Below are 72,089 nucleotides of genomic sequence, written 5' to 3'. Positions count from 1 at the left end.
CCGCTCGATATCCTGATACTTGGCTGATCATAGGCGGACTTGTCGAACTTTTATCCTCGCTTGTCAGCGCGCCGGAAAGGCCCTTCCTCGCCATCGTCGATCACTGCGATCTGTCTTCAGCGATCTGCCGTACTCCTTTACACTTACTTGAACGTGTCAGCAGCATAAATTGTTTTCTAGAGAAATGTGTGTGATATAAGTCAGAGAGAGAGAGAGAGTGTGTGTTGGGATAACACATTTTAATATATTATATTTGATTAAAATAATAACAGCAGAATGTGAGATGAATTATCTGCGCGATAATGTATAAGAATATAATAGGGGGGGAGAAAGGAATAAATTTACAAGAGACAATACTACATTCTACGATAAAAAAGAAAAAAAGATTGTTATAAAATTTTTATAATTTAACTTGCTTTTCATGATAAAAAAAATAATGATTTATGCTAAACGAATATATTTATCTGTTTTTTTATATTGTCTCGGTCTTTTTCTTTTGTAAAAAATATAATAATATATGACGAGATGTATATAACGAGAAATTAATGTACTTATATAATACACAAACGACGATTCTTTTACTTATTCTGTTTTTCTGACTACATTCACGACCTCCACATCTTTCATATAATCATATGTATGTCGTCGTATGTGCTGGTGCATCCTTGCAATGAGACGTGCATCTGCCGACCGACAGCCTACAGCTATCGGCATCTGGTCGAGTACAGGTACTCAACTCTCGCGTTTCTCGAGAGGAAGATAATTCCGCGAGTTATTCCTATCCATCGTGACACATGTCTGTAAAAAAATGCATGAAAAAACAATATTAAAAATCAATCTTGCATTGATATTATTTGCCGCTGATCTCTCTTTTAGATAATAGTAAATAGAGTTCTCTTATAAAAGAGAATAGTGAATCGTTAATTTTAATTACAATCCAGTGTTTTTTTAAACTTGAAAAATATATTGATAAAAGTATCAATACGTAATATCGATACAATAATATACTATAAATAATACTGTTTGAATATAAAAATCATGTCCGAACGATTAAAAATATTTAGTAAGTATTTACACGAGATAGTCTCTGATTGAAAAAAAATATATATATGTATATATATAAAATTTGAAATGAGATTGGCATGTCCCATTTATTTGAAGCTTCTACAGAGAATTGGGTACTTTCTAGTCTTACAAATATTTATAAGAGAGAGAAGATTATCAGAGCGCGGGTTGAGCGGCGCTGAGATGGACAGTAGCTTGAAAGTTTAATTAATGATGGCCAAGTCCTGATTCATTCATACCTCGAAGAATCCTGGGACCCCGCGTCCCGAGCAAAAAGGAACAAAGTTGGAGGTATAGCGGTGCCGCCAAAAGAACGAACAGGACGAGAAAGACTTCACGTCGTGCGAGAGAAAGGAGAGGAAAAGGGAACGAAGGAAAAGGAGGCGGAATAAAAATTGAGGTGCATTGTGGTCGTTGATTTTTTGTTCTATCCACATCTACGAGCAGCGGAGCACTTACGGGGAAAATTTCATATTCGTTCATTTTTCTTCGTCGAAACCAATTCCAGAAGCTTGATTACTTTTTACCTTCACACAAAGCTTCGCGGCCCGAGGCTGCTCCCGTGGCCTACTCCACTTATATATATGTATATATATGTATATACATACATATATGTGCATGAATAGCTGTAATCTCGTTCTAAGATAAACGTTGTCCTGCTAGAATAACGAGCTGCAAATGTGCGAGCGAGTATAGATTACAATACAGATGTACGTGATGTTTTTTCATTGGAACAATTAATTAATCTTCTTATATTCTATTATTGACTTTTCCAATTTTTCAGATATATAATATTATGATAATATTATATAAATTGCATGTATATACATCTAAAAATGTGTAAGAAATATAAAAAAAGTTTTCATACTTATAACAGAAACCCCTAAAAAGAGGGTGAAACGTGGACAGAAATGTGTAAATGAGGAAGCAAGACATTAGGAAGAAATGACTTCTTCCACATACACATAGCGTATAAAATCAGTAATTTCATCTTTAGACCAGGTCCTAATTCATACGTGCCGCGTAATTCAGTATAAAAGTACATGGGCCTTAATACCGCACTGCACTGCTTGTTCAAAAAGTTTGCAAGTTTTTGCATTATTGCGCGATATGTACAAAAATCTTTGATAATAGAAAAACTGTAGGGAATATTGTGATTGCTCTTTCCTTGTTTTTTTTTAGTCTAACAAGTTTTATTCTTATTTTTCCTCGTATAACATTAATGTAAGAAAAATCAAAGGGATGTATTTTAGGAATATGTTTATATATATAATTTATTCATACTTTGTATATTTCTCTTAAACAAGGATTACGTTTGTATGTTTGAGAAAAATTAGAAGTGGTATTTTTTTATCTATTTTATAAAAAATATCTAGAGATGTTGCGTGATTGATTCACACTGCTTCGCTTTATATATCGAAGGAATGCAAAGCAATAGATTGACACATGCAACATTTTTACAATGCATACGGCACTGTGCAAAGGAAGTGGCTACGCCACCTTCGCCCTTCGTTCGCGGCTTATGTAAACATTAAAGCCTATTACTTTCCGATCTCAATTTCGGGCCGGACGCAAAACTTTTTAATTTACACACGCGGCAGAACCGCCGCCTCGAACCGAAGCCGAGGGGGTGGTAGTATCCCGCTCCTCTTTCACCCCTCGAGATACAGACCTCGCGATGGCAGAGGGACGAAGGAGAGGAGAGGGCGAAGTAGTCACATTCGCGCCTCTCGTGTTACAAACGAAGCCGACACCCACCTGTGTCCGGCTTTTTCTTTCTTCCTTTTTTTTTCTCTCGCTTGTTTCTGCTGCCACTCTCGTTTCTTCCTTCCTTTTCCGCTCCCTCTGATCCCTCGCTGTCATACAGAAATAATGCAGAAGTATTCGCTGTGCTATTCGCTAGAATTATCTGACTTTTGATTTGTGCAAATCTAAAATGAGATTTAATTGAAATAAATAAGTGCAAGCTCTGTAAAAACTGTTTTTGACAATTCGGTAATTTGATAGTTTTGGGGGTTCTGAAAATAAATTATTTAGTTATGCAATTTGATAAAAATTTTTAATTAGCGAAAAAATAATGACATATATTGCTCGTTTGTTTTGTTTTCAATTAATTAATTATTTATAAGGAAGACGAAGAATAACAATGAGAAATATCCGAAACTGACCTAGAAGCCATTCGAAAGCTTCTATTTTTCTAGTTTCTAGAAATGGTTTTAGGCATCTTTTAACACATTGTCTAGAATATTTTCCGATAAAAGTTTTTTTCAGTAAAATTGATCAGTAGGATTTGCTCTTTCCGAAACTCAGAAGTTTCATCTAAGAATGTCTACGAGCATCTGTTGTATTTTATGATTATAAAAATCCAAACACTTATATTTTCAGAAGTTTAATTGAATACAAAATATTGTGAATTATTAGAAATACGTTGTCCATTCTACTGCTATTAAAAAAATTATATTTATTAAAAATCTTATTAAAATTTATCGCGAAAAATTTATTGCAATTATTGCGTCCTGAAACTGCAATTCAAAACATCATAATTCCAGGATTTGCTTTATTTACGCTTCGGTGATCCCCCGATGAAATTGTTTTCGCGAGCCATACTTTTCCTTATGTCGCAGAATTTCGAGTGATTGAAACTGTCCGATGTGCTTCCTGTTGCTACAATTTATGACGGTAATCGCGCGTGGTTTTTCGCACGTCACCCGCGTGCGTGCACCTTCGCGAACGTGGCGCGTGCATGTGCGCTCTTTCGGGCTCAATGGGCCGTGTCGCTATGCGGTAGTCAAGCGGGATGACATTGCTGCATGTATTGTAGGAATGTGACGACGTCACCGGTCGCAATACTAAAAAAAAAAAAAGAAGAAAAAATACAGTGACGTGCGTACACGAATCTGCGGCGAGAAATTGATATATTAATCCTAACGCTTCTTTCTTTTAATGATACATACATGATTTAAAAAATTAAAATTTTTCTGATATGTAAAAAATCTGTATTGAAAAATAAATATAATTATAGGAGAAGATACAAGTACATAAAACTCAACTTTTATAAATAGTTTAGTGTAATTTTTTTAACGTTTCACACACAACAAACACGCATACATATATATACATATTGTAATATAGTCATTTATTAAACATATATCCAACGGCGCGTAATTATACTCGCGTTGTTTGCACGAGTGGTAGGAATCGCGCGATCGGTGTGAATCTACGCACGACATTTGCATAAGTGATGCGGCTCGCAGATAATAAGCGTAATGCGTCGGTTCTATCCCCTGTTCCGGGAAGACGAGCTCATCCTTCGTGTTTGTTCCGATATTGCACGTTAATCATAAACTCCATTACAATTTGCATAAGAGCGTGCGTAAGAGGGCGAAAAAAATTTACATCTGAAAGACCGGCGACGCGCGGGCGAAGATTTATTCAAGTTGGATAACTGTCTACGCAATTTTTCTTTTCCGAGAGGAGCATAGAATCTAAATTGTAAAGCATTTCTGTTTAAGAACAAACAAGTTACATCTCTCACGTTTTCTCATCAGCAGCGAGGAAAGAAAGTGTAGATCACGTATACTGTTTCGCTTGATTGCGACATTGTGGCAAATAATCGTCAAAGATGATTAACACATAGTCTTAGACTTTTATCATCTTAGGTAACGGATACATATCTTGTATACGTGAAATTAAAAAATATATATTATTAAATTATATTTTTTGATATATGATTAAAATCGTCTTTTAACCGGCATTGACAGTCCATGCTGACAACGAGATGTATCTTCGCCCTGACTCGGATCAACATCCCAGATCTTAAAATATTCCAATTAAGACTATTCGAATTGTACGCCCTCGCGCTGCACGGACACTCGTCATATTCATGACAAAGTAAAATTTTCAATTGCAGGATACCAGCCATTAGCGTGAACCGCGACTAATCTCGCAAATAGAGCGTGGAAGATGACACGGCCGGTAGGGATGTGCCGGCACAAAAATTAATCATCCTTGCGTTAATTGGCGGGCATGATTAAGCGACGGTCCCGCACGCCCCAGGTTGACTTTCGTCGCTCTCACCATCGCACTATTGTTTTACACGCGATTCCGGCCTTAGATAATAAACGAGATCTTTTCTTTCGTAAAAAAAAATAAAGTAGTAATTAAAAGCTGTGACATATATTTGCTCTCTTATAAATTGTGAAAATGTCATAAATTGAAAAGAATCAGTTAATAATTAATAGCTGTTTCAATCAGTGATATTTTGAAATATATCTTACAATATTATATATAAAATAAATGTATAATATATTTTGTTAAAAAATATCTGAATTTTTTATCAGGAGTTTTGTTCATTTTTTTGTTATCATATTTTATCATATTTTAAGAGTATAAAAGTTTAATATATAATTTTGAATTTGAATTTAGTAATTCAAAATAAGTAGAAAAAGTTTCAAAAATTACATCTTGTAAATATATATAATTATTACTGATTTTTTAGTGAAATCTATAATTATTGAGATGTAAGACAAAGAAGCAAAGCGTAATTCTTCATTGAAAATTAGTAAAATATTCAGTGATCTCTAAAATTTTGTATCACTGCAGTGATGTAAGACAGAGAAGCAAAGCAATCTCTTCATTGAAGATTAGTAAAATATTCAGTATGATCTCTACAATTTTATATCACTGGCAGTGATATAAAATTGTAGAGATCATACTGAATATTTTACTAATTTTCAATGAAGAGATACGCTTTGCTTCTCTCACTGGCAGTGATATAAAATTATAGAGATCATACTGAATATTTTACTAATTTTCAATGAAGAGATACGCTTTGCTTCTCTCTCTCTATATTTACAAGATGTAATTTTTAAAACTTTTTTTACTTATTTTGGATTACTAAATTCAAATTCAAAATTACATATTACACTTTTTTACTCTTAAAATATGATAAAATATGATAACAAAAAAAATTAACAAGACTCCTGATAAAAAATTAAGATATTTTTTTAACAAAATATATTATACATTTATTTTATATATAATATTACAAGATATATATTAAAATATCACTGACTGAAATAGCTATTATCAACTATTCTTCCAATAAGATTTCGCTAATTTGCAATGCTATACTTAAATGAGATCATCAGACTATTCAGTAATTAATATCAGAGTATACAATGATTATTCAGTGATAATGGCAATTTTAGTAAATTCCATTTAAGAGACTAATATATTTATATTTTATACAATCTTGAAATCGACCAATACACGAATATACTTCAACGGGGAATTTACTTAATAAAAGGCGATGTTGCTCTAAGATTAATACATAGCTTCTTTAAAAAGTTATCTTATGTACCCTTTCTCTCTTTTGCCCGCTTCCATCCGTTCATCAACCTTTGATAGACTCGAAGACGTTCTCGCCGACTTGCGACGGCGTAACGATCGTCGTTATCGGGCCGTTAAAGGGTATGTATCGTGCCGCAAGATTTCACGATGTTAATGGCTTGTAACTGACCCACCGCAGTGTCAGGCCAATTTAAGGGATCATTTCCCGGAGCCGCTACACTTCACATCAGAGCGTTGCGACGCTCGAGAGCGAGCCACCGAGAGAGGAGCGCACCGCGTGATGGATCGGGGACCACACACGTTACACATCGCGCGACGCATATGCGTTTCCTCTCCGCTCGCAATTTCGTACTAGGGCCTTCGATAGATCCACGTTCGCGAAATTACCCGTCCTACGTTAATATAGACTCAACAGTCAATTATAATTAATAATTATATGAACTGTGTGATGAAGTATTAATTTATACAGAATACATATAATAATCATATTGTTAGATCTTTAATTTGTCTTATTTATTTTTATAAGAATGACAGAAATAATTTAAACTGTTGAATATAATGACGCATTTATAATTTTAAAATAATTAATATTAGTATTGATATATATCAGACTATCGTTTGTCATTTTCACGCGATAATGACTTTTGCACCGTCCATTGGCGATGGATCTTACTGAGCGAGGGAGAAAGTATCGCGATTCGAACAGGTATGCGATCCACGAAGATGGTCGGAGGAGCGAGGAAGGACGGGTGGTCGATATCGCGGGCTCTTTCTCAGAGAAAAATTCAATTTTACAAAAATATCGGTCTGGTAATGAGAAATAGCCGCTGAGTCAGCGCGGTCGCCGGTAAAAACTTGAAGAGGGCAGAAGAGGGGCAGGCCTCGTTCTCCGCTTCGTACATTCAGGCCCCGCTGCGTCCCACGCCCTCGGTCCCTGAGAGAAAAATCAACCCCACTGAATCTGTCCGTCTTTCTCGTTTTGTTCTATTGAGATTTCACCTTAAGATCCTCTCTCCTTCTTCACGGCTCCTCTTCTCACGTCTTTCAGATTTCTGCGAACCGAACGAAATAAGAAAAAAGGCGTCTTTTCGGCGATGGAGGTCAATATATATATCGATTCTCAATTATGACTCAATCAGTTTTGACACTGTTATTCGTGATGTCTAGCACGTGTTAATCTTGAATGTAGAACGACTAGAACAACACATGCGCTACGCGCGCGCCTTTCCTCGATTTTATTATATAAAAAAGAATTATATTTTTATATAAAGTTTGTTTAAACTTGATTAATATTTTTTGACAGAAATCAGCTGATTAAAGCGTTAATTTGCTAATTAAATTTTAAAATAAAAATGTTATAAAAATTAAAATAATAATATAAATAATATGTTATAATACTTTAAACTCGAATAATATTTGACAGAAATCAGTTGATAACTATCAAAAAATATTAATCAAGTTTAAAGTACTATAACATTTTATTTAAAACATATATTATTTTATAATTTTTATTACATATACTATATGTCTTTATGTCAAAAACTTTATGTAAAAAAATATTAATAAAGCGTTAATTTGCTAATTAAATTTTAAAATAATAATATGGTAAAATTTAGTAATATTTTATTTTATTTGTTACAGGTAGCATTGCTGATAAGCTGCGCGCGAGTTTGATTGCAAGATTCTCGAGTGTCGAACGGACGTTGATTCGTGTGATTATAGTTTTCGTATCGTTATTTCTCATTGCGCAATGTACGCGAAATACGCTTGCGATTCACGCGTCGCTTCGGGAGTGCCGTGTAAAGTGTCGGGCGATCGTAATTATTCGTGTTTTCGCGAGTGTCGCGAGTGCTACCATGGACCAAGAGAGGAGGAGGAGGCCTGGTGGCATCGGGCGACAGCGGGGCAACTGTAAGGTATAAATGAATATATAATATTTCTTTTAAGAAATACACCATTTTTGTTATATTTGTTTAAGTATCTCTATGTATTATGTATTTTATTTGTTATTATAGGTAAGCGTTAGTAATAAGAGAGGAGGAGAAGGAGGCCCGGGGAGGCATCGGGCGACACTGGGGCAACTGTGAAGTAAGCAAAATAATTATATAATATAACATTGCTTTTAAGAAACATATAATTTTTGTTTAAGTATCTCTCTCTATATATTTTTTTTTTATTTGTTACAGGTAACATTGCTGAAGCTGCGTGCGAGTTTGACTGCGAGAGTCTCGAGTGTCGAACGGACGTGCGATTATAGTTTTCGCGTCGTTTTTTCTCATTGCGCAATGTACGCGAAATACGCGATTCACACGTCGTGTCGGGAGTGCCGTGTAAAGTGTCGGGCGATTGTAATTATTCGTGTTTTCGCGAGCGTCGTGAGTGCTACCATGGATCAAGAGAGGAGGAGGAGGCCCAGGGAGGCATCGGGCGACAGCGGGGCAACTGTGAGGTATGCAAAATACCTTAAAACATTTTTTTCTAAATTGTATTCAGATATTCAATCGTTTCCAGACTTTCAAAACACCCTATACACACCCACCCACCCATCCACCCACCCCTCCACACACACACACATGTATATACATAATTTGAATAATTTGTTTTCAGATCAATGTGTATGCTGTGTACTACACTCCGCTATTGCACGTATCGGTGAGTGAGAAATTGTTTATTTGGATCGAGTTGAAAGTATTATAACATCCCTTTCTAAAAAAGGCATGTTAAGTTCATTCTCGCAAGTATTATTGCATCTTTTTTGTGATTCTTATTGACTGTCTCGATTCGCATTGTGCGTTGTATTCGTAGCATCGAGAGGCTGTTATCGCGAGAATTAGTAGTTTGACAGTTTGTTCAAAATAAAATTAAATAAAATAATATGTTATAATACTTTAAACTCGATTAATATTTTTGACAGTTATCAGCTGATTTCTGTCAAAAAATATTAATCGCACATAAAGCATTATAATATATTATTTACAATATATTACTATTTCAATATTTTTAACATATTATTATTTAAAAATTTAATTAGCAAATTAATTTGTTAATTAAATTTTAAAATAATAATATGTAAAAAATATTAAAATAGTAATATGTTGTAAATAATATATTATAATACCTAATCTGCGATAAAGGTTACATATTTTTTCAAGAAATTAAATTTGTTCTCTTGCGGATATATTAATTTGTTGCTCTCGATTAAATATGTACAATGTACATATCGCATTCATACAAAGCACACGTAAAGTACAACGATAAGTAATTAACCTGAGACGGAAATCCGGAATGCATAAATATAAAGTTCCTTAATGTAGGAAGAAAGATCACGTAATTATGAATGACGATCGCGGCGCATTTACCTTTGTGCACGAACACGAGCGCGAGGTATGATTTTTATGCGAAAGAAATTTTTGCAGGCAATTCATCTTATGTTAGGAATCGTAGAAACGGGCGGAAGGGTGAAGACCTCTGGCTGTAAATTAAACGCGTTATGGCGCTCCGAGATGCGAGATAGTATTATATACGCCGTTCTCAGCGTGACGACCGCCATTCTTAATAATTATGCGCACGTGAAATCGATCTGACGCTCTCCTTTTTTAAAGACATGGAGAACAAGTCCGCGAAAACTCCGTGTATAATATTTTAAAAATAAAAAAAAATACGCGAAGAAAATTATCAATGAAATTAAGCTTGAAAGAATTATAATCTTTGGAATCTCTTCAAGAATTGAAAAGATAATATATTTATATGTTATATAACATATATTATATATTATATTATATATTTCATATATTATATAATTATATAATTATTTTATATATTATAATTATATATTATTTATTATGTTATATAATTAAAGAATTTTTATATTATTTAAAAGAAAATATATAGGGGGGGGATATATATATATATGTCTGAAATTTTTTTGCCTCGACTGATTGAAGAATTTTTCGAATTTTTCGAGAAGAAAACTTGGTCTCTCTGCTGCGTGGAAATGCGAAGGGAAAAGTTACCGAAGGTGTCGCACATCTTGCACGCGCGACTGACCGTAAGCAGAGGAGGCGTAAGACAGTGGCAGCACGCATTTCAGCGTGACGGCCGCCATTGTCCACGCGTGAAACCGGGGCCGCGCTTCTCCTGGCCGGGACCAGGCGAGTGTGTGTATGTGCGTACACAAAACGCACGGATTTTTTTTCACACAGATACAGACACACACACATAACACACGCGATGGAAGCTGATGCAGACGCGCATCACCGAGCCGAGCCGAGCCGGGCGGACGCATGATAAATGCATCCGAGGCGGTCGACGTGCATCAAATGAGGGGGTATAAAAGCCCCCGCTGTTGTACACGCGTGTGCATCGGCCGTCGGCGACGACGAGAGTCGCGCGAGCGGCAAAGGATCCGCCGACGGACGATCGAAACATCAGAGTGTTAGAAATTGATGTTCGGTCCTCCGATCGTAATTGAGATTAGATTGGTTCGGCGAGAAAAGAAGGTAACTTTCTATCGCCGATAATTAAGCCATTAAAGATTTTTCGGGAAAAAATTTTAATTTGATGACAAATAGGATGCTACGGATTCGATAGGATAGAACAGAATTTATGTATGCGTTTTGGAGAACGCGTTCTCCAATCCTTTACTTGGCACACAGCATTAGAATCAAAGAGCTGAATCTTTTTTTCTTCAAGTTGAGAATTCGATTATATAGGAGAGATGATAAATATAGTCGATATATATAAATTAACGATATGATATAAAAAATAAAAGAGTAGCAATAATGTAGCAGGTATATGCATAGTTCAGAACAATATAGTATAATAATTACGATCGATCTATTAAAATTGAAAGTAGAAAGCGCTTTCGAAGTTCTTATATCGTTTGGTCCTTTTCCTTTCTTAGACACAGTCACAAATTCAATGTTCGAACCTGAGGGGAACAAATTGGTAGCTGGGTCCGTCCATGGGTAGCCGACGGGTAAGAAGAAGGTGTGATTCGAGTCATTCTAGAAAACGGTAGCGGGATTCGTTTATAGTCGTCGAGACCGGTATATAAAAAAGCGAGAAGACTGCTGCTCCCGGAATCGTCGTCCGACAATGCAGCAACAAAATTACATCGCGTCCTCTCGCTCTCTCTCTACCCTCCTCTCTTTCTCTCTCTCTCTTTCTCTTCGAGATCGTTCTTTTTAATCTTATTAGAACACCTCGTCGTATCCGGACGGGGCCGGCGGAGGCCGCATCGTCCGAAAAGAATTCCTCGATCTTGCCTCGTGAATGAGATCGCGGCTACCGCGGCGACCCGCGGCGGTGACTAGGATGATGAAGAGCATTCCGCGATGGGAGGCGTCATTGTGATCCGGATGTCATATGTTGCCCGGCAGCGAGTGTTTTACATTCTCTCGCCCGGTAATGACTCGAATTCCCGCATCGTCGTTTCTTCCTCCGCTGGTCGCGCTTTTGCTCCCCTGCTCGAACCAGTTTATGAGACACGAGAAGTGCTCACGTTCCGTCGGTAGCTTTTTACTCCGGCAAGGTGTAAGAAACACGCTCTCGAATATGCTCTCTGCGACGCGTTTGTCGCGTTAAATTTTTCTCGCCGATGCGAGAACGTCGGAGAACGGCGAGAGAGAGAGTTCAATAGATTGAATTATCAGGTCGTCGAGGAATTTCAACGCGGAAACCACGTCGCGTCCTCGTGGCGCTTAATGAGCATCGCGCAATCGCGCCTTTCAGAAGAAAAAACGTCAACAAAAGACTATTCTTCGAGTCAAATCCCGTGCGATTTGCTTAACATTTCTTCGCCTCGACATCTCTTCAACTCTGCGTTTCCCTATCTTTCTCGCTCTCTGCTATTTTCCGCACCGCGATTGATGAAATTACGTCACGTAATGATGAAAGCGTTGAAATGAAAAAAATATGCAAATTATTTTTTTGCATCGCCGTCATTCGCATTAATAATTCAAAAATATCTCGTCGACTGTCGTCAAGTAGCTCGTTGCGGTTCTACTTCATGAAATGACATAATGAAGCTTAAGAAGATGCCAATATTCTGCAAAAAGAAAATTCCGCATAAAGAAAATGTATTTGAACAAATGTAAAATTTCGTAAAATATTCTGACCACGAAGTGAAGTAAAATTTCTAAATTTTGCAATTTAATTACTATGAATTAAGAAAGTGCGACATGAATTTTGATCTTCCTATCACACATACGGTATTTTTCAATTTTAATTTTCAGGCGATGCTCGCGCACGCTTGCACGGTCGCTTTACTTTCACACAGCGGGAGTATTCTTGCCACGTGATCTTTAGAAAAAAAGTAAAAGTCATCAACGCGCCCGGTAGCAGCAGCGATAGCACCTTCAGGTCGTCGATCGTGATGGTCGCGATCGATTTGTTCTCGCTCGCACGCGAAGTTACCAGCTACCTATAGTTCGTATCAAAGTACCGTGCAATGATACGTTCTACGGCGTAAATTTGATAGTGATAGCTTCGATTCGACGCATTGATTCTTCCTCTTACATTAATATAAATAACATAATTGAGATTTAATTAAACCAGCGTTGTTTTTCGATTTCATCATTGAAATCTACAAAATATCTGAGACAAATTTGGATTTATAATTGCAGTATTTAAAGCCAAAGGTCTCTTTAGTAGAAATTTTATGTCAAAAATTATGTGAAAAATATTTCTGTAGAAATAAATCTTGCATATAGATGGTCCTCGATAATAAAGTGATTGATAATAAAATTCAAGATTGTTGTATATAAAATTTGAACATTCGAACACGGTTCGTCGCATGCTCGAGTCAGTCGCTGGCAATCGAGTAAGAGGCACTGCTCGCCACAGAAACGATATTACTACTTGGTTATTATGTGTACAAGGCTGCTGATGGTTCGAGCCGAGCAACACCGGCTTGGCAATGCTCTCGCACACGCTCGTGCGAGGGCACACGAGAGGAAAGAGGACTTACTTTGCGGGACCTACCGCCGTGAGGCTCAAGGATCCCGCGACGATTTTTCGCACCCGGCCTCTCCGTTTGCCGATTCGGTTCCTCGCCTTGGACGGGCTCGTTTGTCACGTAATTAGCTCCGAAATTTAATCCACTTGCGAAAGTACTTAATCAGAAGCATACGATCTCTGAAATTAGTCAATATATTTTAATATTTTATCTCTCACGAAATCTTGACATTTATTGTGCATAGAACGAGAAAGCAGATAGAGACGCGTATATTTAGAATAATGATTATATTATATCGAATTACGTATATTTAGAATAATGATTATACTACATCGAATTACGCGCATATATAATTATAATATCGTGAAAATTATATTATATGCAGAAGAATATACGAAAATGCAACAATGTAAAGCAAACTTAATTACGTTATTTGTCGTAATGACGTCTAATCGATGGAAAAGGCGCGTATAAAGTCATAATCATGATACAACGCATGACTTATTACATACGAGTGACGAACGCATACTAGCAAGCCAACGCGTTGCAAATTATATCCGGTTAATCGTTGACTATGCCTCTCGCCACTAATTACCAATTTTTCATCAAGATAGATATTAATTGATATTAATGACACATACTCAATACATTTCTGTAAACAGATATACATAGTATACATTCAAAGAATTTGTTGTAACCATGTCAGAAATCTCGCTCGCTACCTGTCGTGTCTTATTGTCACAGGTAAATACCGGTATTATACAATACATCATTATATAATATTAATATAATATTATCAAAATAATAAAAATAATATTCCAGCATTAAAACAACAAGATATATTGTGTGATACAATAATATATATATTTGCGGCTCTAGATGCTTTTATATATTTATTTTTTATACTCTAAATAAATTTTATTCAGCATAAGATTAGGCTCGTATCATTAAAGAAGGATACGTCTTTTTGGTGAACCTTATTGGTTCAAACTCTTAGAAAAGAGTCGCAGGATCTTGACGATCTTGACAGATTGGTGTATCAGCAACGCCCTTCATCTATGCTCATCTCTCGCCAGCGCACTGTTCTCGATGCGATCTACTTAGTGATCGAGACGAGGCGATATTAACGAAGACAAAAAGCTCCGATTGGCGAAGAGAAGAGGCTCGTAAACGGATTCTCTGCCAACTGCAGACTTCTCGGAAATCACTTGGTTGCGGCTTCTTCCATCCATGCGGCGAGATCGCATCTACCGTCGGCACTTCTTCTACCGCTGGCATCCTCTTCTCTTTTCCAATTTTTACCTCTGTCTCCTCGCCAACCATTTTCCCCATGTTAATATTTTTCATAATCAAACTGATAAAACTGGAAGATCGCGTGTGAATATCGAAAATCGTCTCTACACATTATTAAGTCGTGGGAATTGAATTAAAATAAATTTTTTCTTTGGGTATTGTGTGTGTGTGTGTGTAGGAATTACATTTTTTTCATAAAATCTTTCTAAAATATATTATCTCTCCTTCTTTGAGAGGACATTTTACACAAACACTTGCTTTTTAATTTAATTATTTCGTACAAATACATAAATTTTGTGCTATTATTAAAAAATATGTACGTCGCGAAATTTAGAATTATCACGAGTGAGATATTAATCTGGTTCGTTTCTGTAATGAAGTGAATAAGGAAGGAAAGGGAAGAAACGGAAAGGAGGGGGTGAATAGAAGAAGAAAACGTGAGAAATCCGTGAAATTCCGATGATCCGTACCATGATGACTCCAGAATTCCCACAAATCTCGATGATCCTGGTTCCCGCAACCGATCTCGCTTGTGTATCATGATCCATCGAACATATTGTGCCGCTACAAAAATATATATTGCCTGTCGCGGCAAGAGATTGAAGTATTTCTTGTCTGGAATCTAACGAAGCATAAGCGCGCCTTTTTGGTCTTGTCTCGTATCGTTGTTCTTACCGCGAGACTTTTCGCCACCCAACGGTCCCACGCTAACATTGTTTCTTCTGCGACAGAATGCCGATAGAATTCTTCTCTCTTTTCTCTGTGCAGAAATTTATTTTCCAAAGAGCAGAGAATCGCGAGAAAGGTTCTTGAAATTAAAAAAAAAGTAATAACAAAAAAAGAGAATTTCTGAAAAAAAAAGTGAATTAATTATGATATTTATGACACAAGACGTGCCCGAAAAGAAAAATCAGCGTCGTAAATTCTGGAGAAGAATGGGTGAACGGGAAAAGGGGTACTTTTTGCAGGAACAGTAGAAACTTTTTTGTGCGTCTTGCGTGCAAAAAAAAGAGCCTACTGTAAAGGATTTCGTCGATTCTGGACAGGATCTTATTTTTTCCTGACCGATGGGAATGACATCGTATGGTGGACAATGTGGATTATGGGAGATAATTACGAATATTTATGTGTTTATGATCTGACGACTTTACGACTTGGGGTGATATCACTGGTTATATACGAAGAATGCTACCCCGCAGACTACCTTGAAAAAAGGTCCTGAAGACACATATTGCAAAATCTGTCGATGTCTGTCGCGTAGTGATGTCAGGGAGTATCCTTTGGACATCTTTGAAAAGAAACACAATATAAGAAAGAGTAAAGCTAAGGCAGGCAGGATCACTAAAAAATATAATATAAATTTTCAACATAATTTTCCATAATTGAAATTTCTTTAATAAAAAAATTATATAACATACAATATATATAAAATATATTTAAAATATAAACTGTGTAATTATCTTTGTCAATATATTATATGTGTTTATTAACATTTTATTTCCATCGTTTAAATTGAAGTTTTAAGAAAGCACTTTGCCATGCTTTTGAGAAATATTCTCGCTTCATCTCATTCATCAAGTTCATCTAACAATAAGTCGATCCTTGATGCATGCTAAGAATAACGGGTAACCTAAAAAACAACTCGAGAGGAAATTTATCGTGAAATCCGTGAATTTAACATTCCGGCACTTCACAGACTGGAAGAGCGACTATTTGCAACGACCGGTGCAACCAGACGATTAATTTCTGTGAGAACATTCGCCGATTCGGTGATGCGAATCGCCGCTGATCGAGCGAACAATTCGCTGCACATCGAAAGTATTGCCTCTACATTGCAAAAATCAGACTGACCGCAATTAGTTTCTTATTGATTAAACTACAACGGTCGCCTCTGGCGATATTTGATCCGACGATCGATCTTTAATCAGTTTATATATGTATGGACATTGTAGTAAATTTTTCTTTATTCAATTGTATTCTTTTTATTCATGAATTCTCTCGTGCGATTGCTGCATCTTTTATCTTTTTTATTCACAACGTTTGAAATAGCTCCTATTGTCCAATAACATGTTAAATGTCAAATAAATATGCGAGCTATAATACGAATAATAGTATGAGATATTTCCAAAAGTTTGTCACAACGACATTGATAGATGCTAAGAATAGTCAAACCCGTTTGACTATTTGTATTTGTGACATATTCTATACCTTATTACTTCTCAATTGAGTCCGTTTTCCAGCAGTAGTCGTAAACTCTTTCATGTCAAAAAGATTCATTTCAGCAGGATACTTTAACAATTCGGAAGCCCCGTCACTAGGATAAGTAGTACAAATTCTACAAGTTTCATTAATAGGGCAAATTTCTGTAATGTTTTTGTTAAACTCAGTTGGCAAAAGACATAGCAAGAAGATTATGATGATAATAATAATAAAAATTTTTTTTTGATATGAGGATTCATTGATCATCCTTGTCTAATTCTTGTTCTAATCAATAAACAATAAGTCGTATATCAAGATATAATGAGTTTATAGCTACTATAATTTTCTTAGCCCCATCATATCCTTCTAGTTTCCATCATATCTTTTTATTTTTTGCATTTTTTTATTATTCTTTTCAAAGTTCTCATTGCGAGACAATGGTTGACGAAACCAGTAGAGATTTACAAACGAGCCCGGTGGGGTCTTTTGCTTCTTTTTTTTTGGACCTTGAAAATTTTTTCCTTTTCTATTTATATATTACATTTTCCTTTTCCATTTATATTAGAAACATCACAAGAATGTCGTAGGAAATGCATTAAGTTGTCGTGGGTCGTGTTGTGTCTCGTTTGCTGTGTGACAATAGATGGAATATTCATAAAAAAAAAATATTTAAACAAAAATCACGAAGAAATATTTTCTACATTTCTTTCTATCAGATAAATAAAATAATCTTTTGTAAAAAAAATATATATATAATAAAACAAAAATGTTAAAATATATGAAATTTGATTACGATAATTAAATTCTTCGCGATTAGTCTGGAGATAGAAATTCAAATAATATTCGAAGATGGAGTATAAGAATTTTGAATATATTAGAAATAATTACGATGTGTAATGTTGTCAGAAATTTTATCATAAGGCAAGTGAGCCATTTATTTCAACAATTGTAACAATTGTAACAATGCTTTGAACAACTTTCCCTCGAAATTTTTTTCCTCAATAATGAACATACATTAAACATCTAGCTTTATTTTCATTTCTCAACTGATCTCAATTTATCACTCTTAACGGGATTGTTTTTCAAGGGATGTAGTGTAGAACATGCATTTTACTGGATGTAAAATATGTTTCCAATAAAGCATATACCGTTATTTCTATTGTCACATTTTTTCTGAAATGTGGATAACAATTGAACTGTTATTGTAACTTCTCTATGTTAGAAGTAGCACTTCGTTTACAGAAAATGATTTGAAAAATCGAAGAAGATTAATTATAAATTTTTAGATATAATATTTAAATATGCTATACATTTTAATCTTTACAATACAGAAGTATTTTTAAATTATTGAAAATGTTTGATTTATATAAAATTTAGTAAAATAATTATGTAAGTTAGGAATTTATATAAAATATTAATGAAACAGAGGAAAACAATGTTTTGTGAAAGAAAAAGACTTGTTTCTACTGCAAAATTTTCTCTAACATATTTTAAGAATTCTATTTTAATTTTATTTTAAGATTCTAATACAGCTCCAAATTTATCTTCAAAAATTGAAGCTGAAATAAATGGGGTGGGGTTTCTGTTTTTTATACATTTTTTTGCTATCAGCGAAATTTATCTAATGACAACATTTAGACTTCAGGGCCTGGAGAACTCCCGGAGTTTCGCTGTTGTGAATTTGTCAACATTGTCGTAAGAATATAATATATCAAGACGTATTTTTTAGTCGAAAAATCTTAAAGAGAACAGGTTAGCAAAAAAATCGACACCCTCGGCTGTCGATGGGTTATTTCAGGTCCCGTTACTTCGATCTGCTACTTCTTTTTTTCTGTCGAAGCCTTTGAATAGAAAACATGAATAAAAACTCTACGTTCGAAGCATCCTGTTCATTATATTAACATTTTATACAAAATAGTATATTGACAGCATATAGAGTAAAATAATCTTGAAATTTCAATTTTCTCAGCTGTACAAAAAAATTATTCTGATTAACGCTTTTAATTCTTGCTGCACGTATATATTAAGATACTAAATTGCTCTTTCGAAATTTGCACTATGAATAATGTGATCGTTTTACAAATTGCCAGAATGTAAAGAGATGCAACTTGGAACGATTAATATTATCGTTACAAATTGCGCGCCAATTTACAACGTGCGAAAAATTTGCAATCTTCTAGCAAGACTCTGTTGGCCGTCGCGAGTAAAATGATTAATCTTGTTCCAAGTTTGTTATTTATCAACTACGTTGAAAATACATTCCGCGGTTAATCGACGCTTACACGAAGACCGATTACTCGCAGTCGGGAGACACATCGCCTGACAGACTAATTAATTGGCTATTAATGATCCGACACATGCAAGATGATTTGCGCGATCTTCCTAGTTACGCTAGGAAACGTCGACGATTTTCTATCGGCCTTCAAATATTATTCAATTATTAATACGAGTATTTTATTATTTTGATCTGCATTTATGACTGGTTAAACATTTTTTTAGTTATTTATATTGCAAAGTAACACAGTTGTATAATTATTACTTAAAATAATAAACATGTTTTGGAATTAAATTTATTTGAAAATTCTTGAAAAATCAAAAAGCGAAATTACTCAGGTATTTGAGTAATAGTCGTCTTGACAATTTGTAAATGATATACAGTCAGCATCAAGTCACAAATCAAGGAATATGAATTCGATTCAATAAAGAGCGTTTTGATCGCAAAAACTGACCAAAGCAAACATACTTTCTAAAATCGTCTTAAGCTCTGGTCATTTTCAAACTGTATTTCCGTGTGGTCCAAAACAGTTACTGCATATTTATGATCTCTTATTTATACACATCGAGCCGCCGCCCACCTAGTGGCATCATTGTCATACGAAGAGACGGAAGAGGAGCATACGGAAGCGAGGGAAGAAGAAAAAGAAGAAGAAGAAGAAGAAGAAGTAGGGGTTGAATGTGCTCGGAAGGGGTAGATTATTTACGGCGTAACGGTCTACGTCACTACTGTCCGCGTTGTCAGGTAGGCGGATCGAGTCCCGAGGTGCAATTTGCATCTGTTTGCGGCTTCTCGCCTCCGCCCCTCTTTCGCTGGCTCATCAGAGAACGATATATATCGTTCCTCTTTCACGCCCGCGACCAGCCGATCGCCTTTTTACATACCCGGATCGTCATCACCGTCTCGATACGCTCCCTTTTGTCACGCGAAATTATTGTAACCGAACAGAATATTTTTTGGCAATTGTATCGGAATTAATTAATAATATGTTTTTTTACTTGACACATAAATTCTATTTTTCAAATTATAAAATATAATTTTATTAATATCTTAATATTTGTGTGTGTGTGTGTGTGTGTGTGTGTGTGTGTGTGTGTGTGTGTGTGTGTGTGTGTGTGTGTGTGTGTGTGTGTGTGTGTGTGTGTGTGTGTGTGTGTGAAGACTACGTGTGGCAGAAGAAATTTTGACAATATCTAGATTTTGAAACGGCTTATAGGTAAGAAGAGATATTGCTTCCTTTCTTCTAATTATCTAGCTCGGAAGCTTTGTATAGGCAGTGCGTTTGGTTTCAAAGATTTAAATATCTCATTGTATAGAGAAAAATAAAAAAAGATAATGAATAGTGATCTATCGTTTCCGAAAACTAGCAAAGCGGCGAAAAGGTGATTTTTGACAGATCTTGATTCGTTCCGCAACTTGAACGACTAGGAAATGATGCAAAAATAAAAAAAAATGTTGCCCAATTTTGACGCGAATGACACTCTCGATGCGAGGCACTTATTGATGCTTCATCAATGTTTATTATCGTTTATGCATTTTTTTTTCGTTCTTAAGAAACAGAAAATTAGTTGAAAGTGACGCATAACATTGTTCTGCGAGGATATTCGGAACACCATCTCTGTTCTGGAATACAAGCATAATACACTATATTTTTACACTATGAGGACTTATTGTTAACTTAAAGATAGAGCCAACGAAATCTCCTGTTGCGCGGACCGACAAATAAACTCCTTAATGTCATGCTTGTAGGGCTTCCGTGAGTAAAATTTACTTTTAGGCCATGGTCTTACCAATTGGTAGCATTGTCAAACTATTGACACCAGGAGTGCTTCAAGGACACGTCAATTTTTCATTCTTTAAATGAAAAGATTATTTGATTTATATCTTAGAGCACAAACATGACTGCGAAAATGTGTATCCATTGAATTCTCGTAAAATACCCCTTTTCCCAGAAGTTGTATAAGGATAAAATTGTTTTTCGAAAATTATGCACGTATATCTGAAATTTTCGCAACACAATTGCATTAACTTACTAAAGGCAATCTCCTAGATGAAGTGCTTTATATTAACTCTTTGTAATTAAATTGTCAGTATATTACTAAGTTTTGTATTTTTATATAGGTTTCTTCTTGTTTGCATATAAAGAAGACATAAAGAATATTTCCACATTGGATTAATAAATTGTTAAATATATTATTGAAATAGATTCGTGATATTGTATGTCGCATTATTTAAAGCGGTTAATTACTAAAGGAAATCAACGATCGATCACTATTTCACATCACCGTCGCGCCTATTGTGTCGCATCCTCTTTTCAATCGTGCATCGTCATTTCCCCGATAGCTCGGAATAGAGGCCCCCTGGATGAGAGGAAAAAAAAGAGCGCGAATCCTGGAGTAATTCGCAATCATGCGTGAACAGCTGACACTGGAGATTAGGTAAACTCTACGCGCCTCGCGCCAGCGATTTGCGCTAAATCGCTTTACGTAGCTTGAAAACGCGCAAGAAACGCACAATCTGCGCTCGAGCGATGACGTCGCATAGAACTGGCTGCGAGAAGATCACTACGGTTTTCTCCCATTACCTTAATTGCGCGTTCCACAAACAAAGATTTGTCCTGAAAAATTTGATTGAGGCTCATGAACATTGTCTAACTGAAAACAGTTGGAACGACGCTATGTTTGGAATTAAGTCATCAGCTGTTTGCGTTTGTTATTACGTCATCTCAGTAATATTTTTTTATATAATTCATTTATTTATTAATTCAAAAGAAAGATCACTGCAGTTGTTATAACTTTCAAAATAAATCTACATTGCTATGTAGTATTAGAAATTACTGCAAAGAAAATTCTCTTTGAAATATGGAATACATCTTGCAATTATTATTATTAATTATCTTGCTGTTTCACGGATAAAAATAAAATAAAGTATATTATTTATTTTTCTCAAATTCATCATCTTAAATATTAAATTTTTCTCTGAGAACATTCGAAAATCATTCTATTTCATATTTAAGAATAGGTAGAAAATTAAGAAAATTTTATTATTGTGTTCTTCTATTGAAAACTGCAAGTTTCTTTTTTGATATTATCTGGGTTCATTCACCAGCGACTCGACAATTTCTTTTCATAGAAAACCCTCGATATAATGTCTATACTTACCCCTAAAATTATCTGACTATTTATTTTTTGAATCGTGATTAAACGGATATAATAATAAGATCCCCAATGATCGCAGCGAGACCTGAGAAACAAAAGGTTTGACTTACGGGGTCGCACGTAGAGAATAACGAGTATGTAAGCATGGTGTGTGCTCGTAAAAGCACGGCAATAAAATCACCCAAAGTACCCATCTGGTTGGGGCGTGAATCGGAGGCGTGGTAGAAAGTCTTGCAGTGCCACGATTGGTTAACGTTGAGCACCAGTGTATTCAAGAACCAAGATTTGATCTCCCTTGTCGGCTTTCTCGTGCTGATCGTACCCCAACCAGAATATCGCCAGACAGGTCAGACTTACCTGATGTTGTAACTGGTGGGAGTTGCCTAGCCGTTAGTTACCCCAACGCTCCATCCCCGGGACGTTTAGTCACGATCAGCTCACCGATCGGTAGAGATCTGTCTCTTATTAATCTAGAGTTGAAGTAAGTGTACACGGCCGTTCTATGTCACAGATCAGGTTAAACCGAAGGGAAATCGTGGAGAGACCAAGTCAAATTGCAACTGATAACCTTGAACTCAAACAATGACCTAGGTGCTTGAAACTGAATGACTACGACGGACTAGCCTGTTGCGTTTCAAATTTTTCGATAGATAGATAATTTGTGCTTGCTTACATGTTTCTTTTACGTGATCGTCGGGTGAATCGCGGGACTAAGTGGAATAAGTAGAACGGAAGATTGTGAGATTAATACGCGAAGGAAGAAGAGTCAAAACAATGTAATCTTTATGGAGGACTCAGTGAAATGTCCTAGTGAAATTTATCATTATCCGGAAAGACCGGACTACCTCGCGGTGGCTCGACTTGGTTGAGATGGTTACGACAAACTTTCCGATGATGCGACCATGTTTCACTGGATATTCCTTTCAAGGTGTGCTCTTCTCGTTGCTGATTATCTAAAATTATTTGTAAACTTAGAATTTATGAAATTATTTTATTTATGATCCAGATTACTTTACTTTATCTTTTATCTATCCACAAACATTGTTTGATTAATATTTTTTAATCTAAACAAGTCTAAAAAATTGTGTCTAAAAGATTGCATTCGATTTCTCTTTCTTCCAGAAAATGAAATACAAAATTCTCTTAGGCCCATTTCTACCAACGTCGGTTAACTTAAACCTCCGGTTAATCTATATCTTTGTCTCTTTTTAAGAACATGTTTGGTCGATTAATTTACAACTACTCTGTTCTTAAAAAGAGACAAAGATATAGATTAACCGGAAACAGGTCTTAGAGAAGAACTATTAGTGTTCCTGAATGAATACTATAATATCCATCAGTTCTAATAATTTCTTCTATTCGATCCTAAACAAACCTGGCATTATGAAATTAAAGTTTATACAAAACAATTAATTAATATAAATTAATGAAAATTCTTTTAGAACGATAATTTTCGGAGCAATAAGTTATGTGGATTCTGCGAAAATCCGCGAGATATATTGACATTACTCTTCTCATCACGAAATCTTGATTTATTTATATAATCAATTATTGTACCTGTTGTGAATTGATTGGAATATTTAATGGAACATTATTAAAAATGACATAAATTTATGAACTATCTTTCTCAAGGTCAACAGTAGATGAAAGAAAGAAAACTATTTATCTCTTTTGATTCATTTTCCACATTTATTTATCATTTGCACAGCATCAGATTTTTTCATCATCAATATTCTTTTAAAGAATTGATAACAATAATAATAATTATAAATATGTTTTAAATAAATCATTAATGTACCAATATCAAGAGAATTTTTATATAATTTATCGAAATTTTTCATGAACAGAACCATGTGACATCATTGAAACTTTTGTCAACTAGTTATAGTACAGCTACTTTTTTAATAATACTTTTACAATTGACTGTTATATTTATATATTTATTATATATTTTCTTCTGTCTATTCGTAGACATTATATATTTTTATTATGCTATTTTTCTTATTGTTAGTATTATTCGATCAGTGTTTCTCAATTATCATTCAAATTTTCTCGGAAACATTATATTATAAAATAATTAAGAACATTGCACTTTATGTTTAAAATTGTCGATTTAAGTAATTGTTTTATAAAATTATCGAGATAAGTAATTGTTTTATATAAATTTAATCTATAATAAATAAAAGTAATTTACACACACTTTTTCAATATCATTGCTTTCTTAGAATTGGTCAAGAATGTGAAAATGTGTGTTATAAGGTTTTCTTTGACTTTTTTATTGTAGTCGTAAAAAACTTATTGTGTAATTTCAAATGGTGCTAAGTTCGCTATAGAGAGAAGAATAAGATGAAATAAATCTCAGGCCAAAGAAAGCTTTCTATATATATTGTTCTCCGAAGGATATCTGTCAGTGTTTAGTAACGTAAATCATTGTAATTCATTGTCATTCATAAATCCGATTTGTCAGTGTCTAAGGGCGTGATGTTTTGAGTGTAATTAGCATGAATAATTAGTTGCTTGATGATTTACGAAAGTCTGCATTCGCGGAAATCACGGTGGTAAATGATGGCGGGCGATTAGCAGTTCAGCGAATGCGCTTCCATAAAATCACCGCAAAAAAAGTCTTCAATGATGGTCGTTAATTATTTTATCGTGGAGAACGTAAGATTTCTTACCTCATAATTCTATCATTATAATGATTTATGAGTCGTGCTGCAGTTTTTTTGCGAAAAAACGAGGGTCTTATTCTCGTCCTTCAAAACGCGATTTAAATTAAAATCGGAATTATTTGAAAAACGTTGAAAACTTGGCGGGTTAATAGAGTCTCCGTAAACTCTCGTTTGTCAATTACGAACGATCGATTAAAGATTAAATCACAAGTTATTTCGTAGAAACGACCGCGATCGCCATCGGTGAACGCTTTTTCGGTGAACGTCGGTTGCACCCGCGGTGATGCATGGCTGCGATTATGCAACCGTGTTCTGCGCAATCGAATAGCGGTTTCCTTTTTCCGCAGATGCTTTTTGCCGACCGGATTAGTCGAAGCCTGTTTACCTATCCTTTGTCTTACGCGACAAAATGTTTTACCTGTCTTTTGTCTTACGCGGAAATGCGTTTAATTATAAACGAAAGCGTGCGACTATAACTTCGTCGCGTTTCTCTACGTCTTTCGACGATAAACTTTCGACGACAAACGTTTATTTTCATATTTTTTCCGAACCAGCACAAAATGTGAAAGTATTTGTTGCGCTCGCGAAAAATCGCGATCGAATCATTTTATCGGAAATTAATCGCGTTTTGCTTACACAGATCTTATTTAGAGGGTATAACGTTTTGCATCCGGATTAGAAAAGTGAAAGCTGTAGGATCGGTCATTCGCTTCCTTCTTGCCGCGAGCTATTTAAAAATGATTCAACAATAAGAATAAAAGTATTAAAAATCACGGAGTTAATTTAATCTGTGTTACTAACTCAAATAATATGTCGTATTGATTACTTATTACAATAATTGGAGACGTATATGTATAATATTTATACTTTTGCAAATTTCAAGGAAACTTTAAGAGAACAAAAGAAGAAGAATCTAATCTTTATGATGCGACAATTTTCATTTTCTTATCTTTTTACGTATCTCTATACGGACTATATGTTTGTGGATATTAATTTCCGATTTCGACTTATAATAATTATTAATTTGTATTTTATTATTATTACAATTCGAAATCGAAATCTATTAGCTCATTATATTATCAAGTAATTTCAATAAACAAGCCGAAATGAGCAACGGTTTAGATTGTAAATAATTTATTTAGAAATGAAATATACTTGTGTTGGGACATTTCTGCATTTATTAGTCCTTTTGTAATCATATATAATTGTTAATATTGCAAGAGAGAGAGAGAGAGAGACTGTTGAACTCTTAAACGAAGACATACATAATGAAAAATAATAATAAGGTCACAAGAGACTACGTCTGTGTATGTAAACTGAACAGTAATTTATTTCCGAAGATCAAAATTGTAAATAATTCCTTCTTCTTGTCTCTGTTATCTTATTATTATTTCTTATTATATTCGTAGAATAGTTAATTCAAATTTTAATTCCTTGCAATATTATGACTAAAAAAGCACTAATACAGAACTAAACAAATGCAGAAATATTTCAGCACAAATATATTTTATTATTAAATAAATTATTTAAAACCTAATTTATTATACATTTCGGTTTTTTTCATTGAAATTATTAAGTTGATTTGTAATTATACTTGTATATAGTCTAAATCTCATATCTCTTCTTATCTATAAAAGAGTAAACTCTTTTGCATAATTTTTGCACACGATATACAAATCGGCATCACGTTTTACAAAGAGTGCACTCTTTTAGAATATTGATTTAAATAGATTTTTATAAATAGATCTCTAGTCGATATCTAAGTCGATTACATTAACAACACACTTAGCGTGTCGTAACTCTAATAAGATATACATATAATAAGATATCGCTGCTTTATGAAGAAAACACTGATCGTTTCGCCTGGATGATCGGATTTTTCGTTGAGCTGTCATTGAGATTCCCATTTTTTCGCCGATTATATCGCGTCTCGTAAGAGCGAGCGCGTTTTTCTTTAAACATCGAACGTGCGATTGCGCGTCACTTTTTTGCCCATCTAATCGTACAGCTCATTCGTTATTACAGCAATTATTCTTGGCGATTGTGCTTTGAAACTCTGATGAGAGAGAGAGAGAGAATGCAATTAATTTCTTAAAATACTACTGGAGCTTGAGAATTTTGAATAACTTTGAAACGTTATCGCGATGAAAATTAATTACAGTGCACACTATCTCGTTTAAGCCACGACGTACATTAATGCATCGTATATATTTATTTTATATGTTTTAAAAATTTGCATTAAATATTCGCTGCATCTTGGATCGCCTCTCTCGGTGCCAGTAAAAATCGCAACGACTCTATTTCCTAGAGCGCGCACGTTCCTCTTTCTTTAGATCGGTAATCGAGATCGTCGTCGTCGTGTAACGCGAAATTAAATATAAGCCAAGCAAATTATACGCTATCATTGTTGTGCGTCGTAAAACCGCGCCGGGATTTATTGGATTTATCGATAGTTGCGGCGTTGTCGCTCCATACGTTTCGCAGTCGCCCGCACTTATAATTCTCTCTCTCTTTCTTCTCCTCTCACGCCTATCTTTCTTTCTCTCACTCTTTTCCCTCTCTTTTTCTCTCTCTTTCTTCCGTCTTCAAGAGAAAGAGAGAAAGAAGTCGAATCAAGCACGCAGTACAAGCGATAAATCCAGGTTGCCCTCTTTATACGCCGTCCAATAATCGTTGCCTGTCCCTCCGTCCCCTTACTCGGCCACTTCCGGTCGGTTCGGAAATCAAAACCGTGCGAAGGACAATTTCTCAATCTACGATCAGAATGAGAAGGAGAAATGATTTCGTAGAGAATATGGCAATTATTATTACAGTCGAATTAATATACGCAAAAAGTTTTGAGAAAATTATGAATGAAGTAAGCTGTTGCTTCTTGCAGAGTTAGGCTCAATACCGGGCCAGGGGCGAGTAAATCAGCTCGGCGGGGTCTTCATCAATGGACGTCCGTTACCTAATCACATTCGGCTCAAGATTGTCGAAATGGCCGCGTCGGGGGTCAGACCTTGCGTTATATCGAGGTAGTGGAAAATAATATATTTCTGAAATCCTGAAAAAAATCATGAAATTTTGAAATTCTCAAAAAAGGAAAATAAGTAAATTCCTGAAATTCGAAAATCATGTACTTTTAACTCTTTCCAAATCATACTATATTATATATATAGGTATTCAAAAAAGGTGGTACCAAATCTTAAAAGTGTGTGGTACTCGTAAAAACAAACCAAAAAGTCTTAATAAGCACTCCAACAATTATTTATTGTTGAGTTATATATAAAGCATTTTATATATAGCTTGAAGCTGTTAAGTAAATTCAATCTACAGCAGATCTACTGCTTTTATAGAATTGCCATTTGCTCTGTCATACATGAAATGAATGTCTGTCATTGCAGAATTTGCATAGAAATTAGCCATTTCTCAAACAACATAAAAACCAGATACTATCAATAATAATTATCGTTTCAAAATTGAACAAAACAATGGTAATCGATGGCGAGCGTTTGTAGATGAACTGACACAGAGAATTGAAAATTGTCAACAAATTCGTCGACCTTATAAGCTCGTAAGAGACGAGCGGTTGCGTGTAAATAAATATATCATACAATGCATACTTAAAATGAGATAAATAAATGGTTTTTAGAATACATATTAAGACTTTTTGGATTGTTTTGACGAGTACTATATGTTCTTAAAATTTGGTACCACCTTTTTTGTACACCCTGTATATGTATATGTTATAAATTAATTTTTCTTATGGTGAGGGAGAGGGATAGGAAAAGAATTTTCATCGGAGATCTTTCTGAGAATAATTCTCTTCTTTTCGTGATACTTTTCTAAAATAAAATAGAAAATGTGAGTGAATAATATCAGAATTGAATTAATCTATTATCTCATTGAGGACAGACAATTAAGGGTGTCCCACGGATGCGTGTCGAAGATTCTAAACCGCTATCAGGAAACTGGTAGCATCAGACCTGGTGTCATCGGTGGAAGCAAACCTCGCGTGGCTACGCCAGAAGTAGAAGCGAGGATCGAAGAATACAAGCGTGACAACCCGGGTATGTTTTCGTGGGAAATTAGAGATCGGCTTATCAAGGAAGGTATCTGTGACCGGACCAGCGCGCCGAGTGTGTCCGCGATTTCTCGACTACTCAGGGGTCGCGATCCCGAAGACGACGTCAAACTTGGCGACGGTGAGAGATTCCAAATAGCAGTCTTGCTATTTCGCTTCTTCGAAATTAAAAATTATTTGTAACGGGTTAGAATGCCATATAGTATAGAACGCGAATAATTATTAATGTAGCAATTACACGAAGAAATTTAGTGTATTAATATCTACATCTTTTTTATCTCTATTTTCGGGAAAGGGAGAGAAAAAATTATTATTTTATATAGCTTTGCATAAATTATTTTTTATAGCATTTTTATCGAAATTAATTAGACTAAATCTTTGACAATGCAAAGTTAACTTAAAAATTTGTGTGTTGTGTTACAGGTGTATTAATTTCGATATATTCTTTGATACGAATATCTCTAATCTTTTATACAAAATATTTTACTTGCATATGATGACGCTGATTTCTATTTTAAACGTAAACAGAAAATAATTTATTCTTCATATTACTATCGCGCGCTTACTACCCCGACACAGATACTTCTTTCTTCGAAATTTCCCCGATCAGCTACACTAATGGCGGCGGCGAGTTTCTCGAAGGGGAGAGTTCACCCTCTCTCCCGCTCGATTGCCCGAGTTTCTTCCCGCGGTCCGCGTTCTAACGGAGATTGATGATCGTCGAGCGAATTGGCGAATCAACCCGACGCCGAGTATCCTTGCACGGAATTGGATTATAACGACATCGGGGCTCGCATAAGCGGATCGTAGCCGCTCATTACGCGACGCCTGTTAAAATTGAATCAGCTACTTTTTACATTTTTTGTGTACGCACCAAGTTTCTGTGGAGTTACACGAGATTTCGCAAAAATTGGCATCACGCGCTAAAATCTCAAGAAAGATGTCTTTTTAAATTTATCTCTCTACCTGTGAAAGTTGACTACCCCTTTAGGGTACTTTTGGAATTGTTTGGGACCACTATTTCTGAAACGAAAGAATATTGCAAAGGCAGACGCCTTTTTATTGTGTAATATTATATTAGTTTGAAGTCTGGCGCAACTTTTAACTCAGCGTGCAATTTGTTAACAATTTGTTATCCAGAGTAATTTATTTTTACAAAATTTTCCAAGAGAAATTGTCTATAAATATCCTTGCCAAATTCATCCTAAAAGGATGAAAAGTCAAAGGATAAGCTCATAAACCGGTTGGATCATTTTTCTTGCTCTACCATCAAACGACTACATACCGATCTATTATTCTTTAACACAATATCCACAGTCTATTAATCTTAATTTATGGTTTTTGTGACATTATTTATAGTTTTGTGAGGCACTTGTGTATTGAAGTAAATAGACACCCACCATTGACCTATTTGAACCCACTGGAGTCTTATAATAGTAATATGAAGGCGATCTCGCGCAGTGAGGGGACGTTCCTCTCGGAAACGTTTCATCACCTGGCCCACACGGTGGCGGACCACCATGTGGGACCCACGCTCGCTCGAGTAACGGTATGAATGAGTAAATTAAATGCTCGCGTATTAATCGGCCGCTCCTGCGTTTCTCGGTCTCGGAAATTACCGGTTTCCCCGTCCATCAGATCGGCCTCTCCTCCGGTAGCCGGCACGGCCGGGCTCTGTAATTTTCTCGCCGCCCGGTACATGCCCACGTGTATACGAGAGGCCGCGCGCGAGATGTGGGCCTTACTCGCGTGTAAGAATCGATCGTCCTAGAGAAAATCGACGGCCGATGAAGGACGCGCGTCTACCGACCGGATGAATCAGGATTCTTCAGCATTTTCGGCACGATCGTGGCAAGGTTGAAAATGAGAAAAGCGCCGAAAATATTATTTCGCAGACATTTTATATACATGCCAATGAATTGAACATTTATAATCAATTAATATTAAAAAGATTGAGCAAATTTATAGATATATACTAATTCGATAAGTAGATAAACGCTCATAAAACTTTTGGGCCTTTTAAACATGTCAAGTATAAATCTTGTGCGCACTGAAACATATGGGGGAAGCAGATGCAACAAAAATGTATAATTTTTATGAGAATGACATGTTAAGCGAATAATAGAAATTTTGAAATCTTTGTTAGTTTGGATAACGCAGAATTTATACTAGACTAACAAAATTTATAAAATATAAATCTATATAGAATCTACTTAGATCACTATAGAAAGTGACAAGATAGATGTTGATAAATGAATGCCATCCTTGCAAAAAAATCTAAAAATCTAAATGAATAAGCACTATTTGATGGCTATTGCGGCGCCTAACATTTTAGAAAAATTCTCACGAAATCCAAATTGGCGCCTCGATGAGACAGGAGAGAGGAAAGGTTTGCTTCTCACATGACAAGACAAATGAAATGTGTATTAACGTAGATCTTTTCTATGGTCTGAGAAACCTCAAGTCGGCGAAGATAAAAGGGATCATGGTTAGAAAGAGAGGAAGGAGGATTCATGCGTCTGTAAATCGATCGTTCTGACGGTCGGGCGCTTGTTAAAAAAAATAAAGAAACCAGGGCAAAAATAACACACGACCTCTCAGAGGGGCGAGAAACGAAAAGGGACACCGTCTATTAAATACTCGCGCGCGAAGTGTACGAATCGAGTTACCAGAGCTGTCGAGATGAAGTGACGCCTTTGTTTGGCAAACGTGTCGGATTGTTTTTCTCGCATCATGTGAAACGTGTCACATGGTATAAGTTGAGGGACCAATTGGACGAGGAAGGTAAATGATTAATTTTGCGTATTATTGCATGGCCTAATAGTAGTATTCCGTTTATTAAAATAGATGAATACTTCATGAATTGCAAATGAATTGCTTTAAATAATTTAAAAATAGATAAATTAATAGAGTTTTAATCGCGTATGTAAAATGCATAGACTGAATAAAATATCGATTATCTTCTATGCAATTTTATAATTCGATTTAACTCGAGATGCGGTCTCAATTTTTTTTTATTTTTTAATTTCGCCCTGGACTTGCAATTAAGATTTAAACCAAATCTTTTATAGGTCTAGGTTTAGTCTGGAGTCTTCGAGCGAAGACGAAAATTTCCAAGTTTTCTATATCAAATTTGTTTTTTGTTTGTTGCATATACGTTTATACAATTTCATCTTTCTGACTGCAATATCTATTTTATTTGATTATGCAATCTTCTTTTTTTAGAGAACGTTCTCCAAGCAAATCATAGCGACCTAGTAACTTTGAGATCATCACAACAAGGGCGATGTTAAATTATGTAAATATGCACACAAATTAATCCTTCCTCATACTCGATAGAGATATTTCGCAGCATCTTTGCGCGACGTTGCAATTTTTGTCGATGATGCGCGTAAATCCAAGCGAATTTAAAAAAATCAGAGGAGAAATTATATACTTCGCGAAGCTAAGCGTCCGCGGCCCGACTGGTGTTTCTTGAAGTTTTCGGAACCAGGTATTAGCCGCGGAATAAATAATTGCCAGGTTCGTGCGACCGGTACTAGAACATAAATGCGTCATTGCACGCAGCGATTTCGTTCGCATTTAAAAAGAACATTTTCCCGTTATCATGAAACATTTGAGCTTTTGTCACAAAAATACTATCTTTAAAACGTCGTTTAAAAATAGTGTATACCTGTATAGAAAAAGTCCTAAAAGACAAAAAGTATAAGATACATTATTGTAAGTCACATCCTTCAAAACCGGAAATTCTTGACTGTCTACCTGCAGAGATCTAAGACGACACAATCACTCTTCAGCTCATATACTATCGCTCGAACAATACCCATTGCGCCTTCGTATTTTGGAAGAAAGTATTTACCATCTACCTACCTACGAACTCCTGCGGCGGCACATTGCCGAGGCTATTTCTGATTGCACGTGGACGTGGCACGATCAAGCCTGTTGGACCACATCGTCGTCCGCACTATTTCTATCCGCATGCGGATAGGTGTCGGTGGATTTGTGAAACTTGATGAGAGAGAGAGAGAGAGAGAGAGAGAGAAAAAATGAAATAATCCAATGATGGGGTGGTGGATGGAAAAGGAACACGACAACGGGCCGGGAATAGAGCCCGTGTCGAATTTGCATTAACGCGGCCCGTCGCGGCGTCAGGCGTCGTCGCCCGATTAGTCGCGGGCCGCGTAAACTCGAAGTTCCGAAAACACGACGACGTGCATCGCGACTGATCGCGGGGTCCGCATGCGGAAGCAAAAAGTCCCTCCTCCGTCTTGTCTTGGGCATCGTCTGCGCGTCACGTGCTCGTCGCATCCAGTTCCTCACGATGAAAGGAAATGCGGGCGAAGGAACGCCTATTTCCAGAACTTAAATCGGATGCGTTCTAGATGAGTGCAATGCGCGCGCTGCAATTTAGGAAGGTATCTTGTCTTTTTACGCTATAAAAATGTAATATGAAAAATATGAAATGATGCAATTTTTTTTCGTGTAAGGTATATTTCTTCTGAAATTAATCGAATAATTTTTAAAATTTAATTAAGCCATGCTCGAATGCATTTTTATTCTTCGTTACTTGCAATCGGACGGAGCAGTCACCTGCATTTTCGTAAATATAGCTTCTCATCGGTGGTTTCGTAGTTTTGTTTTTGGAGAACCAAACCCACGTCGCGCCAACGTTAAAAAGCACCGCGTGAATTAGGGACCAGGTGCTTATTTCACACTCGATTTAGGATCAACATGTTTACACCCGCACGACCTCTCTCGACCCACCTACCTTTTCCTCCCACTGCTGCTGGAAGTATGGTCGTTTTTATTGAAGGAGGCGAACCGCGTTTTGTCACTCGTACATCACGTCACGTATAATTGTTTTATGCGATTTCTTTGTCGCTCGAAAGCTAATCACTGACAATGAATGTTTCGTAATTATTTCATGGCCTAATCGCGCAATCTTCTCGCCGACCTTGAGCTAAAACTACAGCAACATATTGATTGAGGAAGTTTCTAATCGTAATAAACAATGTGCAAATCATAATGTGAATTAAAATAAAAAATGGAGTTATGCTTAATAAAAATTCTTTCGAAAGGAAAGTATATATAAAAAATATATAATATATGAAGGATATATAAGTATATATATGATATAGGTATACATATATGTGTATAATATATTATACGCAGGGTATTTTATTTTAATTTTTCTACGCGATTATCTCTTAAAGTATTGTCTACTTAAAGAAATATTTCAGATGAACTTTCAGGAGGACATCTTACGATGAGCAAATTTTTTTGTTTTCTTTTTTAAATGAAACTTTTTTTTAGCTAAGCGTATAGCTCATTTCGCAAAATGAGTTTATTGACTTATAACATGTGGGTCTTTCAAGATTATTTAAAGTTATTCAAAGTTTATCTTTGCTAAACGGGTACTAAATTTTGCAATACCTTAGAAATTTGTCAACATGGTTGTGAATGTGAACAAATAATGTCCGGTATCCGTTATTTACAAACACGGGATACCTGTGTTTAGAATAGAGACAATTTCTTCGAGACAATTAATATAATTTTGACTAGAATTACTTGTGCTTCAGTCCTACGATTGAATTTGCATTCATAGATTATATTATCAGTGAAATTTTCGAGATAATTTTAATTTTGGGATAATATGGGCGAAATTATTGCGAAGCTGCACGATTATATCATAAAAAAAATGTCTAACGTCACCGGGTTTTGTGATAATTTTCAATTGTAAATTCTGTGTTCGGCAAAGATATCTTATTGTAGTACCGTAAAAAAATTTATATATATATTTACTTATTTATTCAGTATGCAAATTCTTTTAGGGAAAACGAGTTCCGGATCCGATTGTGACAGTGAACCGGGGCTTCAATTGAAGAGAAAACAACGTCGGAGCAGGACGACCTTCACGGCTCACCAGTTGGACGAGTTGGAACGAGCTTTCGAGAGAACTCAATATCCTGATATTTACACTAGAGAGGAACTTGCCCAAAGGACCAAGCTGTCGGAGGCTAGAATTCAAGTATGGTTCAGCAATAGAAGAGCTAGATTGAGGAAACATATTTCTTCGACCTCAACTGGATTTGTTAGTTCCGTGGCATATCCGGCCCCCTCGTACGTTCTTCATTCGTCAGCGCCACCTCATCCGCATCCTGGAGCGACGGTGCCACCGGGTCATCCTCATGGACAGGGTCTGTCCGACGCAGCGTTCGCTTCCAGTCAAGGTAAGCTTAAATATAATAGTGATAGATAGTCTTTTTGGAAACAAGATAATACACAACATCATAAACATGTTTTTTTGCAAGCTCATATTTAACAGACACACTTCGGTTTTTTAATACACTCGAGAGCCACGACAATTCCACGCCTTCAAACGATGGAATTGGAAAATGTTCCCACTTATAACATCTTCGTTAAGAAAACCACTGACATTACGTCTTACATATTGTTACTATAACCATTTTGTCTTATTGATAATTAGTTAAGAAAATCGCATCTAATTGGTTAAAATTTTAATTACGCTATCATTAGATTTATAGTTTTAATTTTAACATTGAGGAAGACTGCAAACATGTTTTTTTGCAAGCTCATATTAAGAGAACCACTGACATTAACCATCTTGTCTTATTGATAATTAGTTAAGAAAATCGTAACTAATTGTTAAAATTTTAATTGCGCTATCATTAGATTTATAGTTTAATTGCGCTATCATTAGATTTATAGTTTTAATTTTAACATTGAGGAAGACTGCGTACAGTCGAAACGTCTGAAAATTTCAATCATCAATTTATATAAATTATAAGATGTATTTAAATATATTATATTAAACATAACCTTTTAATTTGCTCGTCAGTTGGCCTTTTTAACACATTAAGATTATTTTAATAATAGTGATCCTTTTTTCCCGAATAACGCAGAAATTTGAACTGAAATATTTAACAGACACATACATTTTGTGTAAACGAGATTAATAAATATATTTTTTACAAGGCCTTTAAATATTAATATATTTTTAATTTTACTTGGCAGTAAAAAATATGATAGGGACGTGACATAATCATTGCTCAACTGCTCTAAGCTCTATGTAAGTTCCAGAATTGTACTCATCCCATCACGCACCAATGTCTCATCAATTGACGGATTCCACGGCACGGCTTACCTCGTCCATCGGATCGACTCCGACTTACAGTTTCCCGGCCACAGTTACTTACCCCAGCGCGATGCTTCCGTCGACCACGTCCACGACGACTCACATGGCTCACCAGGCGACCTCCACATCATCCAGCTACCAGCAAACGAGCGGTCACCAGCTGCCACCCCCGAGTCCTCTCATCACTATGATGGGACCGAATTCTGGCAACTCGAACTCCGCTTCTGATCAGTTGACCTCGTCGGATCTTCCGATTAGTTCGGTTTCACCCGCTCAGCAACAGCAGCAGCAGCAACAACAACAACAGCAGCAACAAGCGCAACAACAGACCAATCACGGAGCGACATCAACGTCATGGAATCTCGCGATCACCGCCAACAGCGGTAGAGTGAATCTCCCGAGTCCGCCGTCCAATTTACAGCAACCTCACACTTATGGTACTTTCGCCAGTCATTATACGGCGCAGAATTTTCAACCGCCCAGGCCGACGCCGCAATACTGGTACTGAAGAAGTGTGAAAACGAATCCTGTATGCCGACAGAACGGGCGCGACTTTGCGAGTGCGACCAAATCGGCTTCAGACCACGAGGAAGTAAGTCCCTTCAGAAAGCTTTGATATTTCAAAATTAATTTTTCACAAATATCTAGGAGACAAAAATTATAGAATATGATGTGTGTCTTATTTAATGGTTGTGATTTTGATCTTGGTGACTATTCTCAAGATCAAGTCAAAGTCACGTCAAATTCTTGAAATGGAATTTTTTTATTTGAATTAATTTTTTTATTGCATATTCTTATAATTAATGCTCGAGATATTAAAAAAAATAGTATGATTAAATCTTCCTTCGTTAAAAATTTTCTGAATTATGAACCATCGAATTTATCGCCAGCATTTTTTAACCAAGGTGTGCCACGTAAAAGCTGGAAGGTCGGATTTACACCTTTGTGTGTGTGTGTGTGTGTGTGTGTGTGTGTGTGTATATATAATATACATATACATATATGTATATATTCATATATCCATATATATATATGTGTGTGTGTGTGTGTGTGTGTCATATAAAAATCAAGAATCTGTAGTTCATTATTGCTACTGGTATTTATTATTTAATGACACACACTAAACAAGCGTCGGAAACAATAAAATTCAGTTTTAATAGTCTGACTTATTATTAGTCAGAAAGAGAGAAAGAGAGAGAGAGAAAAAAAGAGAGTAGACGATATGTCTACTCACATGCAAAATAATATAAAGTACACTTAATAAGCGCTTATGTAATAAACCCGAACGTACAGCAGAAAATTACAAAATGATTATAAGTCCTTAATTTATTTTTAAAAAAAATCGCGCGAGAGAGTGGCAAAGTTCATATCGAGATTAATATTATTTGATAATCGAACGGTCCAGTCGCCAGTCGTACGAGTGCGATAGTTAAATAATTGCAAGTTCGAAATCGAACGAAATATGCTGACGGAAGATCTTAGTTCGGACTCTAATGCTGATACAAGCTCTTGCGAAATCAAGGAGTTCAATTATTTGAGAACACGAAGTACATATTGCGCGAGAATTATAAAAATCGTATTAGAAGGATTACAATTGATACAATATTTGTAATTGCATTTCTTGGCAGAACACAACGCGATCATCCGATTCCAGTACCACAACATAATTTCTGATGCAATAATTCTGATTATGATACGCGCGAGCTTACATAATTGACACACAAAATTGTAGATCACACATACATAAAAAATTTCCTGACATACGTGCCGGTTCATCTACGTCTCATGCTGATACTAAATCTTCAAGAGACTGAAATTCGATATCTTATTAAACTTACTATCTAATTAAACTGACATTTTTCAATTTCAATCGCTCATCTCGCATAAGACCGATCGATCGCCCTACTTAATCCAAAATTGCTAACAGCAATAATGTCGTCGAAAGCACTAAAAATCACTGAAATAAAAAGAAGAGAGGCAAAGAGAAAAAGAAGACACAAAAAAAGAGACAACAAAAAAATAAAAAAGAAAAGTATCAAGAGAGAAAGAAAAAGAAATCACAGAAAAATCAAGATATTTTCAACTGGATGTGGCTTATAGGTATATGGGTATACATCTATCTCGTGAATGCTTCGTGTTACTTGATGTGAGACATTCTTTTTCTATTGTGTCTCTCAATTACTTATGATAATTTACGTTAGACTTTAGATAGGTTTAGTTATGAAATTTTTAGGAATAATTGAATAAGGATAATAATAATAATAGAATAATAATAGTTAATGATTAATAATAATTAGCGAAGACAAATTGAAGGGGAGAGTGCACCTCCTTGAGGAAACATAAAATGATGACTAAATAATTAAATATCAAAATTTTTTTATTACTTAAGAAAAAAAAAATAATTTCCCGAATATTTTAAACTATATAAAACGGTTTCTAAATATATCTAAGTGCCTCAAAAAATGTTAACATATACATATGTAATATGTAACATATAAGAAGCGATAAAATCTTTAGCTTTTAAAACACTGTATAATCATATTTTTCGACCTTTACATATCTTTTTCTCAAAAAAATCACTGGTTTAATTATTATAATTTTTTAAAAACTGGTCAGAAATGAATAAATTATGATTTTATCGTTTAAAGAAATTTTAATTTTAAAAGTTACGAAAATTGTCAAAAAAAGTTAACTTTAATCAAAATCAATATTTGATGTTACGTTGATAATGGTGATATAGTACATATAGTGTGCATAAACCTTTAATCTCTTTTACAATGTTTTATGTTTACAGTGCGACCAAAAACTTAGGTTTTAAACTGTACATACTTAAAACTTTTACTGTACTATTTTTTCCGTATTATATATGATATAATTAATGCAATTATTCTATCGCGGTTTCTTATATAGGGATATAAGAAAGATTTTTTATAAAAAAGATTCAAGATTTTTCTTTTTTGAATAATATTTTAAGGTTTTAAGCAATTCTAATTTTTATATAATTAAATTGCCTAAAAATTTTTAAAGAGAAGATTTGAATGCCCATCAAATACTGTACGTTCAAACAATAAAATAATGAATCTGAAAAAAAAATCTTAAAGAATCGTATTACCTAAAGTAACTGTCGAGTATTCAATATTGTTACAAGTAATATTTTATAATATCTGTAAGAAAAAAAACCACGTTTAAAATATTACTTATATAAATAATTTAAGTGCTAATTTTAAAAATAGATATTTTACATGAGTATATTTTCAAAAAACATTATTATATCTTTTAAAAATATATTATTTATATTACTTCTATTAGAGCGTTCTGCTCTATTAGAATAATTTTCATAAATCACTATTTCGAATAATTTTCATAAATAATATTTATACTTGATGATTATTTTACACAATACAATTCTTTTTGGTTGTTTTTTATATTTAAAAAATTCTTATTATTAAAACAGTAAATTAAAATATTTACTATTTTAATAATAATTTTTTAATAATTTGATAATTAATAATATTTTAAACTTAAGCTTTTATGTTTTGATTTCAATTTAAGGGAGAATAATTATTTTGTCATTTACATGCGTGTATAAATTTTAAATAATTAAGTAAAATAAGTTAATTAATGGTTTTGTTCTCAGTACGGTAAAATAAGCGTATCGCGAGGAAAAAGCCAGGGAATTTAGAAACTTTTTTTAGTCTAAATTTTAGTGTTTGTCCGTGCTACATGTAATAATGAAGTAAACGATGAATTGCTATATTTTCGGAATATAAGTGGCTTAAATATAGTAATAGTGATTTTAAATTACAATTAATTTTTTTATTACATACATTATTAAATTGCTTCTGATACATAATCACTTAATTACTTATAATAAGTTTAGAAACCAATTATTATTATTTAGTCTCATTTGTGCACATCCCTCTTTTTGTTTGTTTTTTTTCTTATATGTAATTGGAGCGAATTTTTTCCATTTTTTTATATATTTGAAATAAACTGGCTATAAGAGTCGAATAATGTATGCAAATTAAAAAATAAAATTAGAAACTTGCTCCAATTATAAGAAAAAAATATAAACAGTAAGAATTTTATTACTAAGGTTCTCATTTTAAAATACAAATTACAATGAGTTAGAAAGAATTAGACGCGGATGATAGTGCGTCAGTTTCAAGGATAGTTATTTTTTGTGATTATATATATAGTAGTGCACAGAAATTTTTCTTGGTCCGATATCAAGTAATTAAATTAAATCTCAATTCAAAATTTTTATTTTAATAAACACCATTCTGAGACTCCCCTAAAGAAGCAAGAAAAATATGAGATTTATTGCTACGAGTGTCTAAGCTCATGGCACCCTTGACTAATCTAGACATACTCGTAACAATTATTTATGGCAGAAGCACTAACGCATCTGTGTATTTGCATATTTTTCAGTCCAACAAATAATCCCTAAAAATGATATTTGCGATAAAATGATAGTGCATTAAAAATTAATATTAGTTGATTTATGAAAATCAATAAGTAACAGTATAATCAGATGACAAGTCGATATGCATGTAAGAGTAATTGCAAACCTGAGCATGTGAATTTTACGCGATATTATTGGCCAATTTTTATTATTTAAAACTTAAAAAAACTAATGTGTCTTCGACGTTTTTATATTTAAGATTTTCGACTTTATTTTATCTCTAGAATATATTATTAATGTATTATATAATGATTGTGAGACACCCTGCATGTACATATATATATGTATATATTTGATATAATTAAAACTTAAATAAAAACTTAAGTGATACTTGTAATATTAATTTCCTATTTAATTTTTTTTTATTGATTTTTAACAGTTTTGTATAAGAGAGAGAAAAAAAAGATTAAAAAATACTAACAATAAGTTAAATTGTATGTTTTATTTTAATTATAGTACATACGTACACGTGCGTTGGTTATCAGTTGAAGCTAAATACTAACAATAAGTTAAATTGTATGTTTTATTTTAATTATAGTAGATACGTACACGTGCGTTGGTTATCAGTTGAAGCTAAATTGACTAATTGACAACAATTCAGTATGTCTGCGGCGTATGTACTGAATGAACGTGTGCAGTGTCTAAAATATATTTTCGAAACCGTAAAGTAATTTTTTCCGAGCGTGTTAAACTTCTGATATAAATATTTCCACTGCAAATAAGTACTTTCTCTTTTATTTATATTTGAGTTTAGTTATTTTTGCATGTTATAATGATTGTTGCTTTTCCATTTTTGATATTTTATTATTAATTTTATATCAAAGTTCAAAAGCATAGTCAGGATCGAATGTAACATTGCAACTGACCCTTGAACATTAATTTATTTAATTTTAGACTTGAAAAGGACCTGAACCAAAAGTCGAAACGTAGTCTTGTTTTATGTCGAATTAATAAAGATCATCTTAGCCAGTTGGGTCGTTTTAATATTTCACCTTTTAATAAGATTTTATTTTGCTATTTTTTTTTATAAGAATATGAAAATTTTAGTTCATTTCTGCTATTATAAGAAGATAATATAAGAAGAATTTATAACTTCATTGAATATATACTTTAATTTTAATTATTAAAAATTGTTACTATCGATTCCTTATATATTACAACCGACCCGGGGGCGATTGTAACATTTTCTCTCGTTTACATTTTTGATTGATAATTTTAATTTTATTTATCATAAGATTTGTGTGTGTGTGTGTGTGTGTGTGTGTGTGTGTGTGATAAATTCTATTATATTAAACTTATTTCTTAAACTCATGCTTATAATTTATTCATTTTATCTCGTATCTTATACAATAAAATATAAAATTTAGAATATAAAATTTTAAGGTACACTCGACATCAGAGAAATGTCTTAACAACAAATGAATTTACATATATATATATATATATATATATATATATCGATATGCACGTAAATTCATTTGTTAAGGCATTCTTCCGTTGCCGAGTGCACTTTAAACTTTTATATTTTAACTTATCAAAATAAACGTGCAAATTAAGTCTAATAAGTTAATAGACGCCTTTTAAATGTTTTTTAAATGTCTTATAAACAGCTAATAGACGTTTTCATAAACGTCTTAAAAAGGTTAAATTTGAAGGACATAAAGACATCTAATCGACCAAATTTTAGATGTCTACATCAACCGATCTCTTTGGTTGAAAAGTCATTGATTTGACGTCTTTTTAACTGATTATTTCTCACTGGGAAATGTTATGATTTCGATAAACTAAAATGAATACGTTAACTTGGGGTATTAAAGTTTTTTCTTTTACTATAATAGTTTTTCTACAATCGAATTCTACAGTCAAATTGTTACTTTCAACCCCGCTCTACTCTATAATACACTAAATTACGTTGAAATATTTATTTAAGCGCTTTTATAAATATATATTACATTTTGATTTCATTATAAGACAATAAAATTTAATTTGCGTTATGAAAGAAATAAAAATATATTTCTTTGTAATTATTTGATTGTTAGAAATTGTTTATGTAATTTCTTCCTCGCATATCTCGATTGTAATATATCCTGTGAGCAGTTTGCTAGCTTCTCTTTTAGCGCTCTAGAGGGACATAGAAACTGGATTCCAATTTCTTTATCTATTCTAATATGTTCAATAATCATTATTAATTTATTTTTGAAAAATATAAAGTCAAATAACTAATATCTATGTCAGTTGCAATTTTATATTAAACTACATAAAAATATTGTGTAATGTTTTTCATTTGTTGTTTCATTCGTTTTATATGTATTATTTTCAACTTTGCCTCTAAAGATTTCTTCTATCTGCATTTTCGTCTTTTCTCGTGTTTTCAATAATGCAAAAAAGATGCTTATAACGGGATACTATGCAGTAAAAATAAATGATAGTGTCTTTTACCATCGTTAGATACAAGTGCAGGACGATGTAGCCGAATGAGATAGAGTTGAAAGTGATGGTGAAAGGCTCAAAGAAGCTTCTGTATACTCGATGGGATATAACTCTGCAATCATCCAAAAGGAAGTATCAAAGAGTTGCGAATCATTTTGAATTTTTCAGCTATTGTTGTTGCGTCATTGAAAATAATATCTGATTATTCGGTTTATCTTTTCGTACATGTCTTATTCACATTTATCTACGTGTATCTAATATTTATTATACCACATATGCCTATTAACAGCTTAATATTAAATGAAGAAGTAACTTGACCACGCGATGTTTTGCAATGTCTTGTCTATCTATAAATACGTATAAGCGATCATCTACACTTCTGCAGATATGCGTACAATTATATTCATGTATTCACTATATTAATTATTATTTATTTAATATAATAATAAGATAAACAAAAAATGGATACAAATAAAATACATCATTTTAATTATCAAGTTTGCATTTCAAGAGTTATTGCCTGTCAAAATAAAAATAGATATATGCAAATTTTGACAAAACATACATGTATATTTTTTCGCATAAAATTCAAAATTAAAAATAAGGAAGATTTTAATATAATATAACATGCATAATAACACTATCTTTTCAAGACTTCTTTGAAAGATTTTTTCTTTGTGCTGTTTTGAAAACATTTATCGTTAGAAGCATGGAATATTACATAGAATTTTATTTTAAGGTGCCGTAAAAATGTTAAGTATCCTCATTTTTGTCACACTGTCGGCTTTAATCTGTTGCAAATTCACACTTTTGTCACGTGAATTACTGTTCAAATCTAACTAAATATAAGAGTCACTTACGGTGTCGTTATTCCAAATGTAATAAACACGAGTCTCACTTGTGGCGCTTATATATATGTATTTATATAGAGCATTATCAAGTTCCAAACAATCAGTTTTGGTGCGTGCACTCATCAAAACAAATGACAAGGCATTTCGAGATACTTTGAAGGCAATATAGTATATTATTATCAGTATTAATGCCGATAGCGATGAATCGTGTCGTAAAATATATTCAATTTCTCTGCAGTATTTTAACGTAAACGGTACTTTTACTTCTAGCGAACAAAATTTGTTATCAGCAATCAGCAAAACAAATTCATCACTGCGGAATCGTTTATCGATCTAAATGGGATGTGTTCCTAATGGATCTTGTGAAAAGAGCGACGTATTGCTAATAGATCGTTAAGGAAGGCTAATTTTATGAAGAAAAACTTTTCAGTCAATTGTAAAATCAGTGCGTAAGAGGTGATTTCGTTTTTGCACTGCGTCGACAATTACTCAAAAAAATGGATTCTTTTGCAGACAAAAGCCAACGTTTCATTCAGGTAGGTCCAGACTTTCGAATTCTGCTTCCTTGCTTGTGATACATGCTTCGTATCGAAAATAGTACTCTGGCCAATTGCTGTGTATTTTTATCAAAAAACTTACTTATAAATATTCTAATTTATGTCTCATTAATTACGATAATTAATCCTAAGTTTATTTTCGATGATATTTCAATGTATTTTTGTAATGATTAATTTCTGTTTACTATTATTAATTTTAAATGTAATGCGTTCCGTGTATCTGTATTCAGATATATATCTTATAAATCCCCAAATATTATCTGCATTATGCATAAAATTATTAATTATTAAAATTATTAAAATTATAAATAAAATTATATCCAAACATTTATACTGCTAATTAGATCGCTATAATTAGTTTTATAGCCCCCAATAAATAAATACTGAAGAATAGAGTTTAAAAATTTCAAATCCGATCTATACAATTACAATTGACTTTGACCTTATCCGCTTCATTAATCGAAATGATTATATTGCAAAGTGATAAAGTCTCAGTCACAAGTGATAAAATGATAGTGATAAAATGACAATACAATTATCTTAGCAAATCAACTTCGGTTTCCTATCTTAATTCGAGTATGCAACGATCCGGAACACGTTGAAATACTGTTTATTTTGCGTGAAATTTTTATCGCGCCAAAGAGTTAAGAGAGACTTTTCAACCACGTCTCTTTGAATATCACATTGCCGGTCAGTCTCGGAGATCATTTCGTGCTCGCGATATAGTTAATCTCCTTACGCAAGCGCTAAGAGTTCCGCGATAACACATGTCCTATTACGCACAGGCTTATAACGGATCCGGCTCAGTCGTCTTTAATCGTTTCTAATTCATGAGCGCGTGCCACCCGATGACCTGCGACATCGATACCCGACATCATCGGGCTTAAACACGGTTCGATCATGGGAATGCATTTTTTTCTAATATTTCTAATATTTTGTTACAATCATTTTGTTATCGCTGTCATTATTAAAATTTATTTTTAATTATAAAATAGACAAAAAAAGACAAAGAAATATTTTTTATTCTGAACACGCATACAATAAATATATTAAATTTATTTATTATTAAATAAATATATAATATATGCTCTTAAATATATACATATATATTAATAAAATAATTATATATACTATATCATGGAAAAAATTATTTTGCTGTTGCAGCAAAAACGTCATTGCTATTGTATATTTAATGTGACAGCGACTAAATTTTAATATTATAACTAATTTTTTAATTTATTTGATGTTACGACAAAATATATTTAATTAATAGAATAAAAAAACTTTGCTGAATTAACCGACAATGTGATATTCAAAGAGACGTGGTTGAAAAGTCTCTCTTAACTCTTTGGCGCGATAAAAATTTCACGCAAAATAAACATATTTCAACGTGTTCCGGATCGTTGCATACTCGAATTAAGATAGGAAACCGAAGTTGATTTGCTAAGATAATTGTCATTTTATCACTATCATTTTATCATTATTCATATAAACATATTAATTTACTGTTAAACCAAAATATTCTATTTCTAGCAAATGTATTTCACTACTATAGATAAAATTATCATTACCGATACAATAAAAACAGTTTGTTTTTATAGTGATATAATTTGCAAAATTAGCAAATATATTTAAAAAAAATAAAATTAGTATTCATAGCAAATCTCTTTGCTATCCATGTAGTAACTAATGCAATTTGCTGTATAAGTATAAAATATTAAGTAGCATAAAATATGCTGTTACACACAGCAATCTTTTTCCGTATATATATATATTATATGCATATATAATATATGCAGGGATGTACATTATTTGAAATAGATGCATTAAAATGGAAATGTAAAATATAAAATTCCTATTTTGTATTTTGCATTTAAAATACATATTTTTAAAAACTATTTTATATTTACATTTAAATGGTTTTTATTACCCATTTTTTATTTTAAATGCATTTTTTTTGCGAACTAAAAATTAATCAAGATATCAATAATATGTATATATAATAATCAAAATGTTATTAAAGAAGTCATTAGTAAATGTCTGTAAACAATAATAAACATTTTTTGTAATTCCAAATGTAAATATTTTATTTATGTAATTTTTTGTTTTTTTAATTTTAATTTTTGTTTATATTAAAAATATATAAAATTTATATAAAGTTTATAAAAATTTAAAGAATTTATAAAGAAGTTTATAAAGGAAACATAAAAAAAATTTATAAAGTTTAGAAAAATTTAATATATATAAAGAAATAAGAATTTAAATATATACATATTATATATATATATATATATGAAAAAACCATTTTTATTTTGAAAAACTATTTTTAAAATGCCTATTTTCTATTTCCTATTTTAAATGGGTGTCTAAAAAGTATTTTGCATTTTGCATTTTCAAATGGAAAGCTTCCAACTATTTTGCATTTTCTATTTTAAATGAGTTTGGACATCCATTTTGTGCATCCCCTGTACATATCCATATATATGTATATAATATATATTTATCTAATGTTATGTTCAAAGATATCAAATATTTTTAAAATCAAAAAAATTCGCGCATATACATTAAAATTACAAAATAAGTTCTTTAGATAATAAATTTTACTTTCTTTAAATATCCTGAAGACATATAAATATATTTTTGAAGTTTATTTGTAGTATTTGCTATGTTAAATCGAGTTTACTTGTAATATCTGCTACGCTAACTCGTCAATAAAAATTAATAAAATGCGATGACCTCCGGGACAATAATTTAGATTCAAGGTTGCGTCAATAAATTAAATGAATTTAAGAAAGCAAATAGAAGAAAACAATACTCTCAAATTTATTAACTCAAATTTATTATTAATTCATCTACAAAAATCTTAGGCAACAAATATACTGCTCCTGACATATTTGTTAAACACGTTATGACTACGTTTGTGAGTATATTAAGTTTTGTTGTGCAAGAGTTGGTACTATTTGTTTATATGAGATCTCGTGATATCGTCACTTGTAAGAAAACGACGTTAATTGCCTTAATCAAAACCAGTATCGTCTTTATCATTTCGAGTATCCAGAATAATATTATTATATAAAATTATGTATTATGTATAAATGTAGAAAATAAAAAAAAAATAAATTTGTCTAAAGACAAAATTAAATATTTACACATACATCACATAATTTTTATCTAAACGAAATATGAATAAACTGAGGACTTTTCATTTAAATTGTCCACACATGCAAGAAATGGCTTTTAATTACGATATATAATTGTTACATAAGTACATATATAATTTAACTGCTATAAATTATATTTTTTAAATGGGTACCATTAAGAATCCAATATAATATACCTCATTAGAAGAATAAATTACGCAAATGTATATCGAGAAAACCGGAATGGATTTACGAGTCACAATATAAATCCGCGTAGCATAGAATTTATTGCTCAAAGCACGAAGTCAAACTAAAGTTCGTCGAATATTAATTAGCCTTTCACTCTGGGCCCAATGGTGAAATAAACAGGTGTTTCGGATTAAATATTCACATGTGCAATTCTATATCGATAAAAAAATATTTAATCTTTTCTTATGTAAAACTTTAAATTTATATTTCCATAAATTTTTCGCACAATTGTATTATTCTCCTGTTTTCATCTGTGATAATTATAATTAGATTATATATGTTTCCCTTTCTTTCTGTCTATCAGAACAATGTTGAAACGTGACAATTTTTTTCCACTGAAGTTATCATTAATGCAATTAGACTGTGTCTGATTATATTATTATGCAGAATCATGAGTCGCCAACCATCAGCGGTCTCTTCTCGATTTTTTTTTTGTCGCAATCACCTCTTTATCAGAGCCAATATAGAGATGAAACGGTGGTGTATGTATATTTGACATTCGCAAGCGCATCGCTCTCGCGTCGATACGGCAAATCGTCACGCGACGCGAATAGTCTCGAAGAATGAAGAAACACGGAGCCGAGTGCTACTAGATAAAATCCCTGCGTCGTCTTCAGTTAATAACAAGTTCCCGGTTAGCGCTCATCACAAAACCGCGGCCTGCATCTCGCGTTAATCGAGAAACTCGCGAATATATGTATCAGTGTAACTATCCCATGAAGAGAAATATTCCTGATTCTCGCTCGAAGAAGATCGATTGTGATGTAGACACGATCTATTTATAAAATACCCTGGACCTATTTATAAAATATCTTATTACGACCGTGAAAAGAGATCACTCGGACTGAACAGCGAGTATTATTCAGCGCGCGCTTTCTGAGATCCGGAGATATATCTGAGACCTAGAAACCGCGTGTGTCGAAAAACGTGACAGTTGTTCCTCTGAATTTCTCGGAGCGGTATCACGCGCGATCTTCGCTCTTCACTTGAATCGCGAAAACAGCAATAGACAATAGATTAGATACGTTTGTAATTGTTATATAAAGATCGAAAATATATACAATCTCGCGCGAGTAGATCGTAATTTTTTTATGGAACTCTATCGAGCGAATGACACAAATAGATGGTTATTAGCGTAATAAATAACGGTCGATATTTATTGTACATGCATGTGTGTGACAATTCTGTATTTGGATAAAGAAAATTAAAAAAGGGGAGAAGAAGAAGGTAGCACAAATTTTCTCGTATCTAAAATCCGTGGATTATTACGAACAGCAACAGTTTAATTCAGCCCAAATAATTAACTTTGTCTAAAATTTTCTTTAAGTAATTGGATCTCAAGTCACTCAAGTCTACTCAAGTCATGCTTTCGTATCTATTAAGTAGTCAGCATATAAGCAGTCGATGAATTTTAATGAAATTAAAAGTACTTTGTGATATGATATCGGACTAATATCGATTAGCTGTGAAAGAAAGAGCGAGAAGAGAAGTGATACTTGTGAAAGATAAAAAAGAACTGATACTGTTTTCTAAAATCATATTTTTGTGCTCGGTATAGCCGGAAAAATTACTACAATACATAAATTATTGTTTGTTATATTATTCGATTAATTAATAAATCGAGAAACAAGTGTAAGGAAAAGAACATCATGGTGAATACAATAGATACTGATAACGCAAATAGAACAGATATTAATAATGTCAATAAAGAAACGGATGTTAATAACGCGAATGAGTTAACTGACGTTAATATCATAAATAAACGAACCGACGTTAACAATATAAATGGACGCACATCAACATGCGTCGAGATCAAGGTACGTACGTATTTCAGATGAAATGCAATAAATTTAAATTTTGATGTCAGCAAATAAGTTGCAATTTTTTTTAAATTGAAGAAAGTTGTCTTTTGTGTTTAAATCTCAATGTTCTCTATGTTGCTATTTATTTTCTTTTTTCGAGTCTCTCGGCGTTATTGCTGAAAAAGTTTCTCAACATAAATAATTCTTTTCGAGAATCAATAACAAAAGAAAATATGATCTTTTTTTTTAGTCTATTTATCTTAATTATTTTACATTATCCAATTTGCCTTTAATTGCGAGAATCATCGAGGTTACATCGTTGTTTCTACCTTCTGTGATTCTCTTTCTTTTCTTTAAAGAATTACAGATTTATTCTTTGAAGAATGGTCATTCCCCGCATTATAATAACAATGCAGAATTCATAAAATTCCATTGGTCGCTATCGAACAATTTATGAGCATTATCATGAGAAATGGTGATCTACGCGTTGCGAAATTACATATGCTCCAATCGTGCAACAATAATTATCGAATGCATTATGTTTGGATATTTGTTGAAATTGTTTGACAGTTTTCTATCTTAAGATTTAATATATGAATCATAAATTTTATGATCACAATAATACTACAAAAATGATAAAAGATGTACTTGGAAATCAGATTTAAAAATGCAGATATATGCACGATAATATAAAAATTCTATTCCAATCTTGTTGTTTTGCAGATGGAACCCAGCGATAATGAAAAGAAAAAATGGGAACGAAATGGAGTAATTTATCAGGTATGTATTAAAACTTCTTATACTCTTGTAAAAATCATGACATGATTCTTTTTTAATTAATTACTTTCCTTAAAAGATAAAGATAAAGACCTATAATATTACGTCATAATCACGAACGATAGTATCACTTATCAAATGTTCAAATTCATACACGTGAACATAGACGACTTCGTGGAATAATGAGAATACTGATAAAAATACTACCTCGAGATTTACATAAAAATAGCAAATATTAGTATTAAATATTAAACTAACTAATTTTAATTGATTGCTAAAATAATTTGTTTTTTCGATTGCGTGTGAATAGTATGATACTAAACCGTTTTGAATTTACGGCTGTCGTCACAAACACAATTTCATAATAAGAGTATTATAAATCTGTGTAGTTACTGTGTGTGTAGAATCATCAGTGTTGAATTATCTCAGAATTGAAATACAACATACGCAAGATAGAATATAAATTAAATGATGAAATAGAAGCAAGATATGTAATAGAACGGATTTCCTAGTCAACTCGATTATTTATGAGAGTACAGATTATTAGAAAATATTTACATATGTCAGTAACATGATTAATTGTTAATTGTAAAAAAAATCTTTTAAAAAAACATTGTTTTTATAGCGATTGAGTAAAGATTAGAAGATGAGGATATACATGCGCATACACAAAAATCTTAGGAATAAACAATTTGTAAAAAAAAATTTGCACTTGCTACGATTTTTATTTGCGCTATGATTTCTCCATATTTGCATTTCTTACTATGTGTCTGGATTTAAACGGCGTATGTTTTCTCATTTTCAACGAAAGCAATTTTCAAAAAATTTTACTTAAATTTATTATAATATATATAAATAGCTTTTTTCATAAAAGCGATTCTTGAACAACAAAGCAATGCAATTAGAGCTTGTTTCTGATATCGCAAAAAATTACGAATCTCAAGATCAGAATATCATTGCACACATTGATAAGATATACTCTATCTATATTACAAGGTGTTTTCTCTGACGTATGTATATCTTAATATCTTCAAAATATATATGAAGCCCTATCGCGCACAAATTACACGTTCAGCTCGGCTTTAAGTCGAGTAAAACTCTATAATTTTTTTATTGAGATTTTAAGGCGTGTTTTTAATTACTAGCTTTATTTCCTGTTGTCTCCACAATCGTTTGTTAAACCGGTTCTGATATTATTCGCATGCGTAACAACTGCATCGATAGATGCGTGCGATAAGGGAATTACTCTGATAAAAAATTAGATAACTAGTTGATATGCGCTTAAGTTAACTTTAGTCTCCCATGGTACACTAACTGCAATGCCTCCTGCATTTGTTTACCGCTGTTTTGTTTCTGTTAATGTTTTTTTTACAGGTATTGATGGGCTTGTGTGCCAATGTTGTCGTGCTGGGTCCAGGGATGGGTTTCGGTTACAGTGCCGTGGCGGAGCCCGCGATGAAAGCTCCAAAAATCGATGATTTGCAACTCGACGATGATCAAGCAAATTGGATGAGTTAGTGATGTAAATATTAAGTGTATCATTTTTTTTCGTTTTTTACCAAGAATTATTTTTTATATCATAGCTACTATATCGGCGCTGGGTACGCCCATCGGTTGCATAGTCTCGAGTCTTGTGATGAGACGAGGAAGAAAGGTCAGCATGTTCGCGTCGTCGTTTATCTCACTGGTAGGTTGGATGACAATTTACCTGTCGAACAGTTACGAGCAAATTCTGGTGGGAAGAGCAATTTCCGGTGTAGCTACCGGCATGGCATCGGTCCCGACGACGGTGTACTCGGCGGAAGTAGCCAACTCGAGGTGGCGAGGCTCAATGGTCACGTGGACCAGCGTCTGTACCGCTCTCTCAGTTCTCACCGTTTACATCTTTGGATATTTCTTCAAGGTAAACGTTCACGAGTTTTATTTAAATCAATTGCAAATCGATCTCGTATCTCACAGCTTTTTGTAAAAAAAGAAAAACTACTCGTGTATAAGTTTGAGACTTGTTTTACAAGTGCCATAAGTTAAATGCGTATCGCTATGGTTATATAATTATCGATGCACGTGTGGCATACAATTCAAATAATAATGCATATAATCCTTATGGTTCTTTTTTATCTTTTAAAGGACGACTGGCGACTAGTGGCCTTGATGTGCGCTGTATTTCCAGTAATAGCGATTGCTCTGGTTTTATTAGTGATACCCGAGTCGCCGCTATGGCTGCGGGATCAGAATCGGCCTGAAGAAGCGCTGGAGATCATGAAAAGGTTCCGCGGCATACCGAAGGATCAATCGGCCCCGGCGGAACTTCTGTTCGAGCTGAAGCCGCGGTTGCAGAAGAAGAATCAAAATATGCTGCAGCACCTGGTAAAGAGAAGTTCCCTGGTACCGTTCGCTATAATGCTCAGCTATTTCTTTTTTCAACAATTCTCCGGAATTTTCGTTGTCATATACAACGCCGTCGCGATTATGGAGAAATCTGGAATTCAGATAGATCCTTACATCGGCGCCATCCTGATAGGCGTCTCGCGTTTCGCAGTCAGTCTTTTAACGGCCGGAATATCCCGAAAGTACGGTCGACGAATCCCGTCGATCATTTCCGGCGTCGGAATGACAATTTTCATGGGCAGCCTGTCGCTCTACCTCTATCTGTCCAACAATGGAATTGTCATGCCGGACAACGGGATAATACCGGTAGTGTGCATGATGATGTACATCTTCACGAGCGCTCTAGGTTACCTGATAATCCCGTTCGCCATGGTGGGCGAAATATATCCGCCCAAAGTCAAGGACATACTGTCCAATCTGACGGTCGCTATAGGTTACATCTTCAGCGCGATAACCGTCAAGACGTATCCGGACATGCTAAGACTGATGAACATGCAAGGCGTATTTCTCTTCTTCACGATTATCGCTTTCGTCGGCGTGATATTCATCTTATTATTCCTCCCCGAGACGAAGGGAAAGACTCTCCGCGAAATCGAGGACATGTTCTCGAAGAAGAAGGTCTTTGAATTACCGGCAGAATTACCGATAGTCGAAGAAAGAGTAGCTTCGAACGCCATTGGTCCTCAAAAAAATTAAGAATATTTATTGCTTATATGAACGAAAACAATAAATAGCGAATTGCAATTAGTATTTAAAGGAAGACGAGATCGAAGCGCTCAATACTATAAACGTTGCGCGGTTGATGTTGATGAAATAAACGTCACGTCGTTTTGCAATGCCTCGAAATTCAATGATTCAATAAGAAGAGCTCCTTCAAATTGAAGTAATGAGAAATTGAGTAATGAAAAATAACTCACTATTTATTTTAAATACACGAAATCTCTGCCAGTGTTGTATATTTTTTGTAAAAATTTTAAAAAGGTAGGAGAAAGATACAGAAATAAGGAGAAATAAAACATATTAGGAAGAAACTCTTGTCATCTCAATAAAAATTTTCAGAATAATGACGTAAACAGTGTTAGATATCAAAACTTAGTTTTAAATGCAAAATGTGTTCGCAAATTATGTAAACTTAGAGATTAGATTTTTGTACTAGTCTGAGATTCATATAAAAGAAATGTGTAATCTCCAGAAAAATAAAACGACACATATCAAACTATTTGATTAAAATTCAATATTTACCGTTTAATAATTTGAGTATACCTTCCAGGTAAAGTCCAAGTTTTAATAATATTTTTATATCGTAAATACTTTCTCACATCGCAGAAAGATAGATTAAAGTGTCATCGTATTGCTGAAGATCTAAAAAATAATATTACGTAAAGTATCGATAATACGTGCAATTAATTAAATTATGTAAGACTTGATCGTTGTGATAAACTGTAATATTACTCAGCAATCACAAACATTGTGAAGAAATAGGTAAAGCGCGGAGGCACGAGTGATACTTTATCTAACAATAAGTGCTAAAGCCAAACAAGTCGCACAAATAACGCATTACTTGTTTGTTTCCGTAAATCTTTACATCTCCTACAATAGACGTCAAGTTAAATCTAATTTATTCTCTCCGCCATAAAGCCGATGGTGATAAGAATCGCATGTTGGCTGATAACGAGTAAAAATATTCGCGTATCGCGTTAGATATGCAACATTATTTGTATATTTAAGATTAAAGAGCTTTTCGCTACGATCAGAGTTTACTCAGCGTTTAGAATATCAATTTGTAACGATTATCTTTTATAACGAATTACTTTCTTTGTACTTTCTTACAAAATATTTTGTGCGGAAAAGTCAAGCGATTGCAGAATTTTAAATTAAAATTTTCGCAATTGTTCGATAAATCAATTCATAATCAAATTTACAAATTCGTGTAAGCTATATTAGAAATGTATTATACATATATGACGATGTAAATACATAAGTATTACATATATACATATATAAATGTCTCTCGTGTTTTATTATTAAAATCTTAAATAATAAATTAACAAATTGCGTAACAATCGACAATAATTAAATAACAAACATGATAATTTACAATTTACGAAGCGTGGAGCATAGGTGGGATTCGGTGGAGAACCGAGACGAGATAGGATGACGATTATCATAATTACTGACAATAATAATAGATAATAATAATAGTAAGCAATATAATATGTATAATAATAATAATATAGAATAATTGAAATATGTAATAATAATTAACGTAATACTCTAATAGATGCACAATAATTAAAATAAATTATTACCTGCGAGGTAGTACAGGAAGAGAAATATTATCTGTCGAAAATCGAAAATTCGAACATTTCGAGAAAACAATGTCGAGTCTTCGCAGTTTTACTCTTTAATGCGCTTTAAATTGCTTTTCTCCCCTGTCTCTGCTTCCTAAATGGAAATTACTTTACACTACCTTACGTCATGAGACTTTTTTAAGCGACGATATACATATAACGAGAATGGAAAATATGTGCGCGTCTATTATATAATTTAATTAACGCTATACAAGTCAATATGAGCAAGAAGAAGAAGAAACAAAAACGCGATGTATAAAGCACAATTTACGTGCGTAAAAAATAAAAAATTCGCGCGTTTTTCTATCGTAAAAATAAAAATAAAATCTTAAGCTTTTGAGTTGAAAAGTGCAAAAAGCCAGAATCTTCCGCAAAATTGTTGCAAATAGATTCTAAAGCATAATGAAACTACGCAAGGAATAAATGCAATTGTAATAATACACATTTAAACTCGAAGATGCTATTGTTCAGTCTTCTTCTTCTTCGATTATCATTAAGATCATATTAAATCGAAGTTTTATATATATATATATATATATATATATATATATACGCGTGAATCGTCCGGACTTTAGCTCTAGCTCTCTCTGTGGTGATATCTTTTTTGTTAACATGTCTACGAAAGAGATCTCATTTCACAAATGACGATTCGCCAAATAATAAGCGAGACGTGATAATTTCTCCTAAACAATTTTCGTTTATGGTTGAGGCTTAATAACCACCTATCACTTGATTCAGCAAGAATATCGCGAATGATCTTGCAGGTTCGTTTGCGATAATTCATCGCTGCAATTGTTAATCAATTAATTTTTAGAACAAGAAATTAAAGGTCTCTTAATATAAAACAACACATAAGATTAAAATTAAACTGACATTAAATGTTTGTTGAAATCAATTATCTACCTACTATCTACAATATTTTTCAAATCGTATAACTTTCAATTAAATCCAGATCTCACATAATATAAAATAATTAACAAAATACAAGATAATTAAAAAAATCGGCTCCACGCGTTCTTGCACCTAGGACATGAGTCGAGGAGCGATTCAATTAGCTATCTTAAGCTATCTAGTAATGTCAGTAAAGCTCTGTTGGCGGAATATCTTCCACTCGTTTCTGTATCTAATTCTGCCTAACGTCAGTAAAGCTTCATTCAAGTCAAAAGCCTCTTTTTAGCTGCTGGTTCTCCGTAATATTTAAAAACTTCGCCGATCCATAAAACGCTTACGTTGAATCGCGTTGGACGATATATTGTTTTTTATCATCGAATATCGTCTTTTCAATATTATATTCCGCGCGACGGTTCGGTCTCGTTGATGTTCCGCGATCGGTGGCGAGTTTCTCGGGACCCCAGCTCGTAATCGAGTCGACGTAAATGTTGAATGTCATTTTCGATTACTCGAGGAAAAATCGAAATTGCATTCCGCCTTCATCGACCCGATCGAATTCGCTTTTCGTCATCGTTTTATGCCTACCGTCTCTCGAAGTGGAAGTTGAAAGTCTTCTCCGGAAGCGCCAGGTTGCCGATGGGAACCTTGTAGATCTCTTTCTCTACCGGCACTATGTTGAAGTTCTTCAGCAGAGTGGCTATTGTTGAGAAGCTGATGTACTGGACCATCTTGTAGCCCATGCAAGATCTTCGGCCGCCACCGAACGGTAGAAAATGCTCCGGCTTCAAGAGTTTGCCGTTTTGCACGAATCTCTCTGGCATGAACTTTTTAGGGGATGTCCACATCTCCTCCGACATGTTCAGGTCGTAGTTGTTCAGGAAGATAAACGTGTCCTTCTCGATCTTATAGCCTGAAATAAAGAGCTCGAATAAGCTCAACGAAATTCTCCGAATTATCGAAAATTTTATTATATTAATAAAATTCGCAAATATTTATTGATGTAAAGCTAGAGATTCGTAGATTTTATTACGATTTCGTAAATTACCGGGAATCGTAATTACCAAGAAAAATTACGTGACGTTTAATGACGTATCGTAAAGAGAGAAAGAGAGAAAAAAATTATTTACCGGCCACGGAACTATCCTGGTTGGCCACGTGCGGTACAATCGGACTGGCAATCAGCCTGATCGACTCGAGAATGATAGCCTCCGTGTATGGCATTTTTCCCCTGTTCTCCAAGCCGACAAATCTGCCCGGAATCTCGACGCTGTCAATCTCCATCTGCGCCGTTCTCTGCACATGCGGTCGAGTGACCAGGTATCCGAGAATCTTGACAAGAAGATTGCCGACAGCCGAGTGACCTCCTACGATGTCTTCCAGCGCGAACATCGCCATGTCCCAGGTCATCCTAGGCTCGGCATCAGTCTTGATGTGATTGATCAGACAGTCCACGTAATCTTCTTCGGGTATGATCGATTTCCAGGTGGCTAGACGGTCCCCGATGATGTATTTCTCCATAAATTGCTTGACTTCGTGAGTCCAATTAACCATTCTCGTCATGTTTCTCTGATGCAGCGGCATCAGAAACGGCATAAAGTCCGCGGCATAGCCCTGGTTCACCTCGTAGAACACCTTGTCAAAATTCTCCATCATTAAACGAAAGGAAACGTCGCCGAGAGGGAAGCTGCGCGAACAGAAGTACTTGACGAAGACGTTCGCGCATGTGTGCATGATCAGCGGCTTGGCGTGTAAGCTTTTGCCGGCGATGCCGTTGAGATAATCGACCAACAGTTCTACCTCGCCACCGATGATGCCATTCAGTTGGTTAAATCGTGTAGTGAAGGCGCGCGGAAAAGTATGTGCTCGCAGCATCTCTCTTCGTGTCTTCTGAACGTCCGACCAGTTGCAGAACGCCAGGGCTGTGGGAAAAAAAATTCGCACATACATCTCAATCTATTTCGCTGAAATATATGTTGAAAATATATATTTGGAAAGAATATACCACAAGATATAAAAAAATTAAAACATAATTTTTTCAGGATATTTTTCTATATTTTTGATATTATATATATATTCTCTTCGACTAGTTTCGCTTTTCGTGTTACATGATGATTTATAACAACTCTGGCAACGGAAGCAGCTGACGTTGGATCATAGCGAACATACCTATTCCACGAACGCATCGTGGTTCAAATTACCAAATCAAGCAACGGCGTTGAACCTCGTTACTGCGCGTAACGATGCGTTCGCAAAACGTCATCGATTTGCAAGAGAAAAATTTGTCGACGCATGCTCTCTTTTCACTTTGCGTGCACTACATATATACGCGGAAATGTAATGAAAACGCGCTACGATGCGACATTGATTCTCATACGTTGCCGGTACACTTGATATGAAATCGAAGCGGGAGAGAAGACGGCAGCAGGAAATGACCCGGTTTCACGCCGCCCAAGAACCTGAAGAGCGATCTTTCCGCGACTCTTCTGTCCTCGTGTCACCCGTTTTTTCACGACGGCAATATATTATCAAATCAAGATCACAAAGAGAGTTACATCTCGAAAAAGTTTTTTCTCGACTATAGCATTTTAACATTTTGTGTAACTTGAAGAAATATTCCAAATTTTTTAATGATAATTGATAAATATGTATTAGACTTTTTTGCATTAGATTTACTTGAAAATATTATGCTGTACAAAATAATTCTTTAAAAAAATTATAAAAATATATTGTTAACATTAATTATGTGAGACGTGAAAAGAATCAAGAAATTGAACAGCTAATAAGATTTGTACTGCAATAGAAACATATTCTAGAGAGATGATGATATTAAAATGAATTATTTTGCTATTTAATCAGAATAGAATGAACGAATAGAATGGAAAGAGTTAGACCGGTCGTCTTGGATCGCGATGGCAGTGTTTTTGATATATTAGCCTTGATCCTGTTTGTCGACTACCGGGTAAGCCAGGAACGCGTGAAAGTGGTACCGTGACCTTTCCGGCTGCACATGGTACCGCTTCTCGCGGTGACCTTAGCACGAGTTTCGGCGCGAGTGGATAAAAGCGTAACGACGTGAGAGAAATATGCGTGCGCGACAAATAAATATCGATATACGTACGGTATGCGTGAGTATATGCGTGAGTCACGCAGCAAGGCCATTAGCATGAGCAGAGTGATTTTTCAGGATTTTTAACAAAGAGTTGACAAACCGCGGAATTTTTTATCGGCGCGAGAACGATGATTAATAATCGGTGGAAGGATATAGGCGATAAATTATGATCAGCTGGAATTTCTTCTGATCTTCCTGGTGAACGCACGATTGAACGATACACGCGAACGACTAACCGTGACCTAAAGCGCTGAGAGAGTGAATCGTTACGGTTGCACAAGCGTAATCGATCTCTGTTTCGACGAGTAATCCGAGAATTTTAACTGACACTATTAGTTCCTAAATTATTTTTATACGCGAAATTATGTCGGATCTCTCCTGCGATTTTTCGCTACACAGATCCTCGGCAAGAATTCAAAGAGAATTAAAGAAAAAATTATCTATACATATTTTAAAGGACGAATTTGTCATCTTTTATTTACACTGTTCAAATTTTAATTATTATTTTTCTCACAATTAATAGATATTAATTAAGAGATATTGTGTGCAATTTTAAAAATTAGAATTTTAATTCTTTTCTCAAACTAAAGATTAATTTCGAAATTATTTTTGAGATCGCGAAAGAAAATATACAAGATAAGATACTTACAGTTCTCCTTGTTGCCGAAGAGAAGATGATATCTGATGAAGTTTGGCCGGGAGTCGAAGTGGTGGCCCTTGGCGATCAAGATTTCCTTGATGTTCTCCAGTCCGTTGACGACGACGCAGGGTAAGGAGCCCAACTTGAGCTTGATCACCTGACTATCGTAGACTCTGACGAGGTCGGCGAAGGCTTTGTAAGGCACATCGTAGCGTCCCAAGATATGAAGAGAGCCGAGGATCGGCCACGGCTTGGGTCCTGGTGGATCCAGTAGAATGGATGACTCCTCGCCGTCGTACAACTTCTTTGATGTCTTCTTCGCTCTGATATGATCTACCAGGATTAAAATCAAAGCCACAAGGGTGACGGCGAGCAAAAAGTACGTCGTGGCGCTGATAGAGATCATCTTCCAACACAATCACAAATTTCTTCACTGAAAAATTTCCGCTCTCGTTTCTCTCTTTTCCTGCCACTTTCCTCCCTCTGTGACCCGGAAGAAAGTTTTGTGGCGCTTCTTATAATGACGAGTTATCCAGATTGAAAATCTCTTTGGAGATTAAATCTTTTTCGAATCGAGACACACACGTGGATGGTTTCGTTCGACTACTCCTGAATATTCTCGACAATTTTTCGATTTTTCTAATCCCGGACAATCTCTCGCTTACTTCCCCAAAGAAATATCAATGCTGATTGTACGTGTTGACCGATCAGGACGCAAGCTCCTTGTGGGCCCGTCTGTGAACGGTCCGCCGATCTGGCTCGGTCTGTGGGGATAGGATGGTTGTCCGGCTATCTTATATAGCCGGGCGTAATGTAGTCAGCACATTTGCGTCGAGCACTGTGCGCCTCAACCCCATACATATGGATTCGTGTTGAGACGAGATGGGCAGCGAGCAGGAGGAAGAGAAGGAGGAGGTGACGGTGGAGGTGGAGGAAGAGGAAAAAGAGAAGGAGAAAGAGGTGGAGAAGATGGACACTCTTGTACGGATTGCAAGAGATGTATCCCTCTGCCTTTGCCGCAACGGAAACGAATTTCAAGAAAACTTGAAGGGGGATATACTTATACTTCGCGGGTTGGGGTAGGGCCCGCGTGGGATCCCGGGTGGGATCCGCAGAGTGGAGAGAGAAGGGAGTCGGAGGAAAACGAACGCGCCGGCAGAGGGATGATTGCAAGACTACGTCGGAGAAGAGAGAGAGAAGGAGTTCTAGTAAAGCAAAGGGCAGTCCGTAAACCATAAATAGTAGGGGCGGGTGGGGAGAAGAATCATCTCTCGCGTTAGGATCTTGCTGGACCCTCGCTGGGCAAAGCAAGGGACGCTTCTTGCCCTTGACTTCTCTTGTTAAGGTGCCATCGAGTTTTCTGGCAGCCAAGGTGGTGGTGTGCGAGCGACGTACTCGCACGCCAGCTGCGCCGGAATCGACCGGAATTATTCAGTGTACTCGAATGTACTCACGGTGAGATGCCGAACCGGAATCGGCGAAATTGACGGTAATTCGCTTTTGGCTTACACCGCGGGGTACGTGGACGGAGAACAAAGTTTTGTTTTTCGCGAGGCGGTCGGCTGATACGACCGGTAATGGTGCCAGTTGAACGCTTTGATAAGTATGCGGGAACCGAGTCGCGCGGCAAGAAGGTGGATTATGGACGTGCATCGAAGATGCACCGTGAGAGAAATAAGAGGGACCAGATGCGACTGTTTTCTCCGTGGTAACGAACAGAAAGAAGAGCTAAAGAGCTGCGTTTCTTGGTGCCATCAAAGCTCGGTCATATAAATTAAACGTTTATCGCGTCCGTATCATTAGAATCGTAAATTATTCTGTCATTGCGTCGTTGATAGTTTAAATAACATTTTTGGCATTTAAAGAATTATATTTAATTATATTTCATTTTGATATTTTATTTTAATTAGAAAGAAAAAAATACTTCATTGTATGTGTGACGATCGTCATCTTTGTTATCTGAAATTCTCCTATATTATCACACTTATTTGGGGCGGCAGACTTTGTTTACGTCTGGAACGATTTTTCTCATCGGGAAAAATCAATCGATCGGTCGATCTTGAATCCGAAATTTGTCTCAGCAGGATGTTGAATAGCGTTATGTAACTGTGAGACAACTATGCGAATGCATTTCGTTCGACGAGAAGGAAGTGAAATATACAATTCTAATGAAGTCTTCTTTTCGTTCATCCATATTAATTTAGTTTATCATCGTAAACATTATTTACGTGAAAAACGAATCTAATATAATTTTTTTTAATTTCTTTAATATAATTACGAAAATGAGTAACATACACTTACAATATTTATATGCGCAATCATGTCAATAATATAAGATTAAAAATTAAAATTTTTGTTTTGAAAATTTAAGATTTATCTCGGCAATTCCGTAGACGTAAACAAAAAATAAAAGGTTGTCGTATAAAAAAAATATTTTGCATCGATCTCGTAAAACCTGTTTGCTATTGAATTTTCGTATTCGGTTTCCGTGATTCTCAGACAGAAATCAGGGTTTATACAACAATAGTAAAAAACATTGTAAAGGAATAATAGTAACGGAATACTAGATGAGAATTCAACATCACAATACAGCCAAAAAGATTATTTGGATAAGGAAGCATGTGTAGGAAGATTTGTCGAATTTGTTTGAATTAATGAATAAAGCATAAGTATACAATGGTAAGTACGTATGTGTCTGACTCTCTCCTCGCCGAATGGAGAATCCTTCCGTGAAGCGCGTGGCGCAGACATACATGTGACGATGCACCCTCCGTCGTAATTTTTTTCCCTCTCACTCGCCGCGACAGTAGAAAGATTACCTCATTCGTATCAAGTGGTATTATCGAGAGTTGATTTCTGGGAAGCTAGCGGTACTGGTCTCTTTGCTGTCAGTTCGCCAAATCAACTCTAGAGACGAGGCGCGTAACGGGAAAGCCATCTCTTCTTCGCTTTGCGAGCGACAGCCGGAAGCTGCGTCGTCGTCGTCGTCTTCGTCGTCTTCGAGGCGATTTTTCATTTCGCTTTCGTACGCGATCTCTCTCGCGGATCCCTGTCGCTTGATTAGCGCAGAAACCTGTTCGAAGCAAACCTCACTTGCCATGTTTCTCTTCCATATGCGTTGGGATTCAGGAGAGAACAATTTATCTCAAATTTCGAATTGATCTTTCTCTTCGACTTTGGATTTACGTTAGTTTGTTTTAATTAAAGGCGAGTATATTTTATCTTATAAATTATTTTATAATTATCACATCTCGTCTTGAGATCCTCGACAAAAAGTTTTCATGGCAAATTAAACGAAAAATTGTCATCGTTGCGTTATTTTTGACCCCACCTTGACTGCCAGTCTGACTAGCACGAAATCAACCGTTAAATTCGTAGAATACGAGCGCCTCTTCTGCGCAATCTTTTTATCAGCTTAATCTTAATCTCATGGGAACGCCTTGAGATCGCGAACAAAACACGTAGTGGCGAATCGATAGCATTGCTGACAGGGCTACAAGGTGTATATATGTGAGGCCGATTCGATTCATTATTCCGTGAGGGCCGGCCCAAACTTCACGAAGGACCCGACCAAAAATCGAGGCTACTTCGATTAGCAATGAGACGAAACCAAATGTCTCGATTCTTGCGTTTCACAACGCAAGAATTCGTCTCGAATATTTTTAATCGTATAGATTTTAATTTGAGATTGCGTTTAAAACGTGATTACGAATGAATAATTTTATCACAAATAATATAAATAATAATATCTAACATTTACAAAAAGTATTTACTATCATACAAAAATATATGATATTTGTATGTGCAAATAATTAAAATTTATATTTAATTAACGCTAATTATATTTTTATAATTAAGAAAAAAATATATACAACTGATTAACACTAATATTGTGAGGTCTCGCAAAGCATCGAAACAAAATGTCATTCATACAGATAATCCCATTGTTAGAGATCGAGAGAAAATGCAAAATTAAAGAAAGTGAGATAAGTAATGCGATGACATACTTTTGTCAAGTACTCGACAGCAATGAAGGACGCATTGAAATAACGTGATTACATACTACTCGACGAACTCATTTTGCTCACCATATTTACACATTTAAATAATCGATGACAAAAGTCAACATTATAAATAAAAAAAAAAAAATTTTTTTTAATGAAAACAATCCAGCGTTCTTAATTGTTTTAATTCATTAGGGAAAAACGACATAAAGTCATTCTTGATTCGTATATAATCGCGTTTATTTTCACGTCGCGTTGTTGCTCCTGGGTGCTCACCGCGGCCATATTGGATTGTGACGTCAGAGGCGAGAAAGCACACGCTGAAAATTCTTAGATGCCATTTTTTAATGAAAAGATATTTCGATTAAACAGCACTTCAGATGGCTTTAGCACACTCTTAAAAAATCCCGAAAACTATCCTTTTCCCTTTATAATCAATCAACATCTGTAAAATGATCGAGATATCAGACTTTGACATGCGGAATGACTGCGCATGTGCAAAGACCAGACGGACTGGGCTTCATAATATTACATTTTACAGCTGTTGATTGATTATAAAGGGAAAAGGATAGTTTTCGGGGGTTTTTAAGAGTGTGCTAAAGCCATCTGAAGTGCTGTTTCATCGAAATATTTTTTTATTTCGAAATGGCATCTAAGAAATTTTAGCGTGTTTTCTCGCCTCTAACGTCACGATTTCGACATGGTCGGCAAGGAGCCATAATGATTTCTTTTCCTTGGAACGATGCTGGGCCAGGATGCGTTTATTTCTAGCAGAGTTTGATCGGTGGCACCGTCGATCTCTGGCCAGCAGATAGATGTGTCGACGATAAAAAGTGCGGCAAAGATATATTCCGAGGTGGTTCGGGTACAAAGGCGATCAGCACCGAAAAATCAAGGTTGCCTGGATTAGCAATGAATAATATCGGTGGCAGGATGATGGTCGCTCGCCTTGCAGCCTGTCTCGTCCTTTAGCCTAGATTTGTAGGGCAGTGAGGAAGCGCGACTCTCCGGAGATCCGAGATTCGCCATGGAAACTGGGTTGGGGACGCTTAAAAAAAATCCGTTCCTTCCAAGCTCAAGAATCACCCATCCTCTCAGGATCGATGATCAGCGTTTCTTGAGCGTTATATAACGCAGATGATATTCCTCGTTGTTCTCTAACGCGCGCTAGCACAATGTCGACTTCCGATTACGACACGTCTCCGATTTATCTGTGAATCCTATTTGAGAGAGAATCTCGTATCGGGATAAACACGGTCCAAAGAAATTTTCGCATAATTCGTCTAACTCTGCCACGTGCTATTCGAGCAAGGTCTTTTTAAATCCGAGCTACATATTCTCTTTATAACGGAGAAATTTATTTCGTCCGATTCTTTAATAAACTGCCTAAAAGAAATTTCAAATTTTCCGTCTACAGGAGATTTGTATTATTTGGTGATCTTGTGTCCGATCTATAAGACAGATAAGATTGTATTCTATCAACCAAATGAAAACCATTCATCGAGTTATCACGCCGAGAATACGCGACAGATTCGGCAAGGAAAAAAGCGCATGTCCGATATATAATGCAAATATATAATAGACGAGTGTGAAAAAGAGAGAGAAAGGCAAATTGCCGGAAGATAAACGCATGGAAATTAGCAGGCACCGAATCGCATTTAGAGAGAGTCGCCGGTGCGAATGTTGCGCAAGAAATTATTGAAAATGTAACGGGCCTCCCTCATCCCCCTATCTCGGGCGAAATCGGGCCATGCGTATTTCTCCGAGACGTGTCTCTCTCGCTGACGTTGATCTGCATGTAGCGGTCGTTGTTGCGCTTCTAACGGTCAAGAGAGGCAGCTTTTACATAAGCGCGAATAAGCACAAAACGAGGCGAACGGGAACAGATATCGCGGCCGATGGATATTGGCAATTGCAAAATTCGCGACGGATACATTTATGGAGAGGCTGCGGATTTCCCTGCCCTCTCCGAACCCCCTTGTTCGCGCCTGGGTCTCGTCCAGTCTCGTGTGCGCTTTAGCCGTTTTCCAGAATCACGCGAATCGTTAACCACGACGTGTGTTAGACATGCTGATGCAGATCGAAGGTAAAAGTTTTTTACGTCTAGATCGCGTTGTGCAAGATAGATAGATTGACGAGGAGATTCGAGCTCGTCTCTTTAACGTGCGTCAGCGCGAAATTCTTTTTCCGAATTTTTACGTTTGCTATGCCAAGGCATTTTTGAACGCGAGCAGAATTTCGACGAGTCGTGTAATCGGATCGGTGCGATTCAAAGTGTCCGATTTCGAGCCTGAAAAAAAAAATTTGACACTTTGGTTTTGTTGGCACCGCGACTTTTCGTTGAAAAAGACTAACACATCGATTTTTTGATACTTTATCTTTTTGCCAGAAAATCCAAAATCAGATCTTTTTTTTTTTAAGAAAATGTCATGAAGAATTTGATTTTGCAATGATATCGATATTCATTTTGAGGATATTGACATCGAATATTAGTTGAAAATGATACTGAGATTATGTTCTATAAATTATCCAATTATCAGATTTATGCATCTTTATGATTAAGTTTTATAACTTAATTAGAAATTAAAATTCTAAATTTAATTAAATTAATGTTAAAATAATAGAATTCTATTAAAATTAAAATTTGGATAATAAAACAGGGATAATAAGTGTTTGCCACAGTATCGCGATTTATCGTCGCTACCTAGGTAATTACCGAAGCGTCTCACTCGCCGATCGCGAACACGGAATCATTACGTCAAAGCTCGCTCGTAACAGAGTAAATGAATAGGTATTTGGTTCTAGATCGAGCCGACGCGAATATTAACATCGTCGTAACGGAGCTTCGCCGCGAATCGGAACGAGAAAAAGTGACAACGACAAAGAAATAGTCCATTTCTCGCTGCCTGTGACTTTTCGATTTGTCTTTCTTATCGAAGACAGGACAGGATGTCATTTTTATTTATGTGTGCACTTATGTATATTTTTAATTGCACATATATTTTTTTATCTATAAACGATGCACATACTAGAATACTCTTCTAACAAACTCGCTTTATTCTCTTATTATTTTTCATGTCTATTCTCATCAATTTTTATGAAAATATATGCCAAAATAAAAAATATATACTTTTATACAATCTGTATTCTTTGAATGTAAAAATATAATTTTTTCTCTACAAAAAATTTTTACTGTACTTTTCTAGCATAAATTAATTAATACATTATAACAGATAAAATGAATTGTATGTAATGCAGTTACTTTCATGTATAAATATTTTCAAAATAGTAGATTTTTATTTAAAAATTACCCTTTTTCGATCTACTTGTAAGAGCAATCATTAGATGTTGAATTAAAAAATCTATTTAGGAAACTCATTCTGTAGATCGGTCACTTCTCACTGCGAGAGGAAACCGATTCTCCACGATGTTTCCGCGAACAGAAGGACGGAGGACACTTTATGCGCCTGCACCTGTATCACGCACCACGTGAGGTGTCCGCGATTCCTCTCCGGTCCTCTCCTTCTTCTCCTCTACCCTTACGATTACGACACTCTTCCGCGTCGATTTATCTTTCGTTCGTCCGGTCGGTCGCGTCTTGCGACGCGATGCATTGCGGCGAAACCGGTTTTCGGATGCTCTCTCACGTTTGAATGTCGCACCGTTTAATTTCACCCGCGGACGAACTTTCGCGACGAGCATCCAATTATCGCGGCCAGGCGGCCGTTCGATAAAAGGGAAATTAGTCTCCGCCCGAACCAGGCGCGATTAAATGTCCATCTTTGTCGCCTACCGGTCACGCTTCTGCATGGATGGCAGAAGAACTCGAGAGCAGAAAACTCTAAATGCGTTATCTGTTCTGATTTGATGAAAAAATTATTAATTAGATTAACTACGTGTTTTAACATATTTAATTCAATATACTCTTTTAAGGCAAATTTTTTATTCAATGAAAAAATTTGTCACGACAATCTTGATTTAAACTCTTTCTCTTCTCTCTCTCTCGCCGCATGTATTGTCACCTAAGACTTGTAAGTCGATCAGATTTACATATCAGATTTTAATAAATTTGACTTGAATTTGAAGTATAAACGAGTCCTCTTTCCTTTAAAACGTACGATAATCTGTAATAGTAAAATTCTCATGCTTGTCTATCGAGCAAGCCGAGGTTACGACCATGTATCCAGAGTTCTAAACTAGGCGGACTGGTCTTGCGTAGAGACTCTTCTAGGTTGCGGATCTCCTACAAAAACAGCTCGTGTTCAGGTTAGACGAGTCGCGGTATCGAATAGAACACGTTCAATCCACGTTCGATGGCGACTCGCCTCTTATATCTTCCTAGGAATCCATCTAAGCGATATTAGCCAAGAGACATAAAGTAAAATTGCATTAAAGAAACAATATTTGTCAGGAAAACAATTTTTCGCATGTCTGATAATTTGTATAATCTATACGTTTATATTTTATTATTTGTAACTCAAAAAATTAAAAAAATTGCAAAATCAACATGCAACAAATTAGATATTTTTACCTTTAGAAGTGGGATACATGTAGAATTAATTTTATTCCAAATATCTTAATTAAATGTTTACCTGAAATGTCTGCGAGAATGATAAAGTAAGCTAACCTACCGTAATATAGGAAAGACGAAAAGAAGAATTCACTCTCCAGTTAGCAACTTGTGCCAGTCCTAGAACAAAACTGTTCTTTTATGTACATCAATGTGTGTCCAATGCAAAGGCCTAGCGATCGTCCTGAAGGACGCATGCATAGAAACCTGCAAACACGCTCGAGGATCTCCTTCAAGGTAACGTTAAAACCGGCCAAAACCTACGACAAGCAAGATATTTGCATCCCGTGCCGAGATCGATAGATCAAGGTGCGCAATGGTTAGCATTAGTGAACGTGGTGTCCTATAACGTAATCATGATGTCATTTCCATGGACCGTTTTCGATCAAAATTCGGAGAGCCAAAAGCGCTAAAAAAGTAAGAAAAAAGAGAAAAAAAAAGACAAAAAGGTGGAGGAAGGACAAGAGGTGAGCGAGGAGATACGATACAAATATATTCATTCCTCTGCGGTTCCCGACGAATTTGATGCAACGACGTCGATTTGGATTTCAAATCGCAACCCGGGTGCATCTGCCTAACTTTCGGATGGGTCTAGCATTCGATCTTGCTTATCAATAACGCAGTGAACGGCTGCATCGAGACACAGGACCGGTATAATTTCACCATCTCGTCGCGGCACGATGACGTCGACGGCGCGTTCCACCGAAAATCCAAACGAAATCGTCGCACGATCATTCAGACGATGGTCCATCTCGAAGATTCTTTTGTTTTGTTCTCCAAAATTGAGAGACCCTTCCCATAAACCGATGTATAAAATTAAATTTTTAACGTAAAATAATTTATAAAATTTAGAGTCTTCTTTGAAGAAACAGTAAAGTATAAGTTGGATATTTCCAAAGATTCTCCAAATATAAATTTTCGAAAATAAAAAGAAACTTGCATACAAATTTAACTAAAGCGTTGACCGGATTTTCGTTTAAAAAACAACAGTGGTCGACAACGACGATCGGACTTCGAACGAATCGGGCAAACTTCTTCTTGGCAGGATATTAATGTCGGAGTATCCCGATTGCATCTGACATGCAGTTTTAAAACGAATGCAGTCAAATTGCATCTGCTCTCGACTGCATTGATAGAAATAGCGATATTCCGAGTCGCTCTAACTGACACATCGGTGCACGATAATTAATTGAAATGCCTATCCGCTGCAATTTCGACGCTACAGAACCGGGTCAGTGACGGATGACTGCGTATGATCAGACAGTACGTAGAGCGTCCGACAGAATCTATATGATCTGTCCCTCATAAAAATTTTTACGATTGAAAACTATTAACATATAGGTAGAAGCAACGCGAGACGCATTATATAAATGCAGAAATTAAATTAAAATTTGCCTACAAGCTATAGCTGAAGATCTTTTCTATTCTATTATAATTCTTGTAAATCTACGACAATTCTTATGGGCTGATAGTTTCACAATAACCGTTGTCTTTCGCAAGATTAAATCATTAAAAATATATATATATAATTCTTCAATGAAAAATATATAATATTTTAATGAAAAATAAAAAAAAGTTGAAAGCATTAGGAATCAACCAAAGAGGGCAATGTCATTTGATAACCCTCCTCGATAAGCGCATCGCGCTTCGGACGTTAACCGAAGGACATTTCGACGTGGGTGTTCGATGGTAGTCGGCGATATGCAACTAGTGGCAAGCCGAAATGTACATGTCATGTGACACATTACACTTTCGTGTTCAGGACATCGAAATGCGCGGCGGTTGCCGCCTACCTCTCTATCGCCGCGTTATCAAAATGCACATAAATCCGCAGGTCCTGATGCGCGGGAGGTTGAATCTGATTTACAGGATACCCCGTACCCATACCCTGCGAATCACACAGACACTGTGTATCGAAAATGTAACCCGAATTTTTAACCGGTCAGACCGATCTGACCCCGCTGCGACCTGTTAAAAAAAAGGAGATCAGCGACGCGCGGAGCGAGGATGTGACAATCCTGATCCTCGATATATATAAGCATCTTGTTTGCGACTTTGCGATGTTAATATCAACGAGGAAAGCTAACGGTCTGCACCACAATCTGTATGGGAATCAGCGAGCGACAAAAATCGACATTGCGTCATTCTCTCCATTAAATAAAAAAGAAAATCAGATTCTATAGAATAAAATTCTCGAAAATAAAATTTAATAATAATTTCAGAGAAATGTTTTAAAATCTCAAAATTACAATTCGAATGATGAAAAAAATTGTTTAAAAGTCGTAAAAGTGAATAATAAAATCGAATATCGCGATGTTGAAGAATAGACACATGTTGCAAGGTTCATCTCGTAGGACGAAAAAAATGCGAACTTATATAGAACCTGTATTTTGATTGCAAGAATTATTATCGCGTCTACCGACATGTTTTTCGAGATGAACTTCTTAGAGGATGTTTACGCGAAAGGCAGCAAGGATACGCTTCGCACGAAGGCTGACTCGGCCTTATCCGTTGTAAATGGCTGATCGCAGGGTTGAGAATTACACGCATAGAGAAGGACAGGGGGATTGCATTAAGAAACATAGGTTCTATTTTCCATGGCATCGATCGGCGGAATCCTGGCGAAGACGTGTATTTAGTAGGAGAGTCGTTCATTTATCTAGCCGCGCTCTGGCAACATTAGTCAGGAATCCAGTCCTTTGAGCGACTCTATATACTAAACGCGATTTATATTCCTACGATAGGCAACTCTCGTACGTCGGATTAACTTCTATCGAAGCGTCAACTGATAAACACCGAGAGAGAAGCAATAGTGCAGTCTCGATAGTGCATTCTTCTTTCTTTCTCTCTTTTCATCCGACAATCCTATTTCTCTTCCCTTGAAAAAAGCAATCATATTGCATTTCAGAAACTGATCATTTTTTTATTCTTCGAAAACAGCAATAATGTTATAGAAAAAAATAAATATTTATCTGTGTAAAACTATAGAAAAAAAGAAGTAAAGAAATTAATGGTTACATTCGTCGAAACAATTTCATTTTTTATGTTAACGAGATGATTCGAGATCCATCTCTTCCGCCGACTTCTCGAATGGCGTAGTCGAGGCACGAGTCGAATGCATGAACACGGACGTCGTACGGTGTTCTGGAATAGTCTTTGACCGAGTTTCGACGGACAAATAAATAAGTTACCGCTTACCACGAGAGAGCGAGTGTGATGCATGAACGGCGATTTCGTTAGCGCCCTACGTCGTTCGAAACGCCGGTTGCATCAGGCAGTTGCATAAGCGAAAGAGAGAAAGAGAGATTTCTTCCTTGGTGGCGCCGATGAATCACTACCGGATTCCCTCGCCAGCTTACAAGCTGTAACTGGAATCTTCGGAGCAAAGGTTTCTCGCGTTAAAGAAGCAAGTTTTTCGTTACTTGCGTCACAATGAAAGGTTCTTGAAATTTTAAGTATCACCTTTGGAAAGTCTTCGAGCAACCTGTCAGGTCAACTATTGTTAGCTGAAAAATAAAAAAGCTATAAATTAAAATTGTATGCAATATGTTCTCAACATCATGATTACTCAAATTTCTGAAATGTAATGATACTGGCTACATAAACAGCTCTAAACGCGGGTAGCAACAATTTATATTATTTCAGCTTTCATTCACGATATTTGCTCTCTTCGT

The 72,089-nt window shown here is 35.1% G+C and overlaps 2 protein-coding genes across 10 annotated transcripts; one reads left to right on the top strand and one right to left on the bottom strand.

Moving 5' to 3' along the window:
* Positions 1-22,731: 22,731 nt before the first annotated feature.
* On the top strand, positions 22,732-54,085 carry LOC145935328 (protein gooseberry-like). Of its 9 annotated transcripts, none has more exons than XR_014425202.1 (6): positions 22,732-23,228; positions 27,848-27,986; positions 28,867-29,156; positions 34,867-35,265; positions 36,131-36,783; positions 50,409-50,463. XR_014425202.1 is itself a non-coding variant. In XM_083036543.1 (6 exons), the coding sequence occupies exons 2-6, from the start codon at positions 49,533-49,535 to the stop codon at positions 53,544-53,546; spliced, it is 1,641 nt and encodes a 546-aa protein (XP_082892669.1). In that variant the 5' UTR covers positions 48,393-49,110; positions 49,211-49,532; the 3' UTR covers positions 53,547-54,085. The 9 variants fall into 9 exon arrangements, 6 of the variants coding, with proteins under 6 accessions (XP_082892674.1, XP_082892672.1, XP_082892671.1 ...); XR_014425204.1 differs by lacking the exon at positions 50,409-50,463 and adding an exon at positions 44,208-44,431; XR_014425203.1 differs by lacking the exon at positions 50,409-50,463 and adding an exon at positions 37,820-40,918.
* Positions 54,086-54,781: 696 nt separating this feature from the next.
* LOC145935329 (cytochrome P450 307a1) lies at positions 54,782-60,612 on the bottom strand. The gene is made up of 3 exons (XM_083036549.1): positions 59,851-60,612; positions 57,220-58,011; positions 54,782-57,002 (listed from the first exon to the last, which is right to left on the bottom strand). The coding sequence occupies exons 1-3, from the start codon at positions 60,245-60,247 to the stop codon at positions 56,674-56,676; spliced, it is 1,518 nt and encodes a 505-aa protein (XP_082892675.1). The 5' UTR covers positions 60,248-60,612; the 3' UTR covers positions 54,782-56,673.
* Between the last annotated feature and the right edge of the window lie 11,477 nt (positions 60,613-72,089).

Source organism: Prenolepis imparis, unplaced genomic scaffold, assembly GCF_030444845.1.
Source record: "Prenolepis imparis isolate NDT839.2.m4 unplaced genomic scaffold, iyPreImpa1.0 SCAF_4, whole genome shotgun sequence".
Classification (NCBI taxonomy): domain Eukaryota; kingdom Metazoa; phylum Arthropoda; class Insecta; order Hymenoptera; family Formicidae; genus Prenolepis; species Prenolepis imparis.
Note: the sequence above shows the minus strand (reverse complement) of the source record. Positions and strands in the feature narration are given on the sequence as shown.

Excerpts from the sequence above, each read along its gene's own strand:
- LOC145935329 (XM_083036549.1), bottom strand. The coding sequence starts at position 60,247 with ATGATCTCTATCAGCGCCACGACGTACTTTTTGCTCGCCGTCACCCTT. Across the intron at positions 58,012-59,850 it reads CTTCGGCAACAAGGAGAACT|CCCTGGCGTTCTGCAACTGG; the intron begins GTAAGTATCTTA and ends TTTTTCCCACAG. Across the intron at positions 57,003-57,219 it reads CCAGGATAGTTCCGTGGCCG|GCTATAAGATCGAGAAGGAC; the intron begins GTAAATAATTTT and ends TCTTTATTTCAG.
- LOC145935328 (XM_083036543.1), top strand. The coding sequence starts at position 49,533 with ATGGTGAATACAATAGATACTGATAACGCAAATAGAACAGATATTAAT. Across the intron at positions 50,466-51,836 it reads GAAATGGAGTAATTTATCAG|GTATTGATGGGCTTGTGTGC; the intron begins GTATGTATTAAA and ends TTTTTTTTACAG. Across the intron at positions 52,366-52,589 it reads TCTTTGGATATTTCTTCAAG|GACGACTGGCGACTAGTGGC; the intron begins GTAAACGTTCAC and ends TATCTTTTAAAG.